Source organism: Medicago sativa, chromosome 5 (genome assembly GCF_051527215.1).
Source record: "Medicago sativa cultivar Bolivia chromosome 5, Bolivia_mono, whole genome shotgun sequence".
NCBI lineage: Eukaryota > Viridiplantae > Streptophyta > Magnoliopsida > Fabales > Fabaceae > Medicago > Medicago sativa.
This window is the reverse complement of record NC_140753.1, coordinates 49,585,559-49,657,647: the sequence shown is the minus strand read 5'-3', so window position 1 is coordinate 49,657,647 and position 72,089 is coordinate 49,585,559. Positions and strand designations below refer to the sequence as shown.

General features: G+C 35.1%; 4 protein-coding genes and 1 long non-coding RNA gene across 6 annotated transcripts; 3 read left to right on the top strand and 2 right to left on the bottom strand.

Annotated features, from left to right (window-relative positions):
- The first annotated feature begins 36,371 nt into the window (after positions 1-36,371).
- On the top strand, positions 36,372-36,932 carry LOC146922680 (histone H4). Its single transcript, XM_085715483.1, has one exon. The coding sequence runs from the start codon at positions 36,448-36,450 to the stop codon at positions 36,757-36,759; it is 312 nt and encodes a 103-aa protein (XP_085571609.1). The 5' UTR covers positions 36,372-36,447; the 3' UTR covers positions 36,760-36,932.
- Positions 36,933-43,200: 6,268 nt separating this feature from the next.
- LOC146922679 (histone H4) lies at positions 43,201-43,769 on the top strand. Its single transcript, XM_085715482.1, has one exon. It carries the CDS (start codon positions 43,282-43,284, stop codon positions 43,591-43,593), a length of 312 nt encoding a protein of 103 aa, XP_085571608.1. The 5' UTR covers positions 43,201-43,281; the 3' UTR covers positions 43,594-43,769.
- A 2,453-nt stretch (positions 43,770-46,222) lies between these two features.
- Positions 46,223-49,554, top strand: LOC146922678 (uncharacterized). Its single transcript, XM_085715481.1, has one exon. The coding sequence runs from the start codon at positions 46,351-46,353 to the stop codon at positions 48,478-48,480; it is 2,130 nt and encodes a 709-aa protein (XP_085571607.1). The 5' UTR covers positions 46,223-46,350; the 3' UTR covers positions 48,481-49,554.
- Positions 49,555-53,751: 4,197 nt separating this feature from the next.
- On the bottom strand, positions 53,752-62,907 carry LOC146922676 (nodulin-3-like). 2 transcript variants are annotated; one of them, XM_085715480.1, is made up of 2 exons: positions 62,513-62,698; positions 53,752-54,155 (listed from the first exon to the last, which is right to left on the bottom strand). In XM_085715480.1, exons 1-2 carry the CDS (start codon positions 62,586-62,588, stop codon positions 54,040-54,042), a joined length of 192 nt encoding a protein of 63 aa, XP_085571606.1. In that variant the 5' UTR covers positions 62,589-62,698; the 3' UTR covers positions 53,752-54,039. The 2 variants fall into 2 exon arrangements, 1 of the variants encoding a protein (XP_085571606.1); XR_015012554.1 differs by lacking the exon at positions 53,752-54,155 and adding an exon at positions 62,033-62,406 and having other exon boundaries at positions 62,513-62,907.
- Positions 58,349-60,401, bottom strand: LOC146922677 (uncharacterized). Its single transcript, XR_015012555.1, has 2 exons — positions 59,998-60,401; positions 58,349-58,765 (listed from the first exon to the last, which is right to left on the bottom strand). It is a non-coding gene; the product is annotated as an uncharacterized LOC146922677 (long non-coding RNA).
- Positions 62,908-72,089: the final 9,182 nt, after the last annotated feature.

The following is a 72,089-nucleotide window of genomic DNA, read 5'->3' as shown; positions in this document are numbered from 1 at the left end:
TCAGAAGCTGCCTCATTAGAAGTCATTTCACCAGAAGCTGAAGATCAACTGAATTTGCAAAAGATTAAAAGATTGAAGAATCTACATTGCAAAAGCTGTCTATTGGATTCGAAAACATAGCAGAAAATTAGTGGAACATTGCAACGGTCATTTCAAAGGTGTTTAAAGGCATGTGCTTGCAATTTGGACGAAAGCGTTGACATTGTACTATTGTACGAACTGTACAACCACCTTCTCCACTACTCTGTTTTGTGTCCACGCTACAAGACAAGAAAACAGTTTCAGAATACGGCTTCGCCTGCATAGATGTTCCTTTGGATAAGGAATGGATTTCAAATTAGTTCTTCATAGGACAACAACCAAATCAGGCAAAAGTTCAAAGGTGAAAGATCAAGCTTCAACAACGACTCTTTGGTGTGCTGGCAATTTCACAACGTCTCTTTCACACCTCTATATAAAGGAGTGAAGACCTAGAGATTTGGTAATGCTGAACGACAGACTCTCAATATTTTTACAAGTGCCAAACCTCTGCTGAAATTGTTCTGCATTCACTTAGAATTTCTGTGTCTCAAAGTCATTTCTTAGAAATTCTTAAGTCCATTGAGTCTGTATCTGATTTGTATTGTGAGCACCTCTGATTGTATATCAAGTGTTCAACCTTAAACAATTTTCTGTGTAATTTTGTTTAGTTAGGAAGTCTCTTGCAGTTGTGCTTGAGCAGGAAGTCTCTTGATTGTGTTCTTGAGCAAAGGAAGTCTCTAGCTTGTGTGCTTGAGCAAAGGAAGTCTCTTGCTTGTGTGCTTGAGCAATTGTAATCAGATATTACTCTTAGTGAAATCTCCTTGGAAGTGCAAGGGGGACTGGACTACTTCCGGATTGTGGAAGGAACCAGTATAATTGCTTTGTGTCGTTCTTCTTCTCTCTCTGTTTTATTCCGCTGCATTTAGATTCTGATTATCACTTCAGAAGCTGTCTCACTTAGCTTCTGATCAGTGTGTTCAGTTTTTAGGAGAAACGAAGAATTTTTCAAAACACAATTCAACCCCCCTTCTTGTGTTTTTCTCACCTTCATAATCCCTCTATGCGGCCAAAACCTCTTAAAAATTAAATGCATATCCCTCAATTTTGATCAAAACCTCATAAAAAAATCATCTAGAAAGATCCATATCCACCAAAATGCGCCCAAAGTGGGTAAATACCCTATTTTTCATAGATACAACAAGAAAAGTGGAGTACTGACTCCATTGAAAATTTTAAAGTTCTTTCCCACCAATATTCTTGTGGCAATTCCATAAGAGTAATCCACACCTGAGTGTGTGTCTGGCGCTGGGTGTATGGATTAAGGTCCCTCGTCCACTTGGAAAGTCGAAAAAAAATTCATGGAATCTGAAGACCAAATAATACAAAAGTCTTCTGTATAGTTGAAATAAAATTCAAAAAACCATGAACAAATGAAATCATTCGCGTCTGACATGAAGTCTTCGACTAGGAGGAGAGTTTTGTCTTTAATTCTTGTGATGACAGTGGCTTCATTTACATTCAACTAACCATCAATGAAGGTTTCATTTACATTCAACTAACCGCATCAATCATATTCCTCGAGTGATGTTGAGTCAAACGATGTCTCCCTTTATCACTAGAGCATGTAAAGGATATAATGGTGCAACTGCATACTTGGTGAGTACTTGAGAAAACGATGGTTCGGCAATTGGAGGCTATGCTCAGGTAGAAACATTTACAACGCAATGCCATGGGCATATGAATGCCAAACCTTCTGCTGTACACCAAACAATAATTGTAATATCACTGAAGTACAAAATGACCAAATCAACCAATTGGAGAACCAAGATGTGGTTGTATGGTTAATTATTAAACCTAATGCACTCACCAAATTAAACAATATCGTTGAATTGAAAACGATTTGGTGTTGAGCTAGTACTTGAATCATCAATTGGGATTTAAATGAGAAGGTATAGTGGCGGCTCATGCTAGTTAGTGTGCCCTAGTAGAGCGTGTTACAAGATCGTTTATGTTTATTATGCATATGTGCTATTAATTTTTAAAAAAATATTCAAACTCTTTTTTTATGAGATTAGCAATTTAAAAAAGATTTTAAAAAAATTACAAGATCTTGAATGGAAGGACATTTCATAAGATTAGCAATTTCAAACTCAATATTTTCTTCACCTACATTGAATGCCAACTAACCATGTTTGACATAAATTATGGCACCAGTAGTGGCGAGGAAAGGTCTCCCTAAAAGAATTGGAACTTGGGAGTTCTCATCCATCTCCATCACAACAAAATATGTCGGGATAAAAATTTCTCCTACTTTGATAGGAATATCCTCAAGAATTCCAGCCGGATTATTATGGAGCGGTCAGCTAATTGCAAGGTCATATTGGTAGGTTTCAACTCTCCTAGGTCAAACCTCTCGAAAAGGGATAAGGGCATCAAGCTCACAAGGGATGGAAAAATTGTCAGGATCTTTAAGCTTTGGAGGCAATTTGTTTTAAATTATAGCACTACATTCTTTAGTTATAGCCATTGTCTCATTGTCCTCAATATTTCTTTTTTTAGATAAATTTTCCTTCAATTTTTTTGGCATAAGAAGGCATTTGTGACAAAGCATTAGTGAAAGGAATGTTAATGTAGATCTTTTTCAATAAATAAACAAATTTTTTAAATTGCTCATCTAGTTTTGATTTGGCAAGCCTTTGTTGAAATGATATTTTAGGCTTGTATGGTGGTGATTCATAAAATTTTTCACTTTCTTTTTCTATTCCTACCCCATCCTTCTCATTTTGTGGTTATTCACTCTCTTTCTCACTCTCATTGGTCCCACTATTTCCCTTGTGTTCCTCTAGTTGTTTACCATTCCTAAGGGTGACAACATTCATTTGGGACTTAGTTGTTTGGCATATGATAAGGGGTTCTAAGGGGTGTCAACCTAGTTGGAATGTCTTACAGTCTTTTTGATGTCATTACAATATTGATTTAGCCAAAATATATATATATATAAAATATGTGAAAAATTTAATTTAATTTCTTTAAACATTCAATCTTTAAAAAAAATATAATTATCTTTACACACATATCCAATCAAATTTTACCATATAAATATTTGTAGGAATATTTTAAGAGAAAAATTAATAAAGTGGCATTGTGGTTTAATTTGATTAAATGTATATACTTAATAATTAATCTCTAAAATAGTTTTTAGTAAATGAGTTATTATAATGCCAGTATTTATTATTGTTGAAAAGTGAAATTTTGAACGTTGAAAAAAATTAATCTCTAAAATAGTTTTTAGTAAATGAGTTATTATAATAGCGATATTTATTATTGTTGAAAAGTGAAATTTTGAACGTTGAAAAAGTAAGAAAACTGATAACCCACGCTGGCAATCCGCATGACTCCCATTTGAAGCAAAACATTTTTAATCCAACGGTTGATATCTTCAAATAGGTCATTCACACGGATCACCACTGAAACCGACGATAAAACATTATCTACTCAAAATCCTATATAAAACCCTCAATGCCTCTACACATTGCAACAAAACCAACAACAATTCATCAAAATCAAAAGTTTGAAGCATGCAGCTCAGACTGTTTGTTGACCATAATTCATGAACCCAGTTACCATCAATCATGTCTAGAAGAGGCAAAGGAGAAAAGGGTTTGGAAAAGCATGGTGCAAAGCATCACGCAAAGTTCTAAGAGATAATAATCAAGGTATTACAAAACCTAGATATCACTATATCATAGCATCGACATGCATTTAATCTTTTCCACTCACTTCTATTCTCTCAAAGCCTTCAACAGGGTACTTGCTTTTCTTCCATTCTATTCTTCACTTTATTCTTTCTCTCTCCCCTTTAAGTTTCAATTATGCATTTTTCTTCTCCCTCTGATTTTTCAATCTGTACTTTTCCTCGTACAATGGAAAAGAAAAATCATTTGGATACGTTGAAATAGTATAAACTTTGAGTAATTTGGGTTACTTCATTAAAAAGTGTTTAGCCCAATCATGCCAAAATTTATATTCAGGGTATTGAAGTTATTATTATTTATCTACTACTCAAATTTTCACAAAATTTTGTAAAAATTTGACCAATGAATGATGACTAAGTGTTTTTCACATTTACAATTTATTGTTTCATTCGAATGAGTACTATTTCACATTTGATGAAACAAAGGCTTTATTGACTTCAAGGGTGATAATGATTTCTTGCCTTATTTTAATCACAAAGTTCAATTTACTAAAAATTAGAATTTAGTAGAATAAATTAAACATTATTTTCCATATGTGCTTATCACATTATACACACAAAATTTCACTTGAAGGTTTTGTTATATAAAAGTAGCTACCTACCTTGTAACCCACCAAAAGAAAAAGTTTTTTTTAGGTTATTACGCCTTCTAGTCTTCTTTTCATACTAGAAGGTGTGAAAAACTGAAAAGCATTTTCTTCTGGTTGTTTACGAGGGAGATAACTACTGATATACAACAAAAACCCCAAAGGAGATTGTGTGTGTATATTGTGATAAGCACATATGGAAAATAATATTTAATTTATTCTACTAAAATCAAATTTTCCATCAATTGAACTTTGTAATTTAAAAGAAGGCAAGAACCTTTGAAGCCAAGAAGAACTTTGCATCATCATTGTGAAATAAAGTACCCATTAAAAAAACGATTACCTGTAAATCAGAAAAACACTTGGAAGACATTCATTGGTCAAATTTACACTAAATTTAGGGAAAATTTGAGAAGTAGACAAATAATAACTTCAAAAACCCTAAATTTAAATTTTGGCATGATTGGACTCAAAATTTTTGAATGAAATAACTCAAATTACTCAAAAATTTAACCTATTGCAATATATTCCTAAAGCTTTTTCTTTTCCTTGACGCGGGGGAAAAGTACAAATTGAAAAAGTACAGGAAGAAAAAAATGCATAGTTGAAGCTTAAAGGGAAGAGGGAAAGAAGGAAAGGAAGAATAGAAGGGAAGAAAAGCAAAAATCGTACTAAAGGCTTTAAGAGAATATTAGTGAGTAGAAGCTCTGAAAGTCATGTCCATGTTGTTAGTTGATTGAAGTGGAATCAATTGTTGTTGCCATTGGTCATTTGTATAAGAATGTACAAAATTACTTTATAATCTATTAATTAATGGTCCAAGTAATTTTGTGATACTCCAATTACCCTCTGTTATCACTTCATATGAGTACATGTCCATGGTGGTTTTGGTTACTTAATCGTTTCTTTGCATTCTTATGAAACTCACTTTTCTGAATTTTGTATGACACACACTATATTGACTACAAATGTCAGACACGGGAAATTTTTTACTTCTTCATTTTCTCCTTAATAAAAAAATTAATGTTATTAATTCAAGCAAATCTTACAAGTTTTATGTTGATCCTAGACTTGAGATCTACAGATAGTTCATAGTGATATTGAGTTGTCTTTGAGTGAAGGACCTTTGTCAGCAGCCTTCTGTTGGAACAAAATGTGCTTAACAATGAACCTTAAAAAGTTTTGATGATAACAAGGTATTAAAAATTGTAAATTGGACTAGCTAATATTTGTTCAAGTGTACATGACCACAGTTAAAAAAGTTACATCATTGATTGGTTCTGAATGAGCAAATAAAGAGCAAAAGAAAATGAAGCTTAGATGATTCTGAAGGCAAAGTGCTCCTGAAGTCAAGCTGCTCCTGAAGAAATAGCGCTCCTGAAGTAAAGCTGCTCCTGAAGAATAGTGCTTCTGAAGACAAGAGGTCCAGAAGCCACATCATCAGAAGCTGAAGAAGCTGCACCATCAGAAGCTGCAGAAGCTGCTTCATCAGAAGCTGCCTCATCAGAAGTCATTTCACCAGAAGCTGAAGATCAACTGGATTTGCAAAACATTCAAAGATTGAAGAATCTACATTGCAAAAGCTGTCTATTGGTTTCGAAAACACAGCAGAAAATCAGTGGAACATTGCAACGGTCATTTCAAAGGTGTTTGAAGGCATGTGCTTGCAATTTGGACGAAAGCGTTGACATTGTACTTTGTACGAATTGTACAACCACGTTCTCCACTACTCTGTTTTGTGTCCACGCTACAAGACAAGAAAACAGCTCCAGAATACGGTCTCGCCTGCATATATGTTCCTTTGGATAAGGAATGGATTTCAAATTGGTTCTTCATAGGACAACAACCAAATCAGGCAAAAGATCATTGGTGAAAGATCAAGCTTCAACAACGACTCTTTGGTGTGCTGGCAATTTCACAACGTCTCTTTCACACCTCTATATAAAGGAGTGAAGACCTAGAGATTTGGTAATGCAAGAACGCTGAACGAAAGACTCAAACCTTTTTACAAGTGCCAAACCTCTGCTGAAATTGTTCTGCATTCACTTAGAATTTCTGTGTTTCAAAGTCATATCTTAGAAATTCTTAAGTCCACTGAGTCTGTATCTGATTTGAATTGTGAGCACCTCTGATTTTATATCAAGTGTTCAACCTTAAACAATTTTCTGTGTAATTTTGTTTAGTTAGAAGTCTCTTGCAGTTGTGCTTGAGCAGGAAGTCTCTTGATTGTGTTCTTGAGCAAAGGAAGTCTCTAGCTTGTGTGCTTGAGCAAAGGAAGTCTCTTGCTTGTGTGCTTGAGCAATTGTAATCAGATATTACTCTTAGTGAAATCTCCTTGGAAGTGCAAGGGGGACTGGACTACTTCCGGATTGTGGAAGGAACCAGTATAATTGCTTTGTGTCGTTCTTCTTCTCTCTCTCTGTTTTATTCCGCTGCATTTAGATTCTGATTATCACTTCAGAAGCTGTCTCACTTAGCTTCTGATCAGTGTGTTCAGTTTTTAGGAGAAACAAAGAATTTTTCAAAACACAATTCAACCCCCCTTCTTGTGTTTTTCTCACCTTCAATTGGTATCTAGAGCCTTGGTCTGTTGTGTAACACTTAACCGTGCAACAGTCAAAGATCTGAGAAAAACATGTCTACTCCTCCTCCTACTGGTTCTGGTGATACTACCTATAAACATGTCTCACATGATTATAGTGATAGTAAGAAATCCAGTGTTGGAAAGATTCCAAAATTCAATGGAGATGCTGAAGAGTTCTCTTGGTGGAAGACCAACTTTTACAGTTACATCATGAGCCTAGATGAAGAATTATGGGATATTCTGGAAGATGGTGTTGGTGATTTAGTCCTTGATGAAGAAGGATCTGATGTGGATAGAAAGAAACATACTCCAGAACTGAGGAAACTTTACAAGAAGCATCATATTATCAGAGGAGCCCTTGTCACTGCCATACCCAAAGCAGAATACATGAAGATGAGTGACAAATCCACTGCTAAAGCTATGTTTGCTTCTCTCTGTTCAAATTATGAAGGGAGCAAGAAGGTCAAAGAAGCAAAGGCTCTCCTGCTTGTACATCAATACGAGTTATTCAAGATGAAGGATGATGAAACTATTGAGGAGATGTACTCAAGGTTTCAAACCTTAGTTTCTGGGCTACAGATTCTAAAGAAGAGCTATGTTGCTTCTGATCATGTAAGCAAGATACTCAGAAGCTTACCTGCCAGATGGAGACCAAAAGTGACTGCCATTGAGGAAGCTAAAGATTTAAACACTTTAAGTGTCGAAGATCTTGTTAGTTCTCTCAAAGTTCATGAGTTAAGTCTTAATGAACATGAGTCTACTAAGAAGAGTAAATCAATAGCTCTTCCATCCAAAGGCAAGTCATCAAAAGCTCTCAAAGTGGTTGAATCTGAAGAGGAAGAACAGTCAAGTTTAGATTCTGAACCAGATGCTGCTGAAATGGCCATGCTCTCAAACAGACTTCAATATCTGGCCAAGAAGAACAGAAAGTTTCTCTCCAGAAGGGGTAACTCCAGAAGCTCAAGGAAAGAAGATCAGAAGGGATGCTTCAACTGTAAGAAGCCGGGACACTTCATTGCTGAATGCCCTGATCTTCAAAGAGAAAAGTCAAAGGACAAGTCAAAGAGGTCTACATTCAAACCAAGCAAATTCAAGAAGCAGATTAAGCAGAGTTTAATGGCAACCTGGGATGATTTGGGTAGTGAATCTGGATCTGATAAAGAGGAAGCTGATGAAGATGCAAAAGTAGCTGTTGGGTTGGTAGCAACAGCAACTTCAGAAGCTGGATCAGATTCAGACTCAGAAGATGAAAACGAGGTATGTCTAAGAGCAGTGCCAAAGCAAAGATCATGGTACCTAGACAGCGGTTGCTCAAGACATATGACAGGAGACAAGTCCATGTTCCTCAGCCTAACAATGAAAGAGGGAGGAAATGTGAAATTTGGAAGCAACCAGTCAGGCAAGATCATAGGTACAGGAACTATTGGTAATTCCTCTACCTCAATTAATAATGTATGGTTGGTAGATGGTCTTGAACATAACCTTTTGAGCATTAGTCAATTTTGTGATAATGGTTATGATGTGCTTTTTGAAAAACCCAACTGTACAGTAATCAACAAGGAAGACAAATCCATTGTGTTCAAAGGAAAGAGAGTTGACAATGTCTATAAAATCAATTTTTCTGAACTGGCTGATCAGAAGGTGTTTTGCCTACTATCAGTGAATGATAAGGAATGGATGTGGCACAGAAGGTTGGGACATGCTAACTGGAGGTTAATCTCTAAGCTTAGTAAGTTACAACTTGTGAAAGGGCTACCAGACATTGACTATCATTCAGATGCACTCTGTGGTGCATGTCAGAGAGGGAAAATTGTGAAATCATCTTTTAAAACCAAAGACATCGTTTCAACCTCAAGACCTTTAGAATTACTCCATATTGATTTATTTGGACCAGTGAGTACTGCATCCTTATATGGAAGTAAATATGGATTAGTCATTGTTGATGATTACAGCAGATGGACTTGGGTGAAATTCATAAAGAGTAAAGATGTTGCGTGTGATGTATTCAGTAGCTTCTGCACCCAAATTCAATCTGAAAAAGAATCAAAAATTTTGAAAGTCAGAAGTGATCATGGTGGAGAATTTGAAAATGAGCCATTTGAAGCTTTTTGTGAAAAACATGGAATTTTCCATGAATTCTCTTCTCCTAGAACACCACAACAAAATGGGGTTGTAGAGAGAAAGAATAGAACTTTACAAGAAATGGCCAGAACCATGATTCACGAAAACAATTTACCAAAACATTTTTGGGCAGAAGCAGTGAATACAACATGTTATGTTCAAAACAGGATCTATATCAGACCTATTTTGGAGAAAACAGCATATGAACTCTTTAAAGGAAGAAAACCCAATATCTCTTACTTTCATCAATTTGGATGTACATGTTACATTCTGAACAACAAGCTCTACCTAAAGAAATTTGATGCCAAGGCCCAAAGAGGAATCTTTTTAGGTTACTCTGAAAGGTCAAAGGCATACAGAGTGTATAATTCAGAAACACTCTGTGTTGAAGAATCTATGCACGTTAAATTTGATGACAAGGAGCTTGAAGATAAAACTTTAAAGCAAGATGAAAGTTTTGCAGAGATACAGGTTCCTGAAGTTACTCCAGAACCTGATCAGATAGCTGAATCTGAAGATAGTCCAGAAGTTGAACCCACATCAGAAGCACAAGATGAAACTGCTTCTGATGAAGCACAAGATGGCTCACATCAAGCAGATCCTCCCAGAAACACATTCAAACACAAGTCTTCACATCCTGAGGAGCTAATCATTGGAAACAAAGATAGTCCAAGAAGAACAAGATCACATTTCAGACAAGTAGAGTCAATGATTGGACTAATCTCAATGATTGAACCTACAACAGTTGATGAAGCACTTTCAGATGATGGATGGATCCTAGCTATGCAAGAAGAGTTGAATCAATTTCAAAGAAATGATGTGTGAGATCTGGTACCCAAACCTCAGCACAAGAACATTATTGGAACAAAATGGGTATTCAGAAACAAGCTGAATGAGCAAGGTGAAGTAACAAGAAACAAAGCCAGGCTTGTTGCACAAGGGTATAGTCAACAAGAAGGCATTGATTACACTGAAACGTTTGCTCCAGTTGCAAGATTGGAAGCAATCAGGTTACTTCTTTCCTATGCAGTTAATCATGGCATAACATTATATCAAATGGATGTCAAGAGTGCATTTCTAAATGGTGTCATAGAAGAAGAAGTGTATGTCAAGCAACCTCCTGGATTTGAGGATATTAAATATCCTGACCATGTTTTTAAACTGAAGAAATCACTATATGGCTTGAAACAAGCTCCCAGAGCTTGGTATGATAGACTAAGTAATTTCTTAATCAAGAATGATTTTAAAAGAGGACAGGTTGATACTACACTTTTCAGAAGGACCCTTGGGAAAGATATTCTTGTTGTGCAAATATATGTTGATGATATAATATTTGGTTCTACTAATGCATCTCTTTGCAAGGAATTTTCTGAGTTAATGCAGGATGAATTTGAAATGAGCATGATGGGAGAGCTGAAATTCTTCCTTGGCATTCAAATCAATCAATGCAAAGATGGAGTCTATGTTCATCAATCAAAGTACACAAAGGAGCTTCTGAAGAAGTTCAATCTTGAAGATTGTAAAGTGATGAACACTCCAATGCACCCTACGTGCACCTTAAGCAAAGAAGATGAAGGAGCTAAAGTAGATCAGAAGCTGTATAGAGGTATGATTGGTTCTTTGTTATACCTTACTGCATCTAGACCAGATATTTTATTCAGTGTATGCTTGTGTGCAAGATTCCAATCAGATCCTAGAGAATCTCATATGACTGCTGTCAAGAGAATCTTCAGGTATTTGAAAGGAACAACTAATCCTGGACTCCTTTATAGGAAATCCTTAGATTATAAGCTAATTGGATTCTGTGATGCTGATTATGCTGGTGATAGGATTGAAAGAAAGTCAACCAGTGGCAATTGTCAATTTCTGGGTGATAATCTTATATCCTGGGCTAGCAAAAGACAAACAACTATTGCTATGTCTACAGCAGAAGCAGAATACATTTCAGCTGCAAGTTGTTGTACACAACTACTTTGGATGAAACATCAGTTGGAAGACTATCAGATAACTGCTAACAGTATTCCCATTTATTGTGATAATACTGCTGCTATTTGTTTGTCTAAAATTCCAATTTTGCATTCAAGAGCTAAGCACATTGAAATCAAACACCATTTTATTAGAGATTATGTTCAAAAAGGAATTTTAGATATACAATTCATTGATACTGAAAATCAATGGGCTGATATATTTACTAAGCCTTTAACTGTTGAAAGATTTGATTTTATAAAGAAAAATTTGAACATGCACTACGTGTCTGATTAGATGTTTGCTTGCTCCTGAATAGGATTTTAGGTTCTGAAGTTAGTTCAGAAGCAGTAGTCCATCAGAAGCTCTTTATTGAGGTTATGAGGAAAACTCGCTTCTGATGATGACGTCAGCATCTGAAGTCCAGAAGCTGGATTTATTGCTTCTGAATAGTTGAATTAGTGGAAACGTTGGGAGTTACTTTTTAAAAGTAACTTCTGGCCCACTAACTTGGTAGTTACTCTGTGAACTTCTTACGTGGCCTGTATGTGTTGGTGTATAACTAAAAGGGCAATGATGATTTAATAGCTTTGAAAGTACTTTTCACGCGCCCCCAATTTTGTCATTAATGATATGTTTGTTTGTCTCTTTTGAATTGCAATCGTTTTACTTTTAACACTTTGTCAATTCACACACTACTCACTCACAACAAACATATTTTGCTCTCAAACCTCTTGTGAAGTAAGCGCAAAAACATTAGAACCCTAAATTCTCTAAATCTTCTTCAATCATCATCAAATGGCATCATCAAGCAAGCAAGGCGCATCAGGATCTGGGTCAGTCTACAAAGAGAAGACTATGGATATTCCATGGAAATCTTTAATAGTTCAAATAGAATCACCGGTGGATTTCACTTCACTTAAGAAGTACAAAGTGAACATGGAAGGATTGATAGAAACTCAGAAGCTGTCTGAGTATTTCAAGATGCTAAATGGGCCAACTTATGTGAACTTGGTCAAGGACTTTTGGTTAAAAGCTGAAGTGTACAATGAAAAGCCTGTGAAGGTAGCAGGTAAACAAGCTGGGTCGAAGAAAGGAAAGATGGAGATAGAGTTGAATCCCACTTCCTTCAGTAGCCTTGAGATAAGGTCTGAAGTGATGGGTATTCCTGTAACCATCACAGAAGAGATAATAGCTAAAGCTTGTAGAATGAATGCAGAAGGAAGGTTTCAAGAAATAGTTAAGAAGGATGATGTCCTGCTGCAAAGCTACTACAACACTCTTCTGGGTGGTAACAAAGATGCTAAGCCTTCTGAAATGGAGATTCATCACAGGATGTTGGTGAAATTCTGTACTGATTGTTTCTTTCTAAGAGCAGGAGGGTCTGACCAACCAAATCATCAACAGAAACTGGCAATTTACTTCATGGCCATGCTTGAGAAGATTAATTTCCCCAGATATGTCATGGATTATCTCTACTGGGCTATTAATGAAGGCACTGTCAAAGGAAGGAAACAAGTGCCATGTGGAAGATTGTTTTCAGAAATTTTTTATCAAGGAAGAGTGCTGAATTTCTAGAAAAAGACAAGAGATGCTTCTGATAAATGCTTCGAAGTTTCTACTGCTGAGAAGACTATCAGTAGCAAGACATTGCATTCTATGCATGTTTTCAAGACAGCCCCTAAAGATGAAAAGTGGTTGGAGATGACCACAGAAGAAACTGAGATTATCAGGGACTTTCCTTCCATCTTTAAGGAAAGTAATCCTGAACACTTAGCTAAATTAGTAGCTGAGTACGTCTTGGAGGAAAATGCGAGCTCTCAGGAGGAAGCTGCTGTTGCTAAAGGGAAAGGCAAGAAGGCCAAGGCAGTTGCTGTGTCAGAAGCTATTTCTGATGCACCCAAAGGGAAGAGAGCCAGAACTAGTTCAGAATCTGATGCTGCTCCTACTAAAGGAAAGAGGGCCAGAACTAGCACTGAGTCAGAAGCTGCTGTTGCTAAAACCAAAAAGCAAAAAGTTGCTAAGTCTGAAGATGAATCTGTTTCTGCCAATGATAAAGGAAAGATACAGAAGGTTGGTGCTGCTTCTATTCCTCAGAAAAGAAGAAAAGGTAAGGCAGATTTGGTAATCACCGAAGAGCAGCTAGAGGAAGCTCTCGAAGAAATAGAAGAAGAAGAGGCTGAGCCAAAGCTGAAAAGGAAGAAGGCTCCTGTTGACAAGAAAAGTTCCATGGTTGAAATGACTCCAGCCATGAAGAGAATGGCTAAGGAACTTTCTGATGACTATTTGGCAAATAGGCAAGAACGGAAAGCCATGAAAGAACTTGAAAAAGAACAGGAAGGAGAAAGGACTCTAATAGTGGATGAAGCTGTTGCTGAAAATGTGGAGCAAGTTCAGAATCTTGGAACTTCAGAAGCAATAGATAACTCAGCAATGTTATCTAAGGTATCTCAAGTTTCTCACACATCTTATAGCACATCCTCTATTCCTTCTGAAGACACATCTCTTTTAGATCACCTAGAAAGTCATTATCTAGGTGAACTACCCCAATCTGGCTTTACCACAACCTCAGAGAAAGCCTCTGAGACAACTCCAGAAGCAGCTGCTTCTGATAAAGTTGTTTCAGAAGACCCCCCACAACAAACACCTTCACCAGAAAAAGCCTCTTCACCCCCTACAACTTCATCACCCCCAATTGTTCCTGAACATTCTGTTCCTGAACAACCAACTCCTCAAAAGACCGTTCCTGAACATTCTGTTCCTGAACAACCAGTTACTAAACCCACTTCTGAACCTGAACCTGAAACTGCCGCTCCTGAACACATTGTTCCTGAGCTAACCTCTGCTTCCATATCTTCTTCACCAGTTCAAGTCATCAAGCTCATCCACCATACTGGTGTATGTGATATGGACACAGACTCTGAGGATGATCAATATGATCATGCCTCTGATATGGTAGTTGACCCCACTCCTGACCAACCATCAACCAGCCAATCATTAACTACAAATGACCAATCATCATCAAACCTACCAATTGTTCCCCTAGCCCCTCCAAAACCCTCTAAACAACCTTCACCTCCCACCATTTACCTGGATTCTCAAGTACTAAAAGATGTGTGGGAAGATATTGCTTCTGAAGTTCTCAGACTGATAGCAAGTAGAAATGACTTGGGTCATACAATAAGCTATCAGAAGCAATGGAGAAGGATCAAAGAAAGGGTCGTCAATCTTATTTCAGCACTGCATGATTCCTGCATTGAGGCTCAAGAGCAAGCCAAGCAGAAGCTGGAAGATTGGTTGAATGGCATTGAAGAGAATGATGGAGATGTAGAAATTCTTGGTACTTGGGTGAAGAATCCACTCAGTATCAGAGGCAGAGAACCTGATGAATTCCTGCCTAAGGAGCTGAATCTGATCATTCCTTCTGAGATCCTAGAGAAGATTAATGCACCAAACCTGGCCCTAGCTCAGGAGAACAAGGTGCTCAAAGAAGAAAATGGCAGGCTTGAAACAGAGCTAATAGAGCAGAAGTTGAAGATATCACAGTTGGAAGCTGACATGCAAGAAGCCAAGATCAGAGAAGACAACTACAGAAAAGTTATGGACAAGAAATATGCTGATGTTCAAGAGCTTCTGAAGAAGATTTTAGAGAAATAAGCCAAACCCATAGTTGCACACTTTTAGCTTATTTTTCTGTCTTTTTAGGCTTTTGATATTCTTTGTTCATTTCTGCTTCTGAATTAGTTCTTTTTGCTTCTGATTTTATAAGCTTCTGATTTCTTCCTGCTTCTGAATTAGTTCTTTGTTTATATCATGTGTGTTGTTATTTGCTTTTATTATTTGCTTGCTATGCCTTGTTTATTTAATTTTTGAAGATGGTTAATATGCTTTAATTTATTTGAATTATGCTCTGAACCTTTAATCTTGAGTTTTTCTCATCTCTTCTTTTTGTTTATGTCTTTTTGCTAATGACAAAAGGGGGAGTATATGTGATAGTATTTAAAGGCTCTGAGCCCCATTAATTAATGTTTGAAAATTTTGAAAATTTCTATCCTTTTTATCGGTGTATCAAAAAGGGGGAGTATCAAATTTCAAATAACAATTAATTGAACCATTCTTCTTATCTATAAGTCAATTCTTTCAATTTTTTTTAGCTCTGATATTATTGTGCGAAAAATGAATTTAATTAACCTGGATAGAACTTAGGGGGAGCTTACAAACCTCACCTTAAAGACTATCAGACTCAGGGGGAGTTAGAGCTTACAAACCTCAGACTCTGAGCTTACAAACCTCAGAACCCCAAGGTCAACTTGTTAATTAGATTAACAACAATTGATCAATTTTTAAATACTATTGTTTGTCATCATCAAAAAGGGGGAGATTGTTGGAACAAAATGTGCTTAACAATGAACCTTAAAAAGTTTTGATGATAACATGGTATTAAAAATTGTAAATTGGACTAGCTAATATTTGTTCAAGTGTACAGGACCACAGTTAAAAAAGTTACATCATTGATTGGTTCTGAATGAGCAAATAAAGAGCAAAAGAAAATGAAGCTTAGATGATTCTGAAGGCAAAGTGCTCCTGAAGTCAAGCTGCTCCTGAAGAAATAGCGCTCCTGAAGTAAAGCTGCTCCTGAAGAATAGTGCTTCTGAAGACAAGAGGTCCAGAAGCCACATCATCAGAAGCTGAAGAAGCTGCACCATCAGAAGCTGCAGAAGCTGCTTCATCAGAAGCTGCCTCATCAGAAGTCATTTCACCAGAAGCTGAAGATCAACTGGATTTGCAAAACATTCAAAGATTGAAGAATCTACATTGCAAAAGTTATCTATTGGTTTCGAAAACACAGCAGAAAATCAGTGGAACATTGCAACGGTCATTTCAAAGGTGTTTGAAGGCATGTGCTTGCAATTTGGATGAAAGCGTTGACATTGTACTTTGTACGAATTGTACAACCACGTTCTCCACTACTCTGTTTTGTGTCCACGCTACAAGACAAGAAAACAGCTCCAGAATACGGTCTCGCCTGCATATATGTTCCTTTGGATAAGGAATGGATTTCAAATTGGTTCTTCATAGGACAACAACCAAATCAGGCAAAAGATCATTGGTGAAAGATCAAGCTTCAACAACGACTCTTTGGTGTGCTGGCAATTTCACAACGTCTCTTTCACACCTCTATATAAAGGAGTGAAGACCTAGAGATTTGGTAATGCAAGAACGCTGAACGAAAGACTCACAACCTTTTTACAAGTGCCAAACCTCTGCTGAAATTGTTCTGCATTCACTTAGAATTTCTGTGTTTCAAAGTCATATCTTAGAAATTCTTAAGTCCACTGAGTCTGTATCTGATTTGAATTGTGAGCACCTCTGATTTTATATCAAGATTTCAACCTTAAACAATTTTCTGTGCAATTTTGTTTAGTTAGAAGTCTCTTGCAGTTTTGCTTGAGCAGGAAGTCTCTTGATTGTGTTCTTGAGCAAAGGAAGTCTCTAGCTTGTGTGCTTGAGCAAAGGAAGTCTCTTGCTTGTGTGCTTGAGCAATTGTAATCAGATATTACTCTTAGTGAAATCTCCTTGGAAGTGCAAGGGGGACTGGACTACTTCCGGATTGTGGAAGGAACCAGTATAATTGCTTTGTGTCGTTCTTCTTCTCTCTCTCTCTGTTTTATTCCGCTGCATTTAGATTCTGATTATCACTTCAGAAGCTGTCTCACTTAGCTTCTGATCAGTGTGTTCAGTTTTTAGGAGAAACGAAGAATTTTTCAAAACACAATTCAACCCCCCTTCTTGTGTTTTTCTCACTTCACCTTCTTCGTCAACAAATGGGGTGGTACCTCCAAAGGCACTCTAATGCTTAAGTTAGTAAGTGTTAAAAATCTGTGAGGTATTTTAGTGCAAAATGTATGCGTACATGGACCAATATCATGAGTTAGTGTTTATAGAATGAGTTTAAGGTTTTATTTCAATAAACTTAAAAAGAAGTCATTAAAATGAAACCTATTTGATTATTTTTTTACAACATGTGTCTATGTGCTGCATTAAGTTATGGTTAAGGTCGTGCAACAACCTACTTTATCTTTGATCTTTATCTCTAATATCTTTGTGATAACATTGTCAAATATGGAATTCTGAAGCCGGATTTCAATAACTCTCTCTCTCTCTCTCTCTCTCTCTCTCTATATATATATATATATATATATATATATATATATATATATATATATATATAAACTTTCTCTCTTACCTTTCTCTAGATCTAGTTCTTTCTGCAGCGCCTTCCCCTCAATCCAAAACTTTTCTGTTCCCATGATAAGAAGAGGGTATTTGATTTAAAGGGGTGTTTTTTCATGTGAGTAGCAGGCGATGAGTGGTTATGGATTTTGTTTTCAATGGTCGTTCGCGATGGAGTTTAGCTTAGGTGGTGAAGTTGGATTTGATGGTTGTTGTTCTCATGGGTGTTGAAGGTAGGACTTAGTTAAGTGATGTGTGTATTGATGTCTTTAATGGTGTTTTGTTTGGGTGCTCCGTCTATATACGCCACCTTTATTTTGCAATCTCTGATTTACTGATCTCTGTTCATCTTAAGCAGGGATACAATTTTTATTAAATTTTGCCGTTAATTTTTTTTTTTGTCAAATATGGACTAAAAAATGGCTTAAAATTTGGGATAGATTGATCTTCTAATTTCAATATATCTATCTGTTGAACTTATGACACGAGACAACTAGAACCAAAATTTGCTCTATTTTGTCAAGTTAACAATAATTTACATTGATTTCTATGTTATTTAGAATGAAAAACCTTTGGAATTCGTAGCTTGAATGATGATTAATAATTAAAGATTTACTAAGCGTAGTCACCACCAAAGGACTTAAATTTGATGAGTTTGGCCATTATAGGTTACAAAAACTACATGAAGTATGATTCTATCATATACAATATACATATTCCTTTTTTTCTTGGATGGTAGGATTGTTTGCTATTTCATGATATTGTACTGTTTTGGTGACAAGAGCACCATATGATACCCCAGATTTGAGAGATATGGTCGTGTATTACTATTTCGTAGTTGGGACTATGATATATAATGATAGTTTGAATTGAACCTTCATGTTTCTCATTTTTGTTTATTATGACATCAATGCGATTGAGATACTCTCTAAGTTGCGTGTTTATTATAATTTGATTTGAGACAAATATGATATTTTGGGGAAATAACACTTAAAACTTAATTATGGGACTTGAAGAAGTGTTCCTTTTTGCATCAGTGTAACATCTTTTGAATGTAGTATGTGTCAGTTGTTTAAGTGTGCAATTGAATCACTAATTGTAAACATATAAAAGGAGGTTTAAACATCCAAGTGCTTTAGTAGTGTGCAATTGGTTGATGACAATCTGTGTTTGATGTCTTTCTTGCTCCCAACGTTTTTATGTGTATATTGTCTTAGTATGGTAGATTGTTAACTCCCTAATTCAGATTTTACCAGGAGATGGCTGAAGATAGAACTTGTAAGTTTTTATACAATAGTTAAAATGATGTTTAAGCATCCTAGTGCTTTAGTAGTAAACAAAAGGACCTAACATTATTTAGAAGCTAGGTGTGCCTCATAGGTTTGAGAGTAAATCCTGCATAATTATGTAGATTTTGAGTCTTGGTAGTTAGCATGAGCAGTTTTAACCCTAACAAATATAGGAACGATTGGAATAAAGTTTAAATGCTAAGTTTGTGAACTCACAATTGAAAATTGAGATTATACAAGTGCATTGTTTTTAGTCATTTGATCTCTTGGAAGCATCCTTATTCAACTACAACGGCAGATACGTGGTTGGATATTTTACAAAGGAGATATTGAGACTCTTTCAAATATTAGTGAACAATTGTAAAGAACTGTTGGAAGGAGGCAGTCTCAAATTGCTAGGTCTTTGTTTTCCTTGTTTCTAATTTGATAGTAGAATTTTGTATTTTTATTTCGACTTCAATAAAAAAAAAAAGTCAACTTAAATTGAGTCTAAGTAACAAGTAACAAGTAACAAAATTGAGTATAAGTTTATTTAACTCAACTGAACTTATTTTTTTGAAGTCTATGAGTTCACTTGACTCCAAATAACAAAATTGATTGTCTGGCTCATTTAAAGTGAGTAATCACAATAGAAAGTAAAATGAGTAATATCAATGGTTGATTAAAAAATTAACAATGCAATACGTGAATAATAAAAAAAAAGTGTAATATTAAGTGGTTGTTGTTTCCTCAAAGGTTTGAGTGTATTAAGCAGAATTTAAAATGACTAGTGTATAATCAATTTGATAGTAGTATACTTTGGTGGTTGCTATAACTAGATCGTTTTTTTTTTTTTGAATTGGCAAATATTAGTAAGCTAAGCTAGAAGAAGATGCACTTAACCCGCAAAAGGAGGAAAAAGAGTACAAGAAAGCCTTAAAACAAATAGCCCCTCAACACTAAAACAATGTCAAACTCAATAAAACCCCCCCCTAAAATCCAACTTCAAAAACAAGAAACAAGAAACAAAACGAAGTGTCACTAACACCTCATCCAACATTGTCGGAACATTCCAACTTAACGCTGCTTTATATTCCCGGAGGCTCAAATTCTATTGTCTACTTCACCGGCCACCTTCTGGCACGATCAACCTCTTACTATAACTCGCTCCGAGTTCTCACTTCTTAGTTCATCTACATCACATTCTTCGTTCCTCTTGGGTCATATTCAGCTCTCAGGCATCCGTTCTAATCGTCGAATGCTAAGTTGAGTTGATCAGGCTCAACTAACAGCAACAACTAGAACATTTACCCGGAACCCAATGGTCCCACTACCTTAGTTGTAACTTAATGACCCAAGGCACAATCTGAATCGACCTGCTCTGATACCAAATGTAATACCCATACTAAACGTACCTAGGAAGTTTAGCATGTGCATTAAGTTGATACTGGATACATTAAAAATTTACAACGACAAAACTTTGAATGAATATTTAAGACAACAATGAGCGTTCGTACAATCAAATAAACTCTGCTACTAGCCCAAAATATAGAAAATGCATCCTTGAAATCCCTGACGTCCTGCAGCGGGTACGAACGAACACTTGCTGAAACATCCATTCAGCTACTAGCTTGCTAAACCAACCTGTTATTCTGGAAAAAAAAATAAGGATTGGGGTGAGACATAATGTCTCAGTGAGTTCTATCTAATCCTAGGCCATAGGTAACCTCAAGGGAAACCTACGGTCACCACGTGTCTACAATACAACCTGTCGGTTGATTATACGTGTGTGGGGTCTTGCTTACTTAGACGGTCGTGCATACTAGGGCCGTCATAGTCTCATCTTAACTTGTTATATGCTTCTCTTCTTATACGTGTCATGGCGGTTAAGGGGAATCTAAAACCGCAATGCCAAAGATACACTCTACGTATCAAGGCTTTCTTAACTACTTCACGACACGTCATCTAAACCGAACGATTAGGGGAAACCTATGATCGTCACCGGTATAACTTTCTTTACTTGCTCTATTGCATACATACTATGTGTCTAACAACATATTCTATCTTGCTATCATACTAGTTCTTGACGATCTACGCCAAGGCTCTACTTATTTTTAACGATCTACGTCAAGGCTCTAAGACATAACATAAACATGTCTAATAAATATGCATAGTCAGGTTCATTAGGTTAGCATTTAACAAACAAATATTAACTGAGTTCATTTTACGGAAAGCCCCGGGTGGAGTAACCCCGAGCACAATCCCTATCTAACCGATGGAAACCTATCTAAGGTATAACCAACGGCACTCCTGCAATGACGCATGGCTCCCTTACGGCTAAACCATTCCCCTTGGAGAACCCCTTGAATCCCGCCTAGTGTGGATCACAAGGGACACGAACACTACATCTTGTTAAAGCTTTCTATGTGAATAGATATCTAATCGCTTCACAGCTTTATTAAAGTCTTTAGACTTTGAATGCATGAGTATTAAATCTATATATACTATCTATTTTACCTCGGATCCTTAAACGATCCCACTAGAGGTAAACTACATGCTTGCATAACTTTCTATGTGAAGAGACATCTAATCAATTCACGTCTTGCCATACTCGTATGGCACTCTAGCTTCTATACGAAGGAAATACTCTATATCACTTCGCATCTAATCAAGCATAATACTCATGTGTAGCATTCTATTTCTTTACTAACTATTCTAGTTCTTGACAAACTATGTCAAGGCTCTACTTTTAATCCCTTTCTTAGTTCTTTTCTACCCGAGTATCCGGTTAAAACTCTCTATGCCAACCTTGCCATACATGTTAAGATTACCATGATTTTCATTTCAAGAATCATTTGATGTTATGTGCATTGCTTAGATGTTGTTTTGGGGTTATATAGTTGTAAAACATCGAAAGAAAGGCTTCAGAATGCACCACCGACCCTAAAATGGGCCAACAGGCCAAGAGCATATTGGCAAGGACAGAGTCCTGCGCTATTAGCGCAATTTTCTGGGCAGCATGTCTCAAGAAATTCGCTATTAGCGTATATTTCGCTAATAGCGAGTTTCTTCGGGCCTGTAGTGCAGAATTTTCAATTTTGACCCAAAACTTGTCAAATTCGATCCTGCAATGCACTATAAACATCCAACAACTTATATATCATTATAAAACATCTTTCATGGCAATTTTAACATGAACAAAGCTAGATCAAAGGCAAGGGTACAAAAATCATATTTTCTTAAACTTAACATAATCCATGTTTTCTTGCTAAAATTGCACAACCCAAAGAAAGGATAATCTATCTAAGAACTCACATGATATATGCAGCATCTAACAAGCTTAGATCCATCTTGATCAAGCCCAAACCCTAACTTCCAAGTTTCTCTAATCATGCCAAACTTCTCCCTCTTGATGTTTTCTTGTTCCCAAAGCTTCTTTGATCCATGCTTGCTTACCACTTGATGATCTTGGAAGAGTTTGAGTGGATTGGGAGAGGAAAAAGGGGCGGCCTCCTAGAGAGAGAGAGAGAGGAGAGAATTCTTTCTCTCAAACCTAGAGAGAGAAAGAGAAGTGAAAAATGAATATTTTGGCCCCAAAAACACTTATATACTCCCTTGCACGTAAATACTTAAATGCCCTTCGTCTTGACGCGTTCAACTTGACACTGATACTTAACTCGTACCTGACTTATGCCATTAATAAACATTTCCATCAAACTTTCTTTCCGTAACAATAACCCTATGACACGATCGACTGGTAATATTCCGATACTGACAAGCGGGATATTACACAACACTTCTGAATTTTCTTATTAAGAGGACCCCCCACCTTCCAAAAACAAGTATTAGCCCCATTTCCCACCTTCCGCTCAACCTCTACATTAAACCAATCCACCTCCTCCCCTTTAGCTAGAGACACCAAGTCCTTCCACCACCTTGAAGCGTTGACCGGCCACCGTCCACCACCTCGCTCCACCATATCGCTAACCTTGTGATCATATCTCTCCATTGAGACGTCCCTCCATAGAGCGTTTTCTCCATGGAGCAACCTCCATCTCCACTTCGCTAAAAGACTCAAATTCACCAACCTCACATCCCAAACCCCCAAGACCTCCATTCTTCTCTGATTGACAAACCACCTTCCAACTCACCCAATTTATTTTCCTACCTCCCTTTGTGCCACCCCCTTTGTGCCACCCCAAAGAAACTCTATTTGAATACGAACAACTTTCCTCACCACACTAGCCGTCATCTTGAAGAAAGAGAGATAAAATATAGGAATAACATTCAACACAGAATTAAGGAGCACAATTCTACCACCAAGACTAAGATATTTATTCCCCCACGAGAACAACTTCTTAGATAATTGTTCCAATAAAGGCTCCCAAATAATTGTTCCTAGTCTATAAAGTGAATAGATCGATTATACTAAAAAATTCTTCAAGAGGTGAATGCACTAAAGGTAGCTCAGGTGGTTATTGAACCAGTATAATTCTTTTTCCTTTAATCTTCTTATCCTTTTGAAAAGTTTTGATTTGTCTTAACCCATTTTTTTAAATTGTTTCTCATAAAGTTTTAGAAATTTTTTCAAAACCGTGTTTGCAAAAGGTTTTGAAAACACGTTCGTCTAAAACGAGTAGTTAGTAAAGTGAACAAGTTAATACTCACATTGTAACAACTCGTGATTTGTTATGTATGTGCATAATAAAGTTGGACAAGTCTCTTCTAAAGTGAACAATTTACTATAAAAAAAATTAGTAGTATCAACGATTGATAAATGAATCAATGATTGACAGTATATGCGAATGTATAGTAAATCACGGCGGTTATTTTTTTTTTTTAGAGGATCATGGAGGCTGTAAGACCCCGATATTTTTTAAACATTATATATGTCATTTTAGTCATTTTGTTAATTCATTTTTATTCAACAACTTATTTCATGTAGAGAATTTAAGAAAAATGCAGTACTCTCCTTTTATATAAAATCAAAAGTTAACATACGTTATATGAGAAATGTAACCTATCGGCATTTAATTTGTCATTTGGAGTTTTATTCTAGTCATTTTACTTATCTATTTATTTTCAACCAACTTGGAGTGAGAATGATAAAATAATTTTAATGAGTTAATTCTATCTTAATTATTTGACTATCCATATCATTTTACTAATCAAGCGATAATTATATAAATATTACATATTCATTGGTGAATTAGGAATATAAACGTGACTGATGTAAGTGCTTGTTGCTACATTATGTTTCTTAATTAAATTTTTGGACTATTAGTAAAGAATTATAGTAGAAATGCCTAGAACAAAATATAGGAAAACTTTATTGTCTTTAAATTCTCTTAATTCCTTTTTTCTAGTCAAAGTTTATGTATACCCTTCCATTTGATGTGCCACGACTAGGTGTAAGAATCAAAAGAATTATTTGCTTTTAATTGCTTTCATGGTCCATGAAGTGCTAGTGAATATATTTCATTTTCTTGCCTCATTAAGGGATGTTTGACCCTTGTAGCCTCTGCTTTTAATCCCATGCAATTTGTCATCATGGAAATAATATTCTGTCTTAATTATTTATCAATTCGCCGTTATTTCCCTTTAAGATTGTAGCGTTATTCTCATGTACCTTCAACATCGATCTTTACATTCTTTTTAAGACATCACTTGTTGCCAAATCCAGTCATGCCACAAAGAACCAAAAGCTCTAGTTTCACATTGTCCAAAACAGCAAAATAGAAAGAAAAATAAATAATCGTTTCCCACCTAACAGTCATCAGCCACCTCTTCTTGTTACTTCAACTTTGTGCAAAGTCTTAAGAACCTCGAAGCTTGCTTGTGCGTGTTGGTTTGGATTCAATCTTAGGGTCGTCTTGTTTGAAAAGAAAACGCCTTAGGTAAGGGCTTTGTCCCCATACGTTCTTACTAAGTGCTAGAACAATGTTAAAAAATAGTGGTAGAAATTCTTGTCGTTTGAAAGAAGATAAAAATAATAATAATAATTAAAATATATAATTAAGAGGTTACTTTTATAAAGACCCATATGATATTTTTGTATGAGGGTGTGTTGTTGATTTTTATTATGCTTTATGTTATTTGTGATTCTTAATTAAGAATAAAGATGTAAATTGTTTACGATTTAATTGTGTGGTTTGCCTTAGTGGCTGAGTTTTATTTTGCATTTGCCTAAGTGGCTGGAATATATTTTCTTTGAAATAATTATTATGGCATGGCATATGCATAGCCTGTGTGACTTGTTTCATTATCATGTCAACAACCTTTGATGCTAGGAAACAAAAAGTGTTAAAAGCAAATGGTATAAAAACATGTTAATTGTTAGAACACGCTTTCTCATGTTTGACCACTTTGTTTGATGCAACTTTTAGGGCTACCTGTCCTACCGTAAAAGGCTCACGAGTAGTAAAACCGTGGTCAAGTCCATACATGCATGTTTTCCTCCTACCCATCCGCACACCATAACATCTGCAGGCCCCATCCGCACACCATAACATCTGCAGGCCTAAGTGTCGATCTTCTATCTAGAGGGTCAGTCAAAAAGTTCATAGGAACTCCTTTTTGTTTGAGAGAACATAGGGGTCTCCTTCTTCACTGATATTGTCACTCGCCTAAAATGAATTGTTTATTTTAGACAAGCCTTGTCAGGATATTTTTAAAAAAAAACTCGGTATCCAAACCAATGATCGATCGACCTTAGGGTCCAATCCCACCGTCCACTCTCGTGGGTCTTGTTTAAAGTTAAAACAAAGCTCTTTATAAACTTGTCCATCAAAATTGACATTAGTAATTAGATTCGGGACCTTAACATGAGCAAATTCTCATATCACAAGCCAACATCATCACACAAACTCAAATGAGTTATTTGCAATAATATAAATCACTTAACAAATAACACTCATATTTTTTTTTAAGAATAAAATAACACTCATATTAAAAATAAAATGGTTAATTTTGTTGAATTTACAATCATATTTTTTCTTTTGTCAAAAAAAAAAAAATCATATTTTTTCTCTTTCCAAATTGCTATAATTAATTATGAAATAAGTTTTAGTTTAATAACTTATATTGTTAATAGGTCTTTATCCCCTGTAATATATGTCATTTCCGGTTTCTCTCCTGTAATTTTTTTTGATTTATCCCCTGTAAATTTTTTTTGTTTTGATTTACCCCCCTAATAGGCCAAACAAAAACGAAAATTTCTTGAAAAAAAAAATAAAAATGGTTTTTGTTTGGCCTACTGGTGGTAAATCAAAACAATTTTTTTTACAGGTGTAAATAAAAAAAAATTTACAAGGGAAAAAAACGGAAATCCTCTATACATACAAATGCAAATGTTCAAGATGAATAATCCACATGGCAATCCTCTTACAACTCCAATGCCATGTGTCCTTTTCTTAGAAAACAAATCACGTTAGTTTTTTTTTTTGTTCTACAAAAATCACACGAATTTTCTATTTATAGAAAGTGAATCATATGTTGACATGTGCCTAATAAAATCACATTAACATGTGATTAATTGTTTTTGTTAAATGTAACCGTAAATTTTTGTTGTAGCAAGACTACATATAGTTTTTTTTTTGAAAGAGCAAGACTACATATAGTTGACTATGCCTATTAAATTCACATTAAAATTAATGAATTTTTTCTATGTCTTAAAACCGTTCCTGAACAAAAAAAAATTGTGCTTTGGTAGAAAAAAATTCATTATACCGTTAACATACATATACCTAATTAATGCCACAAAAAAAAAATGAATTTTTAAATCTATTTTTTTATTTTGTCAAAAAAAAATCAATTTTTTTATTATAGAAATGCCACAGTAAAAAGGAAACCGTTCAAATGTTTTTTTTTTTTATTATTCTTTCTTTAAAAAAAAAAGATTTTTTTATACAAATTTAAATGAAATTAGAGTGACATATTGTTTTGACTTTTGCTTAAATTGGAATTCAATTTTTTTTAACGAACACCATTCAAATGCCTTTTTTTTTTTACAAATTCAAAAGAAATTATAACGACATTAAATATGGAATTGTTTGACTCATTCTTAAATTGGAATTGAACTTTTTTTTGTTTAACTTACGATATAATATACTGATTAATGTTTTCAACCAAATCAGGAAGGAAAATCATGTAAATTTAAATTTCCTTCGATAGAAATCAAATTTGTAGTCAATTTGCTATCAAAAAAAAAATGTAGTCAATTAGGAAGAAAATACATGCTATAAACATTCAAGATGGTATCATTTTAAGACATTAATTTATTGCTATTTGATTGACTTATATGTATCCACAATCCACAATTTGATACAAGTGAGGCACATTAGTGTAAATTTGATAAATAAAATAAAAATCAACATTTTTTTAGGGATAAAAATAAACATTATAATAAATATATTTGATCTTGATACATAAAATAATATGAAACAAACACTTTTCTTTGAAAAAGATATTGAAAAACACAAAGCACAAAAATCCATCATTGCTACCAAAATCACGAGACAAATAGTTGTCATTGATGAATAGAAAAGACATAAATATTTTTTTTTTTTGAAGAGGCAAAAATGAAATTATATACCATTCAAAAACATGTTTCGTCAGCACAAGGTGTGCCTACAGAAACATTCAAAGTTTACAGACTGTATACAAGCTGAACACAAACAAAAAACAACAAAAACAGCATTACGTGCCCAAACAAACAAGAGGGCTAACAAGCCAACTACGGTCACCTAACACAAAAACCGCATTGGCCGCCTTCATCCACCAATATGAATGCATTTTAACTTTCTCTAATAATTGGTGGATACTAGACACTTTGTTTTTAAACAACCTGTTATTTCTTTCATTCCAAATCACCCAAACACATAATAACCATAAAAGCTGCATAAATGATCGCCTTTTCGGAGAACTACCAGCCAAATAGGTAAACTGCTGACAGTGATCAAAAATATCAATGGGATCAGCCCCATAAACTCCAAGCCAATCACGGACATAACGCCACAATTCACTAAAAGTGGCGCAAGACATAAATAAATGGTGGGCAGTTTCGACTTCACCGCAACCAGAAACACACATTTGCGCCTCTTGAGAGATGATCCCACGAGCCACAAGATTAGATTTAGTAGGTAACCTGTTACGGAGAAGGCGCCACGCAAGGATAGATACCTTCAAAGGGACCTGTCTGTGCCATATGAACTTCGAAAACACAGCCACCTCCTGATTCTGAACAGTGGTAAGCAAATGATAAACAGAACTGACAGAGTAGACACCATTGGATTCAAGGCGCCACCTCCAGCTATCAGAGTTTTGAACCTGCAAAATCACATCAGACAACAACAACCTACACTCTCGTAACAAGTCCTCCTCCCACACCCACAACCTCCTCCGCCACTGCCACGCACCCCCACCTTCCTCCACACCCAAAGCCAACATATCCCCCACCCTGCTATCTTTAACAACACATAAATCAAAAAGACGACTAAACCTCACCGCCAAAGGAATGCCTCCTATCCACGGATCAGTCCAAAAATAAGTATCCATCCCATTTCCCACCCGTTTAAAGACACTATCCTTAAACCAACCGCCTCCAACCCCACCACCTCCATCACGGATGCTAACAACATCCCTCCACCAAGTAGAGGACCGCCTCCCTCCTTCCCTCACCATCCCCCCTTCATGACCATAACGGGCTACTAACACTCTATACCATAAACCCTCCCTATCCACCAACAACCTCCAACACCATTTACCCAACAAAGCTAAATTAAATTCTCTCATTCTCCTAACCCCCAAACCTCCCACCTCCTTACTATCACACACATTGTTCCAACTAATCCAAGAAATTTTTCGATGGTCCTCACTCCCTCCCCAAAAAAATTTATTAAATAAAGATTCTATAGAAGAGATGATACCTGCGGGAGCTTTGAAGAAGGAAAGAGCATAAACAGGTAGAGATGACAGGACAGACTTAATGAGGATCAAGCGGCCACCAAAAGAAAGGAACCTACTCTTCCACCCTGACAGCCTAGCTGCTATACGAGACACAACCAACTCCCAAAACGCCAACCGCCTAGGATCTCCACCAACCGGCAGACCCAAATACATAAAGGGAACCTTACCAACTCGACAATGTAAGACAGAAGCTGCTTCCGCCAACCAAGAATCATTAATATTAATGCCTGTTAACATGCTTTTATTAAAATTAACTTTAAGCCCCGAAACACCTTCAAAAAGTAGGAAAACAGCCCGGAGAGCACGCACATTTGCCCACCTCTTATCCCCCACCAACAGAGTATCATCTGCGAACTGTAAATGAGTCACGGACACCCTCTCTGCGTCACCAATTTTGTACCCAGTAAACAAGTTGGACTCAACCATCGCTTTCATCATAACATTCAGACCCTCCGCCGCAATAAGGAACAAAAAAGGAGATAAGGGATCCCCTTGTCGCAACCCTCTCTTCAACGGGAACTCCAAAGTGGGACTACCATTTACAAGAACAGAGGCACGCGCAGTTCCGATACATTCCTTAATCCATTTCCGCCAAAGAGGAGGAAAATTCATTCTCATCATAACTGTATCTAAATAATCCCAATCTACCGAATCGTACGCCTTTTCGAAGTCCACTTTAAATAACAATAACTCCTTATTAAACTTTCGAGCTTCATCAACAACCTCATTAGCAATTAGCAAACCATCTAGGATTTGTCTATCTTTAACAAAAGCTGACTGAGTCTCAGATACCACCTTACCAACAACTCTCCGCAACCGATTCGCAAGAAGCTTTGCAACAATTTTATACAAACTCCCTACCAAAGATATAGGTCTAAAATCGGAAAGACTCTGAGGGCTATCAACCTTAGGAATTAATGCGATAAAAGTACTATTAATACCTTTGGTTAATTTGCCATTCCTGTGAAATTCATTGATAAAACACATAAGATCTTCCTTTAGGATAGGCCAAAACTGTTTGATGAAGCCAAAATGAACACCGTCTGGGCCGGGACTCTTGTAACTATCACAATCCCACACCGCCGCTTCTACCTCTTCAACATCAAACGGCTTAATAAGCAAACCCACGTCGGCCAGATCCAGCCTACTAAAATCCAAACCGTCGACACTTGGCCGAGCCACTCCTACATTCTCAAAATGCCTCGAAAAATGATCAAAAACAGCCCCCTTAACCTCTTGAACACCCTCAATACGTCTACCATTAACTAACAAAGAAGAAATCACATTTCCACGTCGTCTCCCATTTAAAACAGAATGAAAATACTTGGAGTTTGCGTCACCTTCCTTTAACCACAATAACCGAGACTGCTGCCAACAGATGCTAGTTTGCGCCCTAGCCAAGGAATGCATGTTAAAAGATGAGTCACGCAATTCTTGGGCCTCATCCTCTGATAGCACGCTATCCTCCCCTTTTGAATCAAGTTCAGACACGCGTTCCTTCAATGATTGAATTTTACCTTGTAAATTCCTCGCATGTTTGTCATGCCATTCTTTCAAAGCCAATTTAATAAATTTAAACTTTTGCTGTAAAACAAATCCACCCCAACCAGACACCTCCAACGAGTTCCACTTGTCTGTCACAAATTGATTATAACCCGGAATATCTGCCCAACATTTCAACATACGAGATGGACGCGGCCCCCAATCATCTTCATTCACTACTAACAACAACGGACAATGATCAGACAACCCCCGCAAATGAGCTACTTGCATACTCCCCGGCCACACCAAACACCAATCTTCTGACAAAAGAAACCTATCAATACGACTCATTGATGAACCGTCCCCTTTGTACCAAGTAAATTTACGTCCACAAAGAGGAAGATCCACCAAAGAATTTTCTTCGATAAACCTGTTAAAAGGGCCGACATCATACTGAATGTGATTATGTCTCGTAGAACGACGTTCTTCGAGAGAACGAACGGCATTGAAATCACCACAAACACACACATTCTTTCCCACAAGTCCATGCAATAAGTTAGATAAATTATCCCACAGCTCCTGTTTTGCTCCGTTGTCACAAGGAGCATATACATTTAACAAGTAAAACTCTTCATTAGACTGAATAAAGCGACCATGAATCATTACCACGTGCTCAATACTAACTGTCGACCACACTTCCACCACCTCACTATCCCACATAGTCAGCAATCCCCCCGATGCACCCACCGAAGGACGGTAAGAAAAAGAATGAGATTTGCCACCCCACAGGGCAGCACACAACACAGAATCACACACCACCAATTTGGTCTCCTGTAAACATACAATGGACGGCCCCTTCTCCCCAACCAGAGACCGCACCTCCTTCCTCTTCTCCAACCCACCTAACCCCCTCACATTCCAAGAAAGAATCTTCATAAAGGACTTCCGCTTCCCCCGCCACCAACTCACACCCCCTAACACCCTTCCACCACCTTACCCTTCCCATCCCCTGACACACCCTCACCCACCTTCTTCATCCCCCTACTTGCTCTAGATAAGACATTAAACATGTTAGAAGGATCACCGTTAAATTTCACACCTATTGCCTTACCAACCCCCCACACATCCTCAACAGCTACTTGCTCATTACCGCGCATAACCACCCAATTTTGCCAATCATTAGTAACTGACGCCGACGAAGAGTCACCACTAACAGAGGTCTGACTAACCATCTTCCCACAAACCCTTCCCCCACGTCCGTCACGCCTCCTCCTTACCTTTTTCCTCAAAATTTTCAAAACATCCTCACGGTCTTTCCGAGGCATTCTAGCAACTTTTTTCAAACTAAGCACGGAGTGATGTAAAAAACCTCCAATTTTCTTCCTTTTCTCACCATTACCTTTACCCTTACCACCATCATCAACGGACTTTTCAGAGTTTTTTGAATGACAATTCTTGGATGCAGAAAAAATGATACCTGCCTCATCAGAAAAATGATCGTTCAACCACTCTAAGCTCCACGGACCATTACAACGGGAACGCTCCTCCTCCACCGGGCACGACATTGACTCTATTACTGGTACAGTATTTCGACCCTCTACCTTCTCACAACTAGCAATCTTAGTCTCAACCTCCGCCAGCTTACCAGACGCCTCTGGAGGAATATCTACCACATGCTCATCATCTTCATCTTCAATACCCACGTCGTCCTTCACCACATGATTCTCCAAATCTTCAACAACTAAGTTTATAGCATCACAGTTCTCTTCAACATGATGAACCTCTTCATAGTCCGCTTTGGAAGATACAGACTGACTTTCTTCTGCGACCAAACAAGCATCCTCAACTAAATTAAAGCCCCACTCTTCTATAATCTTCACCTCCACCACAGTACCATCCACAAGAATATTATCTACAACATTAATAATATCCAAGTTTTTTGTAGCAATTAAAACTCGGGCATAATCAAATCGATCTTTTTCTAAAGCCTCATCATCAGTTCTCAAGAAACGACCACAATCCATGACACACAGTTTAAAAAAAGACTCATTCCAAGCATGTAGAGGAATACCGTAAACACGAACCCAAACTCCTCTCTGAATAGACACCTCCTCCTCCTTCTTCCATGGTACAACGTTCTCAAAAAAATGAAAAAAGAACTCTTTTGCACCCGATATCACCGGCATCACCTCATGACCACTCAAACTGAAAACATAAACTTTGTCCGCTCCCATAGGTACAATATTTAAATCATCGAAACCTGCATCAGAGATTCTAGCTTGAATGACTGTAACTGCCTCCCCATTCCGGATAGTTGCTACCACACCTCTACGTGCCCACAAAACATCCGCCTCCGACGACTTATACACACGAATCATCTTCTTCCCCACCTCGTCACACACCCGCTCCTTCCTTACCTCCACCTCCCTTGCCTCAACCACCGGCAACTGTTTTTTATTTTCCACTCTCTCCTTCGCCTTCACCTCTCTCCCGTCCAGCCTCACCATAACATCACCCACCTTAACCAACTGCTGCCTTGCTTTTTTTTCTCCCTCAACACCAACAACAACCGTCTTCTGCCCATCTAGCTTCCTGTTACCTCCCTCTCGGACTTCCAACACACCCCCTCCATCACCTACTGCACCATTCGTCTCACCTGCCACAGAATCATTACGCGCAAACCTCGCCACCTTGGCCCACACCCGACAATCCCCAAACCACACATTGTTCAGTGCCTGCACCAGTTTCTCGACATCCCTAACCTTGAGATATCTCACAAACCCATACACTTGACCCCTCGCATTACACCGCGGAGCCACAAACACATCATCCAATATTCCACACACCTCAAAGCCTTTGCGTAAAAAAGAAAGCGATGCACGTGCAGGAAAATTTGTGATATAGAAAGTAACAAACTTACGTACACCGCTATCCATATTCTGATCTGCCATCACCACTGCACCAGCACCATTGACGTTTCTACCATGGCTTTCCAACAAACCAGCACTCGATTGCGGCCTCTGACCACCGGAAGAATTCCCGTGCGTTTCCCCTTCTCGCTGAAATCCAGACTCATTCACAGTTCTCTGTTGTTGACGACGTTCTAACAAAACCCTAGGCTGTCCAAACCGAAACCTCAATCCTCCTCCTTGCTGCAAGTCCTCATCCTGTCTGTCCCATCTTCGATCATCCTGTTCCTGCGCTTTCCGACGTCTCGGCATCACGACAGTCCATCCTCCCCTATCCCCCCCATTTGGTGGCACCCTGCCTGGACCCCTATCCCCCCCGATGTTCCTCACTCCCGGCGAATTGTGCCGGCGTGGCTGCCCCTGGCTATGCCGGAGACCACCACGTCTCTCCTCTCTATCCCTAGCTCTCGCGACCATCTTAAATGTTTTTAAACCACTATCAAATTAGTCTCCGACATAAATATTTATCATTGATACATAGAAAAAAGAGGCAAGTATTTGTCACTGATAAATATAAATATAAAATTATAAACAAAGGGAAGGTATTTTTCAATTATACATAAAAAATGAGACACATATTCATCACTGATAAATATGAAGAAAAAAAAATGATGGGATACATCTTTGACAGTGAAGCATAAAAAAACATGAGATATACATGTGTCATTGATAAATAAAAAGAAAAAAAAAACACGGGACAAATATTTTTCGTTGATACATAAAAAAAAAACATGAACTAAATACTTTTCTTTTAAAAAATAATTTTTTTAAAAAAACAAAACACAAGACAGAAATTTCTTAAAAAAAATATTGAAAATATCACAACACAAATATTCATCATTGGTACAAAAATCACGAAACAAAGAGTTGCAATTAATAAATAGAAAAACATGAGATACTATTTTTTTTTTTTGACAAAACATGAGATACTATTTGTCATTGATACATAAAAAAACACTGGACACATATCACTTATAAAAATAAATATAGGACAAATTGATTACACTAATACATATAAAAGAATGAGACACATATATATCATTGATAAATTATGAAAAAAATACATGAGACAAATATTTTTCAGTAATGTATAAATAAAAATTAGACAAATATTTGCCACTGATAGTTAAAATAAAATTTTGATACAAATCGTTGCTACCACTAATACATATGCATTGGACAAATTTTATTACTGATAAATATATAAATAAATAAATTTGCAAAGATTAAAACAATAACGTCGACAAACATAATTTTGCAAAGATTAAAACAACAATGACAACAAACATAATTTTGTTACTAATAAATATATTTGAAAAAATTAAGATATATTTGTGATTGATACATAAAAAATGACAAATATAAAAAATAACGGAAGTATGTTTTTCACTAACTCACAAAAACAAATGGTGTATGTTTATCACTAACATAAAAGTGTGGATACATATTTGTCATTGCGACATAAGAAAAAACGGACAAATTAAAAAAAAAACACATAATAAATAATTTTCTTCGAAAAACAAAAAACAAAATATTTACACAGATTGAAAAATAATAGTTGTCGCCCATGCATTGCACGCATTAACACACTAGAGTTAGCTTAATCTTTTGTCGTTATGTACATGTAATTTGATTGTTTTTTTTTTTGTTTGTATTCCCTCTATTGTTTTAGTTAAAACAAATGTGACATGCATACTTTTCATCGACAACTTTAATCGTCTTCGTTAAATTCTACGTATGTAAAACTGTATATAAGGACAAACTATAAAAAATGGTATATTTATGGCATCTAAAAATTTAGTTTAAATAATAGTCTGCATTTAATCTCTTAATATGCTATCTTTTTTTTTTGACAAAATAAAAGATATTCATTCATTCAAGTTGAAAGAGTACATCGATATAATGCAAAATCGCTAAAAACAAAAAGGATGGATCTGTGAACAGGCTCACAACATCCATGTTAATAGCATAAAACGGCAAAGTACAAATGCTTGCACATATGACTATATTTAAATCTCTGGAATAACCATGTTTCTGGATCTACAACGTGGATGACGCCAAAGTCATTGATTGGATCTGCACTGGATCGAAGCTGATCTGACAATCTGAAGCGATTAAATACCTGAGAGAAACAAGAAAAACAAACAACGTCGCACAAAGACGACGAACAACCAACGTCGCACGAAAATGAGCTAAATCACAAAATAAAACGAAATAGATGTGAAAATCACTTATTTCAATAAAAGGGAAATAGAAAAACGAGTTAGAGGGGTGATTTTGGGTCAAAAATTGACCCAAAATCACCTCTCTTTGGTGGATGAAGGAGAAGAAACTAGGGTTTCTGTGACGGCTCACAAGAGAGGAAGGAAAACGAGAAAGACTTTACTACCTCTTAATATGCTATCTTATTTAACTTATAGTAACTGTGTGATCAAAATTTTATCTAAATAAATATTGAAACATCTTTTTTTTAAGGACACCATTGTTGTTTTTTACTCTGCAAAACATATAATATATTTTAGAGATTAAAAAAAAAATTAGCCTAGCGTGCGTGCATTGCACGAGTTAACACACTAGTAACCTATATTACAGGGGTTAAAGACCTATTAACCCTAACTTATATTTTGTGTCAGAATAAAAGTTGTAACAAAATTGATGGAACCATTGATTATAGAGGTATTGGATTCAAGTTCATTAATTTTCTTAAATGAAGATAAATTTAAATATATGTTTTTTGAGGAAAAGGTAAATATAAATATTCTTTGCGTTATTCATCTTTACATTGAATGTAATTGTTAATTCTTTCAAAAATAAAATAAAATAAATGTAATTGTTAATAAACTCTAACAAATAACAAATTGTTTAAAAGAATTCGAGTTCGATTATTAAATGAAGTAATTTTTTGACGGCTCCAGATTACATGGAGGTCCAAGACCATCAAAAATAAATAAGAGGAGTGATATTTGTACAACTCTTTTGACAACTATTTTTTTCCTCTTTTTATTGGACAAAAACAATGGAGAGAGGAAAAAAAAGAGAGAATAAAAACAAATTTAAGTTGTCAAGAACTAGATGGACAAATAACATTTCTCAATAAATAAATAAATACATCCCTACATTTGACTGAATAGACACAATTGGCTGACCTAAAATTTATTTTCTAATTAAAAAACTGATGCAACCAAATTTCATTTTGGAGATAATCCTGAGAGCGGTAAATTGATAGTACTTCAAAATTGCTTAGCGGCATTCCAAAAATTGAAGGCCACGCTGGCGATCCGCGTGACACCCTTTTCAGCCAATCATTTGTAATCCAACGGTTCATATCATCAAATAGTTCCTTCACACGGATCGCCACTTAATCCAACGGCAAAACATTTATCTTCTCAAATTCTATATAAAACAAACCCTCCTCATACACATCTCAGCAGAACCAACAACAACAACTAACCAAAATCGAAATTCCTAAGCTCGAAACAAGATCTTGCAATCAATCATGTCAGGAAGAGGCAAAGGAGGAAAGGGTTTAGGAAAGGGCGGTGCAAAGCGTCATCGCAAAGTTCTTCGAGATAACATTCAAGGTATCACCAAACCCGCGATTCGTCGTCTTGCAAGGCGTGGTGGTGTAAAGCGTATCAGTGGTCTCATCTATGAAGAAACTCGTGGTGTTCTCAAGATATTTCTTGAGAATGTTATTCGTGATGCTGTCACTTACACTGAACATGCTCGTCGCAAAACGGTGACTGCTATGGATGTTGTTTATGCACTCAAGAGGCAAGGAAGAACCCTTTATGGATTTGGGGGTTAGGAGATTATTGTTTATTATAATTACAATTAGTGATTAGTGCTAATAGCTTGTTGAATGTTTGAGTACTGTATCACTTTCTTACTCTTCGCTATATAAAATTGTTGCTCAATTACTGTTCTCACCCCTTGTTTGTTTATTCATTTACCTTCAGTACTAGTATTGGTTGATTTCAATATGTATCTTAACTTAGCTACTGTTGCAAAATTAGTGTGAAACACATTGAGTAATTACGAACTAAAGACTAAGCTGATTGATAATCCTGAAGTTTTAATATATAAGACTTGTAACAATCTAATTTAGGATTAAACATTCATACTTAAGCTGTAACAATTATATATAAGATTTGACAAATGATAGTAATTAGTGGTTAGATTAACAATTTATTCATTTGCCTGCCTTTGAACTAGTCCTCCAACTTCTTATCTCTTAGCTCCAGTTGAACTACCCAACCCACTAGGTAACGAAGACTTGATAGGTAACGAAGACTTTATCAAAATAATTTCGAGAGAACTTGTCATTCTGAGGGAACGATATTGCTTGAAACTGTTAAGTTTTACGAAATTTGGCGTTGTAAACGAATATTGTTCGGCAGTAAAGGCTGAATTGCCTGTCACATGGCACGGAAAAAACTGAAATAAGGTGAACTTTGTTTGGCAGAAACCTTTACTTTCAAATTTGTAGCTTAGAATAAGGATAATTGTTGTTTTAATGAAAACCTATTTGATGGTTGTGACCATCCGTGTTTGTGTAAAATGACACTATTGGTAAGATCATGCTAGAAGCCTAGAACTGTTAGCACATAGCTTTTCCCCGTTAACCTTTGATTGTACAATTGACAAGTTTGTTAAACAATTGTTGTAGAGTTAAGAAGTTAGTGCTGATAGGTTCGAATAGCGTAGTTCGTTACTGATTAGTTCTAGTAGCTTTAGCTTTTTCTCTTGAAGATGCTTCATTCGCCTCTCCAACGTATTGTAGATGGTACTCACAATTTACTAAGTCAATGAGATAGATTTTCCAGCCCTGAGTTTTGTCAGCTTTCTTTTATCTCATGAATCCATCTCTTGAGGACACATGGAGTATTCATCCAAGTTTCTACAAGAACCTATTTTTTTCTTTGATCTTTATCTCTAAAAAATTTTAAGAGAAGTATGGTTCAAACATTGCTTAAAAAAATTGTCATGGAACTATGCTTGCTGACAGTGACATCATGATATGAATTCAGTTAACCTATCAGCATGAAATTAAATTGGATTCTGATATGGTTGTGAAAATCTGCTGATCTATTTTTGTTGTGAATTAGGACATGGTACAAACAAGAATAGTATGGGAATTCCCTTTTGAGATTTTAGCTTATATGTCTGATAACATTTGTGTACAACGAACTTTTGATTTGTACGGTAAGTGTAATGGTTAGATGTCACCCTTTTGTTTTTATTATAGTAATAAATAAATACATTTGGGATTGGTTGATCTTCTAATTTGGAAGAGGGTTCAAAATATCTGTTGCACTCATGACACGAGGCAAATAGCAACAAAATTTGCTCTAGTTTGTCAAGTTATCAATAATTTACATTGGTTTTTGTGGTAATTAGAATGAAAAACCTTCAAAATTAGTAGCTTGAATGATGATTGATAAATAAAAATTCACCAATAGCAGTCACCACCAAAGTACTTAACTTTTGATGAGTTTGACCAATATAGGTAACAAAAATTACATGAAGCATGAAGGAGTAATTTTATCATGTATAAAATTCCCTTTTTTTACTTGGATGGTGGGATTGTTTGCTATTTCATGATACATGATGCAGCAGGATTGCTGAACATGAATTTGAGATATCTTGAAAAGACAAACAATATATATGTGTTTGTGTATTACTATTTGGTAGTTGGAGGCTTGGAGCTATTGTATACAATGATATAAGTTTGAACTGAACCTTCATGTTTCTTGCAGTTGTGTGTATTTTGACATCAATGCATTTTAGATATTGTCTAAGATGCGTGTTTATTATTGTTAAATGGTGGTATTTAATTGTGGTTCATATGATAGACACTAGTTTAAAAGAAGTCATTAGAATTTGTGTTTTGATGGATATAATATTTTTGGGAAATGACAATTGACACTTAATTACGGGATTTGAAGAAGTGTTCCTTTTTGCATCAGTGTAGCAGGTTTTGAATGTAGTATATGTCAACTGTTGAAGTGTGAAATTGAATCACTAATTGTAAAAATAAAGTACATCATGTAGTGTATGTGATGGTTGATAACAATCTGTGTTTGCTGTGACTTACGCTGAACATGCTTGCCGCAAAACAGTAACTTTATGGATGTTGATTACACACTCAAGAGGCAAGGACCCTTTATGGTTTTGGCGGTTAGGGTGTTATTATTGAATTGTTAATCAGTACTAAGATAAGTGAATTATTATATAGTCCTAATAGCTTGTTGAATCTTTATAGTACTGTATCTGTGTCACTTTTCTAACTCTTGGCAATATATAATAGTTTCTGAATTCTTGTTCCTTGCTCTTCTTTGTTTATTTATTTAATTTTAAATCTCTGCTTCAATACTGCTTAACTAGCTGGTTGGTTCCGAATTTGTGTCTTAACTATTGAAATATCCAAGTGATGTAACAAAGTCTTTACAATCATGTGATTTAACATATAAATACACAAGATTAAGCACTAAATACACTTATAGAAATATGGATGTTAAATCGGGACCTAGGTTGGTTTGAACTATAGATCTAGGATTAAACTTGGAGTTATCTTAGATAATTTGCATTAATTGTAGTGTATTAGCAATTTGAGTTCTATCATTTGGTTTAACTTGATCAAGCCTATATGTGAGTGTGAAACATGCTACAACGTGATATCTTCTTGATCTGGCGTATAAAATTTCACCAAAAAATCATCACAAAATGTCGATCTTGTTAATCCAATTAGTGCATATGGTTCCTGCTGCTGAGAGAAAAATGTTGCTTGAACCTGTTAAGGTTAATGGAATATGTAATTGTGATTTAGTAATGTTGGGTATTAAAGACTGAACATGTCGATTTTAATAACATGTCAATTTTAATCACAATGCATTGGAAAAACAAAAATAAGTGTAACTGAGTCTGAATTTATGTTGTCCAAAATCAACACTGATACCTATAGTGTTCAAATATCATTAACAACACTAGAGTCTATCTAGTGTAGCTGAAGTTAGGTGATTAAGGTTAGTCTCCTGTCTGTAAACGAAATCGGCTATGCATAATTGTTGCCTTGTGTTTTAACTACTTATACAAGGTTAAACACTAAATATATTTTGAAAAGTAAGGATGGTACGATCTGTTTATGAACCCTTTCATAGGAAGCTGAAGCTCATTATCAAAATAAACTTTTATTGTTGGGCAATAACGGCTGAATTACCTGTTAATAACTTAATTACATGTCACTGAAATAACTGAAATAAGGGTTATATTGTTGGGCAGAAACCATTATTTTCAGATTTGTATCCAAGAAGAAGGATAGTAATTGTTTTAACGAAAACCTGTTTGATGGTTGCGAATATCTGTGTTTGTGTAAAATGAAAGTATGAAACTATGGGTAAGATCATGCTAGAAGCCTAGAACTGTTAGCACATAGATTTTCCTGTTAACATTTGATTGTACAATTGACAAGTTTGTTAAACAATCAGTTTTAGAGTTAAGAAGTTAGTGCTAATTGATTAGAATAGCTTAATTGCTTACTGATTAGTTCTAGTAGCTTTAGTTTTTTCTGTTGAAGATGCTTCTCCAACGTATTGTAGATGGGACTTACAATTTACTTAGTCAATGAGATAGATTTTCCAGCCCTTAGTTTTGTCAGCTTTATTTTATCTCATGAATCTATATCTTGAGCACACATTGGAGTATTCATTCAAGTTTCTATGACAAAATCTAAATATTGTCATGGGACTATGCTTGCTGACAGTGACATCATGATATGAATTCAATTAACCTATCAACATGAATTAAATTGGATTGGATTATCATATGGTTTTGAAAACCTGCTGATATATTTTTTGTAAATTAGGACATGGTACAAATATATTGACTGCTGGATTTAGGAGCTTGAATGATGATTGATAAATGCACTTTGATATGATTTACTAACCTTCAAGTATGATTCACTGTAAGATGCTTTGTTGAATGAAAACATTAACTTAAATATAGAACTAAACAATTGTCATGGTGGTTGGATTTATTATCGACTGGTTGGTCTGATTTCAATCACTCAATTTTTTTTGTGGAAGGTGTAAAACTAAAATTAGGGGCCGGTTCAGCTGTCAGTTTTTGGCGTGACATTTGGCTAGGTGTTGACCCGCTCAAAGATGTGTTTCCTCGCCTGTTTTCATTTGCAATTACATAAAGAATAGACTGTGGCTGATGTTGGGGAATGAGATGGTGATGGTTGATTGTGGAGGCTGCGCTGGCGTCATAATCTTTTCGTTTGGAAGGATGAGTTAGTTATTGGTATATTTTCGTTCCTGGCCGGCATCTCAGCAGACAGAGTGACTCTTGACAAGTAGGTTCGGAAACGTTAAACAATTACTGGCTTTACGGTTAAATCTTGTTACAGTTTACTGGTCTCTTGACTAAGAATTCATGGTCCTTTTTCTCAAGATGAGGTGGATCATTTCTTAAAACATGGTTCAAATCTGAGAGGCAAGAAGTTTAGGAAGGTAAACTATTTGTTTTTGTTATCTACCATCTGGATTCTGAGAAATAAAATTATTTTTAAAGCTGCCATCTGTGACAAGTTGAGCTTTCTAAACCACATCAAAATGGTGACCAAATCAAAATGGTGTCCTATAGTTGGATTGCATCGTTCAAGGCAGGGAGACTTACCTATGATTTCGTTGATCGGTATTCCAATGCTTTATGTATTAGTTTGCATCACTTGAAATCTTTGCTCTAGTGGGTTGAGTATCCATTGTACTCCTTTTAATGATAATCATTTTGCTTATATAAAAAAAAAACCAATTCGATAGTTGTATACTTTTGTGGTTGTTGTAAGTAGAGTGATTGTATTATAAAATTTTTCAAGTGGTGAAGCGACTAAAGTAGCTCAGGTGGTTAACGAACTATAGTATAAATCTCTATCTGATTCGCTTTCCTATAATCTCCCTATCATTTTGAAAAGTTTTTATTTTTCTTAACCTTTTTGATGTTTTTTACGAAAGTTTTAGGAAAGTTTTCAAAACTATGATCATAAAGGTTTTGAAAATGTGCTCCTCTCAAATGAGTAGTTAGTAAAGTGAGAAAATAATACTCGTATTGTAACCATTAATAATTTGTTATGCATGTGCATATAAAGTTGAATAAGGATCATCTAAAGAGAGCAATTTATAATAGAGAATAAGATGACCAATATCAATAATCGATAAACAAATCAATGATTTGATATTATATGCAACACTAAACTTTTCCATTTTAATAAATAGACAAGACTCGATGAGCCAAATCTTATAAAAATACAATCATTGATATGCTAATGAATCTATTAAATGGAGGTATGGATAAATTTATTTGTAAATGTTTTATGGCTTGTTTGGTAAAGCTTTTTTCAGGACATTCTCACGTCCCAATGCTCCTCAAACGCTAAAAGCATGAAGCTACAATACTAAGCTTCAATACAAACGTGACTTTAAACGTGGTTTTCGGAAAACGTGATGGTATACCAAACACACGCTTATTAGAGGAAAAATTATTTGTAAATGTTGTTTAAGCTTTGAATTCTTCTCTACATTTTACTCGGCACAATGGGCTCACCATGTAAGCTGTAACCAAAAACAAGAGAAATGCTAGATGCCGCGAACCGCATGTTCCCGAAAGCGTTGGCAGATTAATATCCATTAGATCTTTTGTTTTAATTGATTGACCGCTTCAACAATTTTTCTTTTGACCACTTCATCATAAAGAAAAAATAACAACAAATTTAAATAAAAACTTAATAACACCAAGAATACCGTGTATTCCGGCCAACAAAAGCTTTAATTGGCCAATTTATCTTTTCGTGATCCCTTCGTGAAGAAATCTTTTGAGACATATAGCAATCACCTTAATTTTTTTTTTTTTTTTTAATAAAATAATAACAAAATTTCATTTTGGAGATAAATGAGTAATCCTTTTTTGAGGAACTTTTGGAGATAGTCTTGAGCGGTCAATGATAGATTACTCCTACTCCAAAGTTCAAAATTTAATTCCCACCCATCAATCATACCAAAATAAAATTGCTTAGCGTTAGCTGCCATCCGAAAAATTGAAAGCCACGCTGGCGATCCGCGTGATAACCAATCATGTATAATCCAACGGTTCATATCCCCAAATAAGTCTTTCACACGGATAACTATCCAATCCAACGGCAAACATCCATTCTCTCAAATCTCAAATTTCTGTATAAAAACCCTTTCGTATATCTCAACAGAACCATCAAATCAAATCAACAACAACCCAAAATCGAAATTCCTAAGCTCGAAGCAAGATCTTGCAATCAATCATGTCAGGAAGAGGCAAAGGAGGCAAGGGTTTGGGAAAGGGTGGTGCAAAGCGACACCGCAAAGTTCTTCGAGATAACATTCAGGGAATTACCAAACCAGCGATTCGTCGTCTTGCTAGGCGTGGTGGTGTAAAGCGTATCAGTGGTCTCATCTATGAAGAAACTCGTGGTGTTCTTAAGATATTTCTTGAGAATGTTATTCGTGATGCTGTTACTTACACTGAACATGCTCGTCGCAAAACGGTGACTGCTATGGATGTTGTTTATGCGCTCAAGAGACAAGGAAGGACCCTTTATGGTTTTGGTGGTTAGGTTAGGGTATTATTAGTAGTAAGAAAAGTGAATTAGTATAATTAGTAGTAAGAAAAGTGAATTAGTAATTAATTAGTAGTAAGAAAAGTGAATTAGTAAGTAGTAGTTATAGCTTGTTGAATCTTTTAGTACTGTATCACTTTTCTAACTCTTGGCAATATATAATTGTTTCTGAATTATTGTTGCTTTCGTCTTTATTAATTTATTGAATTTTAAATCTCTGATTCAATACTACTTTTTTTGCTTGCTTTACTAGCTGATTGGTTCTAAGAATTTTCTTAACTGCTATTGAAATATCCAAGTGTAAGAAAGATTTAAGCAATCTGCTTCGATACTGGTTACATAAAGAAGTACTTTCTAGTCAAGTGATTTAGCATATAAATACACAAGATTAAGTTCTATATACATTTAGAGAAATATGGGTGTTAATTCTCGACCAACGATGGTTTGAGCTAGAGCTTGGATTAAACTGGGAGTTACCTTAGATAATTTGCATTAATTCTAGTGTATCAACCTGTTGAGTTCAATCATTTGGTTTAACTTGATCATTTGATGACTAAGCTATTTGGTTTAACTTGATCATTTGATGACTAAGCTATATTTGAAAATTGAAACCATGTTTAGGTCATGGCGTCATTCTAGAGCCTATTGTGCTGCTTGATCTTGATCTCTAGAATTTTTATGATAACATTGTGAAGTATGGATTAACTTGGGAGTTGTTTCTGCCATATATTCAAAATTGTCTTTTCAGTCCATCCAACGTAGTGATTTGGATATTACTAGTTTACATGTCTGATATACGTTTTGTACGACCAACTTTTGATTTGGAATGTATCATAAAACAGTTGGATGCTGCCCTTTTGATTTGGAGTGTTAGTATAAGCTTTTTGAATCTTTAGGTATTGCATCAGTTCTTGCTCTTGGTTATGTATCATTGTTGCTCATTTTCCGTTCCCAGCCCAACTTAATTGTACGGTATCACTTGGCTATGTGCGACTGTTGCTCTGTTTATTTACACAAGCCATTTTTCTGTTTTTTTTTTCCTTGTCCGAGTTCCTAATTTTGCATCTACTTGAACTTGTTATTATTGTGGCTTATAATGTTTCATCAGAATATTCTCAAAAGGTTTAGGCAGCAAAATATTAACACAGAATATCAATTTCTTGTGTTAAAATTTGATCGGTCCATGGCACACTTGTTCCAAGTTTTCTATTCATGTAAAAAAATGAAAAGATCTTGCTTGAACTTGTTAAGGTTAATGCAAATTGGCATTGTAAATGAGTCATGTTGGGCAATGAAGACTGAATCTGTCAATAATTTTAATCATACGGCATTGGAAAAACCAAACTAAGGGCAAGTTGAGTCTGGGTTGATATGTTGCCCAAACTATGATTCTCATAGGTCCATATTAAACAAAACCTAAAAATGGTATTGTAACGATGAGAATCAGGTTTTGTTTAATATGGATGGACCTGTGAAATTTTGGTAACACATGTGTTTTGTTCTAATTCCAATAACTATAAGCATGTGTTTTGTTGAATCGGAGGGTAACTGCTGCTGTGAGTTTATAACTCTCCCACTGTGATTTGTAAAACCCAATGTACTACTATAACTCATGATTCACTGATTTTCACAATGACCATCCCACTCTCACAATGGTAAATCATCTCTCTCGCTAGAGTCAAGAATATCTGAAGTTTGTTGATTAACGTTACAGTAAACTTAAAGTCATTAAAATGATACCTACTACTACTAGTATTTGATAATTTTGGTAAAACATGTATTATGTGCTACATGAAACCATGGTTAAAGTGTCGTGCTAGAACCTATTTTCCTGTTTGATCTTAATCTGGAAAAGCTTTATGATAACATTGTGAAGTATGAATTGAAAAATGGCTTGAAAATGTTGTGGTTAAGTAGTTATTTGAAATTATTTTCATTGCTACATGGGAAACTTGGGGGTTGTTTTCTAGAATATATTCTGGCTGGGAAAAATGGTTTACTCGTGCTAATAGATTCTATATCTTTGATGAGTTCAAACTCAAAACTTGTATGTGTGAATTTTAAATGACATTTTTCATTTCGTCTATAGAGGAAAAAAAGAACTTTATGACTGTATTTTCAAATAAAATTAAGTAAAGGGAAGTAGCATTTTAATTTGTCCACAATAAAAATTATATTTAACTTATGAGATGTGGATATATATGTCTGTCTGCTAACTCAGTTGATAATATCAATATTACTAGAGGGAATGCTTTCATTTAAATTTGAATCCGAAATTTGAATAGTTTAGTAGCTATGAAGTTAATGTCTATGAAGTTAATAACCAAACTGAACTTAAATATTTGCCATTTTATCTATAAAAAAAATAAAATAATGTGTCATCACACCTTGTCATCTGTACCCAAAAAAGGGAATGCCATCACACAGGAAAGAGAAGTAAAGGACCGAAATACCAAGCTGCAAAATACAATAATGCCCTTCAACATAATTTCAAATGACTACACACTTATTTGGTTCTTATTTGGTTTGGAATTTTCACATTACAACCAGAAAAAGGGTAATTTGGGCGTTTCACTTATTCACCATTCTCCCTTCATATGCAAGGATGCTCTAGTGTTGTTGTACTACATTCTTTGTGCCAAACAAGGTGCCATTTCACAAAGCAACCATTTTTCTTACAAAATAGCTTCAAACCATTTTGTTTCACAGTTTCATAGTAAAGATTCAAGCTTTTTGCAGAACAGTGTCATAGCCATGATGAATGAACAACCATTTGAAGATACCATGATGGAGGTGAGGGAAGATTTCATGCTCTCACCAGATGGTCACAGTGAAGCAACTCTTAGAATAGCCCATTTTCTAAAACCCATTTCAAATTCCATTCATGAACAACCTTTTGGTTTTAACCCATCATCAATGTCTTATGTGTTTGACCCAAAAGAGTGGCCTTTAACAATCAACTTCATTGGGTGGCCCCGCCCACAAATGAAATGGGGTTGTTGGGTTGACCAACTTAAGCTCAAATATGAACCGGTATGGAAGAAAGCTGGAATCTTTGATGCTATAATGAGTACCAAATGCCGCATACTGAAAAATCAAAACTTGCTTTATGGGGTTGTGGAGAAATGGTGTTGTAAGACGAATACATTTGTGTTTCCGTTTGGTGAGGCGACGATAAGTTTGGAGGATGTTATGGTTCTCGGGGGTTACCCTGTCATTGGTGATCCTATTTTCGCGAATGTTAAAGACCGAGAAATGAGAGTGGTGGAAAAGAAGATGATCAATGCAAGAGAGGAACTTAAAAAGACTAAAACAGGTAAGCCAAGAATATCATTATGGATGGATGTTTTCATGGATAAAGGTAGTGAAATTGAACATGAAGCATTCATTGTTGCTTGGTTATCAATTTTTGTTTTTCCTAGGAAATGCATGTTGGTGAAAAGTTCTTTGTTTCCTATTGCTATTCATCTTGCTAGAGGAAATTCTATTGCTTTGGCACCGGCTGTTTTAGCTAGCATATATAAGGATTTAAGTGTGTTTAAGAAAACCATTGTTGATTTGTCAAAATTATCTGTTGGTGGTGATAGATATCCTTTAGAAGTTACTCTTCAATCACCGTTTTACTTGGTTCAAATTTGGGTGTGGGAGAGGTTCAAAAACTTACAACCGCAACCCATGTTGATCAACCGTGGAGACCCTTTATTGGTTAGGTGGCATAGGGTACAAGCCTTGGAAATTGACAATGTTAAGCTGGAATTAGACTCGGCTATTGATGATTTTCTTTGGCGTCCATATTTTAGATATGTAGATGAATGTGGTGTGTTTTATCCAAATGATGCATTTTTGGTACCATTTAAGAAAGATTTGGATAAACAAATGATCTCATTTGTTATATGCTTGAGAGTTTCCGAGCTTGTTGGATTTAACTCTATAGAGCAGTATTTGCCACATAGAGTTGCTATGCAGTTTGGAATGGATCAAGATGTTCCAAGTTATGTGCCTAGATTCAATGAGACTAAATTCATTGCATGGAAAAACTATTGTAGGCTCATATCTGATACAAATTTGTATTTCCCACCAAGACTTTATGAGGCAGATGTAACCACACATTATGCAATGTGGTGGAAGCAATCAGTATTGGGTCATGTCGATTTTGTTAAAAACATTGTGAAGCGGAAAAGAAGTGAAAGCTCAAGGAAACATAGAGCTCATGTTGGAAAAACTAACAGAAGTATTAATGATGTTGGTGTTCCACCTGGATTTCCTCCCAATCTTGTTGACGTTCTTAATTATCAAAATTTTTGTGATGATGTTCCTGCTGAAATTTCTGCCCATGATTGTATGATAGCTGCTAAAAATATTGCTGCTCCTTCCAGATCTGTTGAGGATTGTACGCATTTGTTGAAATCGAAACATTTAGTCAACCATCGTTCTTCATCCTCTTTAGCAGATTCTGAATTTTCAATAGGGAGTTTGGAGGAAGATTATGAAGATTCAAATGGGAACAAAGAAGCAAGGATGATTGACAGAGTCTGTTTATCTGAGACTCAAGGTGAAAGCAAACGGTTTTCTATCACAAAAAAAATGTCTTCATCCAACAATGTAACTGTTACGGAGCAAGATCTTCAGTTTTGCCCGGATATTTCTGCTCAAGCAGAAGCTAAAGAAACGGTTGAAGGACAAGGAAGAAAGGAAAGTGATCATGAACTTGTGGTTTGGTTAAAAAAGCAATACTTGAAGAATCAAGAGGAACTCAGGCATCTGGCAAGACAACAAGAAGAGATGTTACGGTTAATAGATTCGAAGGAGAAGAGGGATGAAGAGTTGAGGCAACTCCTCACTAGTGTTCTGAAGAATCAACAACCACCATCATCTTCTTCTTAAAGCTTTATTTTGTTTTTGAATTCTCTTCATGAAACTCATGACAGTGATGCTCTTTTCACACTAGTTTTAATGAGTTATGATATATATTTTATTAATTGATATGCTTGTGTTATTGGTTGTATGTAGTAGGGACATGACTAACACATATTTTGCTATGTAAATCATGAAGTGAATCTAAAGCCAAATTCATGTATATATTATTAACACTTGAGCTTCCTATCTGAAGTGAAGCATAACTCTTTCCTAATTTCATCATGAGTAACTTAATGTAGCTTTAATTTCTCTTGTACAGTCAAAACACAGATTTTCAAATCTTAAATCTGTAGGACAAAAATCAGAATGGATCTAGATCCTCTGCTGTCAATTTCTTTCTGCATCATCTTTCATTTTTCTCACGATTTTCTGAATGCTCCGTATAATATGCCTTTTTTTCTTGTACAACCTGTGCTACATAATAGCTTTTTTTCGGTAGTAGTTAGAGTGGTGAGTAAATGTGAAGGGACCGAACTTGAGTCTGTTATGTAGATTATCGCAATATTGAAGTCAATGAAGATATTGATTTTTTTATTTGAAGAGCATAATCTAGAGTATCACTTTTTTTCTGTTCTAAAATAATTTTAGGGGCATATTTTGCACTGGTTCTAACCAAGATCTTGTGCATTAGAAGTTAGGGTTACTCTGCATTATTTTTCACTTTCTTTTAACTGCTCTAATGTATGTAGCATCACATTTGCAGTGTTGGAAATGAAAACTGACCGATGATTCTGCAGTCTCACTGGTGTGGCAGATGCTAACCTGTTTCATTTTTGTTTCCCTTTTCGTGAAAACAATTTCGCCGGTATCATTCTCATTCCAATTTCAAACTTCTGTTAAATCATGTTTTAATTTGAGGTTTAAGTCTAGTTTACATCAGACGAAAAAGCTTTATTGTTCATGTAGGTTAAGCCTTTATTGATGCTATTATGCTACTGCTCAAATCATTGCTCCTTTAAGTGTTGCTTGCCAAGGGTACTAGATCTGTTTGAAGTGAATTAATCTTAGCTTGTTGAATCTTTATAGATCTGTTTTAGTTCTTACTCTTGTGGCTGTGTATAATTGTTTATCAATTCCTGTTGCTCGCTCATCTTTGTTTAATTAGTTAAATCTCTTCTTCAATACTACTTAACCAGTTGGTTGATTGCAAATTTTAGTCTTAACTGATATTGAAAATCCCGAGTGTAACAAAGACTCAATACTCTGTTTCAATACTAGTTATGTAACAAAGACTTCAGCAAAATCTAAGGGTGTGTTTGGATGGAGGGTTTAAGAGGGGAAGGGAGAGGAGGGCTTACTTTTCTTTTTTAAATTACGAACATTATAAAATGATTTTTAGAAAATTGAAACAACATGATAAATGATTATATAATACTTAAAAAACACTTAATTTATTCTAAAACAACGTTGTACAGGTTCACGGTACGCAACATGAGAAAAATTTGGTATGGTTGGGGTATAGAGTTTCGGTACGCATCGGTTCGTAGTATTAATAGTATCTAATTAAGTGTAGTAAGCTATCAATAAATTTTTAACAAAAAGATTTTTTTAACTAGAAATTTTAAACAAAACTTAAATTTATTAATAATCACTAAATTTTTACATCCCAATTTGAGAGGTTTTCCTGCAAAATTTATTTGTTCCATTAGAGGTTTTCCTTTCTCTTTTATCTCCTACTAAACCTCTTATTCCTCTTTCTTTAATCTACAACCACTTCTCTCGGTATGTCGACGTTTCCATGAATTATAGAGGAATTTGTGCAAACCAATCCGCAAAAGTATCACGAACCGGTATGCATGTACCGATTTGCGGTTCGTAGCATGTCAATAGAATTATGCGTTGACTTGAGCTAGGACTAAATTTAGACTTCTCTTAATTATTTTCATTAATTGTAATTTATTATCCATTTGAGATCAATCATTTTTGGTTTAACTTGATCTAGTTTATATATTTGATTATATAACATACTATAATCTGGTATCTGCTAGATCTTGTGATTACTGCAGTGTATAGAATTTCACCAAAATATTATCACAAAATGTCGATTTCTTGTGTGTTAATCCAATTAGTGCATGTATCCTGTTGCTGAGAGACAGAAGTTGCAACATGAGTCCTCTTTCTGTTTTTGAATCGGATCTTTTAGACTTTTCATGTTTGCTTTGGAATATGCGGTTCAACATCATTGGCATTATAGGTGGAAGGTGATCCTTAGAGTGCTTTGCAGGTTTTTAGGGACTCATCCTTAGTTCCATACGCTCTTCGCAACCGTTGGCATAATTGTATTCAAGGTGTAATTTCGATTCTTTCATCTCATATTTTTCGTGAGGGAAACTGTTGTGTGGACAAACTAGTAAACCACAGTCATGGAATGGTAAATGTTGTTTGGTGGGAATCTTTACTCTTATTTATCAGAGACAAATATGGGTTTCTGAATTATCGTTTTCCTTAGGTTTCTTTATTTTCAATGTTTTGGATTCCATTTTTGTTTTTTCCAAGGGTTTTGGTTTGGTCTTCCATCATGTACAATTTTCCCTTTCTTAATAAATTTTTCGGATGCCAACATAGTTGGAACATCAAGCTTCATCCTGATGCCTTCCTTTACTTTTGATTCATAAAAAAAACCTCTTAATTTAAATGAAACAGAATTTTAGTCTTAGGCCCCGTTTGGATTGACTTATTCTGAGCTTACATGAGCTTATCTACTAACATAAGCCTTTATAAAAGTGTTTGGATAAATCAATAAAAATAGCTTACCACAATTTCATAAGCTGCTTATGCCAAATTTTAATAAGCCCAAATTTTGAGCTTAACAAGATGCTTATAACGGAGCTTATGCAAATATAAGACCTGCTTCGATTCCCGCAATACACTTTTTCCAAAGCCTATTGTTTTCATTGTATAATTATCTTTTCCAGCAATTAGTTATATACATATCTTTGTTTTATCTCAAAGTAATAGCACACGTACGTTTTTTTTTTTAGGGAAGTAATAGCACACGTACGTAACTACCAACAAAAAAATAAACATTTTTTCAACAATGTATAGGACTATCAATTTTTTTTTTTTAGGGAGTATAGGACTGTCAAACTTTTGCCTATGTTTCATTATTTCTTACTTATATATTTGTATTATTATACTATTTTTCAAAGGGTATTTGAATTAAAATACTTGAGAATAGTGGTTTTTTTTTTTTTGAGGGAACTTGAGAATAGTGATGTTTAGACTATTTATTTACACCTCTAATGTTAATTTTGTTATATAAGAATATTAATGATTTTTTATAGGGTAAAATAAGTTTTTGGTCTCTATAAATATATCTAATTTCGTTTTTAGTCCTCATAAAAAAAAGTAACATGTTTTGGTCATTATAAAAAAATTTAGAACATAGTTTTAATTCCTATAAAATTAAAATTTGTGTAGTTATGCTTAAACTTTTAAATTTTTGAAAGTTTTTTTTTACAAATATCTTAAGAATATTATAAGAAACTCTTTTACCCAAAATTATAACTTTTTAACATCTAATGAATTAAATATAATTTTTTTTAAAACGTCAAGATTTCAAGATAAAAGTAGTAAAATTTTAGACTTAAAAATCAAATTTTGAGCTCATTTTTTTTGGAGGAACTTATTATAATGTTCTAAACAATTATGTAAAAAACCAATCAAAAGTTTCAGATCTTAAACATAATTAAACAAATTTTAATTTAACAGTGACTAAACTATGTTCTCAAATTTTCTTTAGGGACCGTCACATTTCACTTTTTTTTACGAGGACTAAAAATGAATTTGACTATATTTTTAAAGACCAAAAGCTTATTTAACTCTTTTTTATGAATATTAAAATTATTACTCCCTCCGTCTCGGAATAACTGACCCATTTTCTAAAAAAAAGTGTCCCAAAATAACTGACCCATTTCAATTTTCAATACAACTTTCATCATTCCCAATACAATATAACACTAAATAATACTACTTTTATCATTCCCAATACAATATATTCCACTTTCCCCTTTATTTATACATTTTTCTTAATATGTGTGAAAAACAAAATTGTGTCAATTAAATTGGGACGGAGGTAGTACTACATTTTAATATTGTTCTTTTTACAACTTTAAAATCGTGGTTTGATTCCTTAAAAAAAATTGTGGTTTTGTTCTTTGATTTTTTTTTTAAATTAAAAATATTTAACATTTCATAATTGCTTATGTAATGACACATCCAAACACTTCAATTTATGTAAGTACTTTCTAGTGTACATATCCAAACGTAAATAGCTTAATGAGCATAAGAGCTTATGATGTAAGCTCTAGTGCTATAAGCTCTAATGCTATAAGCATCAATATAAGCTGTTTATCCAAACGGTTCTAAATAATACTCTCTCCGATCCTATTTACAAGAAACAATTTACTTTTTAGATACAAACATTATTCAATGTATTTCAAAAGTCAATTTTCTCTTGTAAATAGGACCAGAGGGATTATATTTTAATCCCTTGTTTCACAAGTTTTGAGATTTTTTCACACAATTCTATTTGAGGCTTATTTTCTATGACGTGCAAAATATATTAATGATGTGACATTTTTTATTTGAACCATAAACAACGGATTTTTTTTGACCGAAACAAAGTTAACTATTATCATTAATCAACCAATGTTCAATACAAGAAGGATAAGAATAAAAAATACAGTGACTAACCCAAGAACAGGCCGCCCTAGCTAAACTATGAGCAACCATATTCGTCTGTCTCCTAACAAACTTCACCTCGAAGTTGGAAAATATAACTGATAAATAATACTAGAAACAATAACATAAAATTCCGAATCACCATACCCCGAAGACGATAGATCTTGCACTAGAGTAGATGAGTTGGACTCGAACACAACCCGGTCCCATCTTTGTTAAACAACAGATTTTTAAATAATACGTTTATATTTTGATCAACGAAACAAATAAAAAAAGTTATAAAGTGTTTATGATCTAAATTAGAAATATCACATTATCAAACATAGTTTTACATCACTAATGAATATGACATGTCATAAATAAAATCCAAAACATGAATATGGGAGAAAGAAATTCAAAAACATGTGAAATAAATGGGCTAATATAAATACTAGTCTTTCCACACCTTATATTTTTTCCTTAGGTTGGGTTCATTTTTTTTGGGAAAGAAAAGTTCAAATGTTTAAATTGGAGGCCATGGTGATACATCCAATCATAAGAGAGAAGAGAACAATCTAATTATAATATTCTTTGGTGTCTTATTTATTTCATTTCCAACTTCTTAGAGCACAAACAGTAATTACAAGGTCTGTGAAATTATGAAAAATAAAAATAATAAAAAAATACAATTATATTATTGGGTGAGAGCATAATAACTAAATGCCAATTACGAAATATCCTAGCATAAGGCATATTCAACAATTATTTTTTTTTACTGTAAAAAAAAAACAATTTTTTTTTCTTTCTATTTTAAGAATTCATTCTTCATTGCATGGCTTAAATTTAATCTCTTGGGCCTGGTACTCATACCATCTGTTGCATGACTTTAAACAGATAACATTCATTTTTAATGCACCTCCAGTTATACATACTTAACTCACTTTTTGGACAATCAGCATCAGTTTGACATACAAAAATATCTACTGCAGTGACAAAAGAGGATAAAATAATGTTACTAATATGGGATAAAAAATGTACAAACTAAAAAGTAAAGAAGAGAATCTTAAAAGTGGGTAAAAAGTCTTACTAGCAACGTTCTTTGAAACAAGAAACAAGGAAATAAATAAAATCAGAGCACGCATAAAATTTAAAGTTTTAGCCATATTTTTCTCTCTTTTCCTACAAAGAATATGATTAGACCACTTTATAGTATATAGAGAGCGTGATGTCCTAAAAACAATTATTATTTTTAGTGTTTAAGGAGTTGTAAATAAGCCTCCCTAAAATTAGAATAATTATTAAACGTCTCTTTCGTAGATCAATATGTTTTGTTTGTCACTTTAGCATACTTACGGGGTAAAGTAAAAAAATTGCTAATCATTTAAAATAATTTATTTTTATTTAATTTTAAACCTTTCATGATATAAAGAAGAAATTTAAAAATTTAATAGCTCGAACATAGCACAATCAGAGATTGTCGTCGTTTATTTTTATAATATTTAAATAGAAATATCTAGGCAAAATTATTATTGTTGCCCTTAACCTACGGTAACGATGTCATCATTTATCTTTTGTACGATATTTTTCATATTTTTAATCAATTTTTATATGAATTTTTAAGATTCAAGCCTATGGTTTTATTTTAGTATGAGCTCTTAGTGTCCAAATACACGGTCTTTCACTAAGGTTTTCATATGAATTTTAGATTTGAAGCTTGAAAATCTATATGCAAAAGAACAAAGACGTGAAAAATATAAAGGACGAAATCGTTATCTGAAATTAAATTAAGGGACGAAGTGAATGTAAGAAAAACACAAGGAGGGGGGGGGGGGGGGGGGGTTGAATTGTGTTAGCTTTTTCTTCTTTTTAAACGAAGTTTAGAGTCTGGAATAATGTTCAGAGTCTAATAGCAGCAGATATAAAAGATAACAAAGAGAGAGAGAGAGAGAGAGAGAGAGAGAGAGAGAGAGAGAGAGAGAGAGAGAGAGAGCAATTATTTTGGTTCCTTCCGCATTCCGGAAGTAGTCCAGTTCCCCTTGCACTTTCAAGGAGATTTTCACTATAATCCAATCTGATTACAAATTCTCAAGCACACAAGCAAGAGACTTCAAGTACTCAAGCACACAAGCAAGAGATTTCCTATGCTCAACAAAAGCAAGAGACTTCTAAACAAACAAATTACAAAGAAAGTACTTTGGGTTGAACACTTGATATACAATCAGTGGTGTTCACAATACAAAACAATTCAGACTCTAAGACCCTAGAATTTTAAAGATATGAAATCATCTTCTGATTCTTCAACTTCAGATACCACATCATATTCTGCAGGCAAAATTGAAAGCACATTGCATACAACGTCGAAGTCTGGTTTTGAATCCATGCAACCTGAATCCATTTCGTCATCTCCAACAGGATTCTCCTCGATAGGAGGAAGGGACATCCTTTCTTTTATTGGTCTTTTAACTATTTCAACCACTTTTTCTTTTCCTTTCGGGCCAACCGCTTTGTCATCAGTACTTGCAGCAAAACCCATTTTGGACCTTTGATACCTTCTCCACTAAGTTTGAATCATATGATTTTTACCCTTGTAATTGTTACTGTAAGTATATTTCCTAGACTAATTTGGATTTTCAGTATCATTAGAAACATTTTTAGTAACAATGTTACTGGTACTGCCTTTCACCATATTGTTCTTCCCATACTGAACATTTTTATGGGTTGAGTGAACCCACTTCTGCACAAGTGCCTTAGCATGATAGTTACAAGAAATTATGATATTTACAAAACCCTATCTTTTTATGCTGTTCTAGTGGTGGGATTTTTAAACCATTAGGTACCACCACTTGACCATCAACATTTTTATGGGTTGAGTTAACCCACTTATGCACAAGTGCCTTAGCATGTACTTATCATTTTTTGTTTCGACATGACTTTTCCATCTGATGGTCTCAACACTTTGCATGTATAATGATGCCTAGGTTTTAGTTCAGTGAAATTAATCTCACCGTCCTCGACATCTTCAAAAGCTATGTTGAATTCTCGGTCGCTTTCATTTGTGTCTACGTAAGCAACCTGTTCTCTTTTATATTTGTCAGTTCTGGCTTTTTCAGCCCTCAGTCTTTCGACCTGTCGAACTCTATCGACCAACTGGGCCATATCTCTCAAGTGTTGAGTATCTAATTTCTTCCTGATTGAATAGTCTAGGCCACCGATGACCATTTCGACGAACTCATGTTCAGGCACTTGAGTAAAACATCTAGCCTTTAACAATCTGAATATGTTCAAGTAATCATCAATAGATTCAGTTGTTCTTCTCCTAACACTCGCCAATTTCTTTAGACTTATCTTAGATTGGCCCATGTAGAATTGTTCATGGAATAACCTTTTCAATTGAGTCTAATATTGAATGGAATGCGGTGCAAGTGTGATGAACCATGTAAAGGCATTTTTTTGTTAGAGAATTTGGAAAGAATATTAATCTTAAATTCTCATTTTTTGCTATGTCACCAGCCTCAGTCAAATATCGTGCTATATGTTCGACAGTAGATTCACTGGAATCACCAGCAAACGTTGTGAACTTAGGAATTTTACAACCCCTAGGAAGTTCAGTTTGTAAAACATATTCCGACAAAGGAGATACAAAGATTGGCCTATGTAAACCTATGTTTAAGCCATTTTGAGCCATAATATTTTTTGACCAAATTGGCTATGTTGTTATGGGCTCCAATTTTTTGTTGTTGGACATTCCTAACAACTTCATATGCATCATGATTCTTATTTATCGAAATGATCTCTAGTTGTGCCTGAATTATTGGTTCAACCGGTTGAGGCTGAGGCATACTCCCTCCGGTCCTATTTATAAGAAAAATTTTGGTCAACAAAAGTCAATGTATTTGGTTAAAAAATTGGACCAAATACATCCACTTTTATTGACCCAAATTTCTCTTATAAATAGGACCAGAGGAAGTATGTTGTTGTCTCTGAACCATGGGTTCGACAACTTGCAAAGGTTGAGTATTTTTGATTTGTGGGATATTTTGGATTCGAGGAATACTTTGGATTTGAGGAATCTGTTGATAGACAGGTTGTGGAGGGGCGAAGAAATCCGTTATTCTCCCCATTTGAGTGGCTAATGTTTGGTAACTTTGGTTTGTACTTTGAATTAAAGGATTAAACACTGTATCAATTTGTTGCGTTAACAAATTAACCATTTCGTGGTTACTCTCATCCATTTGTTGCCTAAACAACATCATAAATTCTGTAGTTAAGGCTGGTATAGCACTTTTGCCAAAAACACTAGAACTTGAAGGACTATGTGTATTGAATGGCGTGAATGGATAGTGGTCTGCAGATGCAGACACATTATTATGCAAATTTTCCATCATCGAATTTGGCATACCATAAGGTTGTTCCCTAAACAGATTTTGAATTGTTATTTACCTATCATCAAGTCTAGGTCTAACTTGAGGATTAGGATACATAGGAACACTGTTAGACACTGGTACACCAGTAGTAAATGGAGGCACAAAGGTTCCAATTTTTGGTCGTGTCATTGTAGCGGTTGTTGTCGGAGCTGTTACTTCTATTTCCGTCAAAACCGGCATAGCCATGGTTGCCACCACAACCATTGATACACTAGCACCCACTGTAGGGCAGATGCCTGAGTAAATTGTGCTTGTGAAGAGGACTGTGATGATTGTGATGATGCAAAAGCACCACTACCGGTGGGTTTAATCATTATTTTCAAGGATTTACCACTTCTTAAATGCATGCACAAACAAGAGTTTTTCCCAGAAAAAGTTTACTAAAAATAGTTGCTAATTTTCAGAAAACACGTTTCACAAGAAAAGTTAGAAAAATGTTTGAAAAAAATGAAAGTTATTTTCAAAATTTGCACAAAGAGGGTCCCACCGGGCCTGCCAATTTGTTCACCGGTGTTTTTGGCAAACAAGAAGGGCTGGTTTTGGCTACTACAAGCAAGATCAAACCAAAATTCCTATGACATGTTGTGCTAAGTTTTTCTAGAAAAAGAGTGAACGTTCATCAAATTCGTAGGTTGCTTTATGAACAAGACGAATCCGTATGGCATCTTTCGCCAGAAAAAGGATAAAGTAAAAAGAAAATGTAGTAAATGCAAATAAAAGACTAAAAGTTTAAAACACATAAACTTAAATAAAAGATAAATTGCATTGCATTAAAATAAAGGTGGTTCGACAAATCAGTTTACATACATTATGTATAACTCTTTTCTCTCGCACCGGTACTTTGAGTGTTTTAGAATTTCTATAAGTGATTTGCGACCCGTTTTCCCTATGGAAAACTACTATGTATACATAGCAAAATAATTGGAAAAAGCCTAACTCCATGATCAACAATTCCATTTGGAAAACCGCTTGTCTCTCATGTTTCCATTGAGGAAATCACTACTATTTGGATTCAAATTCTTCCCGCCTCGTTATTAATTGCTTGGCTTCGATGAGCTTGTGTTCTTGGCTTACGTCTTGTCGAACTCTGGGACCTTTAGACCCTTTCATGCGCTAAGTCCAAATCTCGTTGAAATCCTCAAGTTGAAAGGGAATGACTTCGATTCCTGCAAAGACAAGAGTCAACCAATGTTGATTGCATTAAATGAGCCTTTTGAAATTAAAAGCTAACACCTACCAGCCCTAAACTATTTTTTCAGTAGCCATCTTAACTGAAATGATTGCTGGGGTTAAATATGCTCTCTGAATTCCGACAATTTCTTCATGGTACTTGGGATTGTTTGCAGGGAATTCCCTCTAGAACCACTTGGGACAATGCGTTCGACTAATGAAAGGGTTCATGTAAGGGGTGAAAAAGGTACATCGTAGGAGTATGTTGAAGTATTCTGAAAGCAGCTGTGAAGTAGAAAGATTGAATTCCCTTCTTATAAGGAAAGCCAATCTTGTTCCCTCTACCTTTTGACTCCTCACTTCCGATTCATACAATGTTAGAATAAAGAAACCCAATTGTTGTTCGAAGGTAGCAACTAACCACATTTGGAAAACACATAAGGGACCAGAGATAGAAAGCACTTGTCCTTCTTTTAGGCGTTGCATAGCCTGACTACCATACCCAAAAGACTCATACAAGCTTCCCAAAATAAGTCGACTTAAACAAAAATTATGGATTTCATGAAATTGAATAGCCATTCCTATAAACTTCTTTGCTACTTGCAAGGAGCTTGTGCAGAACACGAAGTGGGATAACCAAAAAGTAAGGAATGCTATGTTTTCTTGATCGGAAAACTCACTAGTATCAATTTTGTAGTGGTTAGAAATCAAGTTGATATAGCTGGCTCTCTTAGTGGAGAAGTTGAAATGGTTTTCTTCTCTCACTATACTAGGGTTATAAGTTTCACCTGTTGGTCGAAGCCATGTGATAGCCGCCACATCAAAGAGGGTGTGGGTAAGCATGCCACATTTCAGCTAGATAGTGTAAGTCAAACCCTCCCAGAAATGAATGGCAACAAGAAGTAAGTTGACATCATAATTAGGGCCAATCCTAGAGAGCTGGGTGAGGTCGAAAGTTCGTAAAGTTTTCCAAAGTTGAGATTTCTTAAGTTCAACTTTGTCTAGCCATTCGACATAAGTACTGTTATTGGTAGTGGGGGGCAGATCGAAATACTCTATGAGGTGCACTCATATAGCTCATATTATACGGACCCTATGAAAATATCCTAGGGGTTGCACCCTCACAACCAGGGAAAAGGGCTTTAATCTCTTTAATATCTACGCTAGAATCTGGTAGTGTCCTTAAGAAAGAGTAAATAGTGTTGGAGATGGAGTAAGGAATCAATACCTGAGATTGCCAGATCTTAGCTTATTCAGCTTCTAACAAAGGATTTGGAGTGTGAGCTTTATTGTTCTTCTGGGGAAGTGCACTCAGACTGGCAGCCATAGGAACAAAACTGTTTTGAGCAGATGATGATGCCATAACTTTTGATTATAAAAGCTTATGAAGAAAATGGAAGATTCAAAGGATTTATAGGTTTATGCAACAACGGGGTTTTTTGAGTTTTTTAGAGGAAGCAAGAGAAATAAGATTGCAAGAAAAGTGAAAAAGGGAAAAGAAGTGGGATTTCATACTTTTTGAAGAAAAAGAAAGTTAGGAACCTTTTGGGTTCTACTCCAGGAAGGAGATTCTACATGGTCGAACATTGAGAGATTTTGGGAGCATGCTGAAGCTATTTGATGACATTTGTGTTTTTCTAAATGATGGCATGTCCCACTAGCTTTATGAGAAAGTGGCGCTATAAAGGGAATTTTTGTAGGATGTGAGTTGAAAGGACAAGTTTGAAAACAATAATGATGAGGATGAGGTCATTATATTCTCTTGAAAACATAAGTTTTTGAAAATGTCAATCTTCTCTTTCATTTAAAAATTCAGTCGAAAATGACACATTTGGGGGGCAATTTGTTAGCCTATATTTCCAAGTGTTTGTTTTCAACAGGAGAAAGTTATTGTCGAAAAGGAAGTTCCTTCAAGTGTAGACTGAATATAAGTGTGATTCAATATGATACATTTTAGCATTCTTCAAAGTTTATGGATTCGACTGGAAGGAATTCAAATCCTCTCTAAGGAGGCAAGATCAAAAGTCCAAGACACGTGGAAAGCAGGTCAAGTCTGTCGAAGATATATAGTTTAAGACTGTTGGTTTGTAAGTTATTTTGGAAATTAGGGTCACAAATCACATGCAAAAGTTCTTCACACTCGAATTATCCAAGCGTAGAAAGAAAAAAGTCAAATGAATGTATGTAAATGATTTGATGAACCATCTTTATTAATGCAATGCAAACTTTTTTCTTTTAAATCTCTTTACTTTCGTCTTGTAAAGCTTTTGTTTATCTTAGTTTCTAAAAACCTTATTGATTCTGTCGAACAAGGCAGTTATCTTCATCTTTTTACATTAAACTTATGAACATCATGAACACTCAAACAATTTATGGAAAAAACATTACACAACATGTCCTAGGATTTCTAGTTTGATCTTGCAAGTAACATTTCAAAACTAGGATTTTTGTTTATCAAAAACACCGGTATAAACAAGACTTTTTACCCTTATTTATCAGGGAGTATTATTTTTAGAGACAAATATGGGTTTCTAAATTACCGTTTTCCTTAGGTCTCTTTATTTTTACTTTTTGGTTTGTGTTTTTGTTTTTTTCGAGGGTTTTGGTTTGGTCATCCATCTAGTACAAATTTCCCGTTTTTAATAATTTTTTTTGAGCAAGGTGGTATAAGATGGGGGTTGTTTTGGGGTGCCAACATAGTTGAAATGTCAAGCTTTCTCTTGATGCCTTCCTTTGCTCTTGATTCAGAAAAAACAATTTCTCTTATTTTAAATGAAATAGAATTTTAGTCTTAATATTTCTAAATAATATATTTTAATCCCATGTTTCACAAGTTTTGAAATTTTTTCACACAATTCTATTTGAGGCTTATTTTTTATGACTTGCAATATATATTAATCATGTTACATTTTTTATTTGAACCATAAACAGCGGATTTCTAAATAATAGGTTTATATTTGATCAATGAAACAAATAAAAAAAGTTATAAAGTGTTTATGATCTAAATTAAAAATATCAGATTATCAAACATAATTTTACATCACTAATGAATATGACATCTCATAAATAAAATCCAAAACAGGAATATGGAAGAAAGAAATTCAAAAATATGTGAAATAAAGGGACTAATATAAATACTAGTTTTTCCACACGCCTTATATTATTTCCTTCGGTTGGGTTAACTTTTTTTGGGAAAAAAAATGTCAAATGTTTAAAAGGAGGCCATGGTGATATATCCAAATTTAAGACAGAAGAGAACAATCTAATTATAATATTCTTTAGTGTCTTATTTTATTTCATTTCCAACATCTTAGAGCACAAACAGTAATTACAAGGTCTGTGAAATTATGAAAAATAAAAATGATTAAAAAATACAATTATTGGGTGAGAGTATAATAACTAAATGCCAATTGCGAAATATCATAGCATAAGGCATATTGAACAATTGTTTTTTTCTCTCTATTTTAAGAATTCATTCTTCATTGCGTGGCGTAAATTTAATCTCTTGGGCCTGGTACTCATACCATAAACTGAATGACTTTATACAGATGACATGCACTTTTAATGCATCTCCAGTTATACATATTTAACTTACTTATTGGACAATCAGCATCAGTTTTACATTCAATAATATATACTGGTGAAAAAAGAGGATAAAATGATGTTAATTACTAAAATGAGATAAAATATGTACAAACTAAAAAGTAAAGAAGAAAATCTTAAAAGTGGGTAAAATGTCTTACAAGCAACGTTCTTTGAAACAAGAAACACGGAAATAAATAAAATCATAGCACACACAAAATTTAAAGTTTTAGCCATATTTTTCTCTCTTTGCCGGTAAAAAATAGAATATGATTAGACCACTTTATAGTGTATAAAGAGCATGATGACCTAAAAACAATTATTATTTTTAGTGTTTAAGGAGTTGTAAATAAGCCTCCCTAAAATTAGAATCATTATTAAATGTCTCTTTTGTAGATCAATGTGTTGTGTTTGTCACTTTAGCATGCTTACTAAAGGGGTAAGGTAAAAAATTTGCCAATCATTAAAAATAATTCATTTTTAATTAACTTTCAACCTTTCATGGGAGACAAAATTAACTTTCAAACTTTCGAACATAGCACAATCAGAGAGTGTTGTCGTTGATTTTTATAATATTGGAATAGAAATATCTACAAAGTTACTCTTGTTGCCCTTAACTTACGGAAACGATTTCATCCTTTATATTTTTTACGACATTTTTCATATTTTTGATCAATTTTTATATGAATTTTTAAGATTCAAGCCTATGATTTTATTTTAGTATGAGCTCTTAGTGTCCAAATATATGGTCTTTCACCAAGGTTTTCATATGAATTTTAAATTTGATGCTTGAAAGTCTATATGCAAAAGGACAAAAATGTGGTGAAAAAATACAAAGGATGAAATCGTTATCTGAAATTAAATTAAGGGACGACGAAACCATGCGTCCAATATTGACGAAACCCTAATCCTCTACCTACCAGTTCCAGCAGAAATAGTTAGCACAACCTTGATTAGGGAGACTAAGGATGTCCAGAAGCCGATCTACTTCCAGTGAAGTTCTACCAGGACCGAAGGCTCAAACAGTACTGTGTGGCCCGCCAAATAATGGTGTGAAACGACCAACCAGTTAAGAAAAAGTTTTTCATGCCAGGCCATGCCCGAAGGATTACAAAATGGACGATTTAACTGTCAAAATTTGATGTGTGGTATGAATCCAAAAGGCCCTTAAGGCTCTGGTCTTGGCAGACATCGCGACAATGATGGCATCCGAAAAACCATAATCATTCCATCGATGGATTGTGTACATCAAGTCAAGGGGTGTGGGGCCAAAGTCTTATTGAAAAATTACGAAGTCATCAAAATCCAAGTCTCCATCCGCTTAAATTATGTGAATACAAATAACCAGTCTGAATACAAAGCATGCATAGCCAGACTCCAACAGGTAGCAGAAATAGGGACTCAAGAAATACTACTCAGGTCAGACTTAAAAGTAATGATTTCTTAAATAAATAGGGAATACAAGGCTATGGGTCAAAAGATGCAAATATATTTGTGCCTCGTAAAATAAACCATCTGAAGATTCAAGTTAGTAAGACTCAGACAAATTCCACGAGAGAATAACCTTAAGGCTGACAAACTCTCTAAGATTGCAAGTTCTAAAAGGAAAAGTGAAAACAAGATAGTTATACATGAGACTTTGTCGAATCCTATTCTGGATGGTTTCATAGCAGAGATCTGCAAAGAGGACCCCCATAGTATAACGTGGCTTCCTGCATCAAATGCCAATCATGTTCTTTTTTTTTTTTTTTTATTAAGGGACAACTGTACCAAAGAGGACGCTCCAAAACATTGTTTAAATGCTTGATAAAGGAAGGAGGTAACAATGTCCTCTAGGAAACACATGGAGGAATTGTCGTGCAAGACTTGGGTGTATGACCTTAGGCAAAGAAAGACTTATCTGTTGGAAATATTAAGAGTAAACTAGAATTGAGAGAGTTAGGAATGATAGAGAAGAGTTTTGTTGTGTCGTGGCCAAAACGACTGCCCTGAAAGCAAAATTCCGGTGGACCTCCGGTGCAACCCAATAACCGGTTTTGCTCCTCAAGATTAACACAACTACGTGTCTGAACTCGTGCACTCGAGGCAAACACGTTGGAGCTTCACAAACAATGCCCAAAGTTTAGAGTAAAATAGAAAGCTATGAATATGATTTTTGACCACTTCTAGCCACTGCCATAGTTTCCATACACGTTGGCTACATGCTTTTTCCCGTCTCCCGTTCCTATATCTTTATCATATATATAGAGACCAAGGTACCATATCTTACCAAGCTAACTCCATCTTTACTTTTCCTTCACAATAATATTCATAACCGAAACAGTATATAGCATTGAAGTGTACTAATGACAATAACTTTGACCATAGGATCCGTTGGTATATTTTAATTAACATAAAGGAATTGTACCAATCGGTTATAAGAAGAAAAGATAATTAAAGGAGTAAAAGATAATTGATTGTCATTATATCCAACATTATCAACCGGTTATTAGTGGCATGTGACGAACAAGAATTCTAAAGAATATGCTAAGACATGTGACAAATGCCAAAAACATGGAGATATGCATGTAGCACCCCCGATTGAACTGAACATAGTGTCATCTCCATGGCCATTCTCATGTTGAGGGCTGGACATCCTCAGACCTTTAAGTGTGCTTGACTTGGAGTAGTCTTTGAATGAGTGACCTTTTGGGAAGTTTCCCGGAAAGCATGTGAGTGAGGACAAAACACGTTGAAAAGACTGGTGTTGGTTTGTAGCGTTATTCGGTAATGCTTAAAGCAGTTTAGGATGTTACAGGTAATGCCTCCATAGTAGGGTCGAGGGAAGTCAACCTTTGGCTATGAACCGATTGCCACAAGTCAACTAGCTCGCATTAAGATACGATAAAGTAAAGAACAAACATCACTCGCGAAACACTTGCAAAATAAATATCCGAATGAAAACAAAGGATTCTCATTAATATGTACTATTGATGGTTACAAACAAAGGCCAGACTCATACATCACAACCCAAATAAAGAAATACATCAAGGAACACACATATATTGATCATTCTAGATAAGAAAATCTACCAACATAATCTTTGTGCACATGGTTTCCCTTTTTATGAGTGCAAATGTAGTATTTTTTAGGATCTTTTCTTGAAGTCTGTCGAATGATTACACCAGTTGATCACACCAGTTGATCTTTTCTGGAATGTCAATCAAAAATATAAACAACAGGAATCGTCCGACCGCAAATTTCTAGTTTGAGAAGCTAGACAGTGGAAGACGAAGACCCCAAACATATAAAAATAATCACTAATTGAATCTACTTGAGTTACATAAATGGAATTAATTAATAGACATATAGTTGATGCTATGTATTTAGACATAAATATTTAGGTTTATATAGTCCATAGATTTTTCTTAATTGAACCTTGTTTGTAATTAATGGGAACCTAGACATAATACAACCTTAACGAGAGCCATGGTGAATGTGTTGAAAAACACACCAAGTTCTCTCTGACGCATTTTGTTACAGAGACCCATAGCAAATGTAACCAAAGTTAGTCCAGTGTTAATCTCTGCCATTCCTTTTCTTTTCAATTATTAAATATGCAATTAATAAATAAAGATGAGTGGATTAGATTCCACTGGACGGTGCAGTGACAGGAGAGGATCTCCTCCCCCAAAGTTACGTCTTAAGATTGATTTGACTTTTCTTATTTAATTTCTCATTTTACCAAGTAAGAACTATTTCATTAATTCTTTTAGTTTTAACTTGAACATTGAAAAACTTCAAAATGGTCTTTATGTTTTTTATCACCAACAAACTTTGTAAGTCCTTGATAATTGTTTCTTATAATTAATCCCCAATTCTTGTGGGAATGATATTCTAACTATTGTTATGAATATTAGTGGATGTTGGTGTTCATATCCTTGATCTTCCACATTCTTATAATTCCCATTAGTGAATGGATTGTTAGTGATGTTTAATTACATTTGATCATTCACTTACTATTTGTATCCTATAAATAGGATAGGACTCAAGTTGTAATGTAAAGGACACACTTGTGAAGTAATGCAATATAGTATATGTTGAATTACATTTGATCATTCACTTACATTTGATCATTCACTTACTTTTCATAGCATTGGATGTTCGCATCTGTGGTCAATACTTTTCATATCTTTTTCATTTTTCAATTCAATTCAATTTCAACTTTCAATTCAATGCTATGTCTACGTCTATGTCTCTGATTATTCTCAACTTTCAATGTCTCTTTCAATGTCAACTTTCAATTCAATTCAAGTCAATGTTAATCCACTCTCAATTTGCTTTTGGGCCAACAATAATGGTCATGTCTATTTTCAAGTCAAATCAATGTCAACTTACTCTCAATTGGTATCTTTTCAAATCAAACCTTCAATGTATCTTGCTATATGTCTTGTTATTGGTCAAGTGGCTAGTTCGATCCAAAGAACAGCTTGTACCTGCTTATATGCCTATGTTTCCGGTCAAACGGCTAGTTCGATCCGAAGAACAGTTTGTACCCTGCTTATATTTGTAATCAGTCAAACGACAAGTTCGATCCAAAGAACAGTTTGCACCAACCTGCATGTTGTAATGCTGAGCAAGCCGCAAGTTCGATCCAAAGAACAACTTGTATCAGTCTTTTTGTCTATATTTCTAGGTCAAACAGCAAGTTCGATCCAAAGAACAGTTTGTACCTGCCTATCTGTTTGTGTTTTCAGTCAAGCGACAGGTTCGATCCAAAGAACAACTTGTATCTTACTATATGTCTATATTTCCGGTCAAGTGCCAAGTTCGATCCAAAGAACAGCTTGTACCTGTCTTGTATTTCTATTCCCAGTCAAGCAGCGAGTTCGATCCAAAGAACAGCTTGTACCTCTTTTGTCCCCTGGTTTGTCTACCCTGTCAATGTCTACCTAAGTCCCCAGTGATATGGCATGCTCTGTAGACTCCAGTTGTTTGTCTTGCATTCATAATCAAAATATTGCATGGCATTCATGGTTTTGAAAATCCGAGAGCGTATTTTTATGTCCAAAAACAGTGCAAATGTTAATATTTAAGTATCTTCGTCCCGTCAAATCAAAGACTTCGTCTGTTGACTCTCCGGACAAAGAAACTTAAATAGGGGCAGCTGTTATACCCTAATTTTGGACCTAAAAATACTAGCTCAATTCTTCTATTCTTGCATTTTAAGTCATTTGAATTTGTCTCTGATCAATTGCATCTTTCTCTGCATTTTATTTCAATGTTATTTGCAAAATTCATAGAAAAGGGTGTTTTAGTCATTTCCCGCATTCAAACTCATTTTAGTCTTTAAAAATTGTTTAAGTCCTTTCATTTGATTTGTATAAGTCCTTGTTTCACTCTCATGTTAAAATTCATTTCAAAAAATTACATTTGAAGTCATTTTGAGTCAGTTTAGCCCCTAGGGGGCGTTTTAGTCATTTCCGGTGTTAAAGCTCTGTTTAATCTCTTGAAATTGTCTCTGAGTCTTTTCAATTTGTCTGAATAAGCTCTTGCTTTAATTCCATGCTAAAACCACTTTAAAAATTGCATCTGAGTCATTTTGAGTCGTTTTGGTCCGCAGGGGCATTTTGGTCATTTCATACGAAATTTCGACAGAGAGAGGTTACTTTAAAGTACCTCATTTAAGTAGTTGGTTTGTTTTAGTCCATTTTGTGTTTTTTATTGGTTTCACTTTACGTTTATTTCAAATTACTTTTTTTAATTCAATTTTATTAATTTTTGCATTTTAGTCCTTTCTTCTATTTCATTTTTTTATTTTTTCTTCTAAAAATCTTTTTCAATTTGCATTTCGGTCCTCCAAGTCAAACTTTTATTTTTAGTTTTTTTTAGGTCAATTGCAGATTGGTCCCAAACTTTTAAAAATTGCAGAATAGTCCTTTTTTTTTATCAAGTCTGTTTGTGTCTTTTTTTAAGTTTTGCAGGCCAGTCCTTCAGATTCAAAAAATTGCAAAGAGGCCCTCAAGTCCAAAAAGCCAGTCAAGTTCGAATCAAATAAGGTCCAGTATAAGTTTCAGTGGCTCATTGGTGCAGAATATCACACCTGGCCTATAAATAGAGGCCAACTCATCAATGCACAAAAAATCATCAATCACGCAGTGCCACATCACAAACAGAATCCAAGTTTCTCTCTCCATTCAGTTACGATAAAAAACTAGGATCAATCAAGAACACAGAAGAACAATCACAAACCCTAAGTTCTCAGAACACAAATTCAACACAATTTCAACGAATTGGTGAGAGTTCTCAGAGATTCGAATCTGAATCATCATCATTGAACTCTGGCCACTGCAATTCAAGCACAAGTTCAGAGAACTTGTACGATCACAGTGCGAGAAGCGAAAAGAAGAGAGAATCGAAGCAAGTTCTGAACCAGTGAAGGAGAAAGAGAGAAGAACACCGATTTATTTTCGGTCCAAACTTACCAGAAGCTTGCAAGGATCTTGTTGTTCGAAATCTCCGATTAAAACCAGGTATTCATCAAGAACTTCCTTGTTTTTTCATCGCAAAAAGCTCAACGAAGGTCTATTAACACAAATAAACGGTGAATCGAAGAAGAACTTTGAAAAGATTCGAAGGACTTTGAAACGAAACCCTAAAAATGTGAATCTTCAAAGATTCACCGTTTATTTCGCAAAACCAGGCTCATAATCATCACCAGTGGAGAAAATAGTTCAGATTAGGTTTTCGTTTCAAAAGATTTCGAAGAGATTTGAAAAACCTAAAACCGAATAGTTCAGTTGTAGATCTACTCCGATCTAAGTCTCTTTTCAAAAAAATAGTTTCGAAATCATAAAGAGAAGAGAAAGAGCTTGAAGAATATGTGTTTGGTTTTTAGATCGGAGTAGATTGAAGCTCCGACGCGGCGGCGCCACCACTGGTCACCACGTCGGAGAAAAGAGGCCTCGTCGGAGAAGAGAGAGTCACTTGCAGACTCTCTCTCTCTCTCTAGTTTTCGTTTAGTGAGAGAGAAAGGGAGTGAGGAAATGAACCAAAACCGGTTCAAGGCTTTATATAGGCCAATGAACCGGTTCAACCCGCTCCAGGCTCCAATCCGACCCAGCCTGTTCCCCTAGGGCCCAATGTCCTTACCTGCATGAGCCTTGCTACGCACACCCCTCTTTTCCTGAGTTTCTTGCTAAAAAACTGCTATATACACCCCTGCATGCTTATTTTTGTACTATAAAAATTCCATAAATTTTTCCATATGTTTTTGATACTTTTCTTAACCTTTTTGTGATATTTTTATGTGTTAAATCTTGATAAAAAAAATGTGTGGTATTTTCTTGTTAATTCTTTACTATTTTGGTTAAAATTTGTAAAGTTTTGCATGTTCTTGAGTCTAAAAATCTTTTAAAAATTCTAAAAATTTTCATATACATTTCTTGATAATTTTGTAGTATTTTTGTGATGATTTTTGCATATTAAAAATCGATAAAAAATAATGTGTTGACTTTCTTGCTATTTTGTGATGTTTTTGGATTAAAAACTTGTGAAAATTGCTTGATTCTAATTCCAATTCCTTGAAAAATGTTTGTGACCTATACCATATGATTTTGTGAAATTTTAGCTATTGCTTGTATGTGCTCTTGCTGCATGTGTGTGAATTTTGCTCAATTGCTTGATTTTCAAGTTATGTTTGTGAATAAATAATGCAAATGTGTCTAAATTCACCTTGAAAATGTCAAGTTCATCATGTTGCTTTGATTCTCATCTTAGAACCAGAGTTTATGTCTTTAAAAAATAGGTTGAATTGTGAAAGTTATAGGCCATATGATTCTTGCATTTTTTGTGGTTGAATTCTAGTTATGCCTTGCATTATTTTGGCCATGTCTTGTGTCGATTCCTATGCTCTTGTTATAATATTGTACTTGCTTTATCTTTACCATATTACACTTCATACCACTAACCATTTCATTTCATATTTCATGCATCCCATAAGCTCCTCTCATCTCATATTCATCTCTATTTTTCTTGCAATTTAATTCTTGCCAGGATTTAGCATGTAAAAAGTTAGGAACTTTGTAATTTCCTTTTATGCAATTTTTAATTTCTTGCAAGACCATAGAATGTATCTAGGCCAATGATGTAAAGGACAATGGACTCTAATGATGTACACCGACACAAGCACCGACACATGCACACACATCACATAGATATTTTTTTAGATGTATGGCTAGGATATGCATGATTAGATGTATGTTTAGGATTGAATGTTTAGATGAATGCCTAGGATTTACACTTAGAAAAATCATTTTCCAAATAGATATGAACAATATCACTCAAATCATTTTCTAAATAAACCTTGGGATCAAAATCCCATTGCATTTTCTCTTTTATTTTCTTAATCAAATTTCAATGAAAATTAATCATACTTGACTTTTTTTCAAAATAACTAATTCAACCTCACAATTTCACAATCTTATGCCCTTGAGGCCTCTCTCTCTCATTCTTCAAAATTCCATTTTCAAACTTAAAATCAACCAACAAAAACAAAAATATTTTTGGAAGAGAACTACGGTGGATTTGATCCCTTAAAAGGGTACGTAGGCAAGGAACAAATATTCCTTCAATTCAAATAAAATAAAAATTCAAACGCTTTCTTCTCCCTCCAATTCTTCACTTAGTAAACTCTTAGTTGTAAATATCATTTTTCAAATAGCATTTAAAAATAAAGCGCGCGCGTAGAAAGTAAAGACGGTTCCTAGAGGTTACTATAGTCGTTATGGGTGCCTAACACCTTCCCGTAGCGAAAACAACTCCCGGACCTCGATTCTCAAGGGTTTTGCTTATTTTTTCCCTTCCCAAGAAAAAATGAGATATCAAAGGTTAAAATGGTTCAAACGTAATCATTGTTTGACACCCGAAAACCAAGATAAAACAGCTGGCGACTTCACTGGGGACATTCGAGAGTTACGCCTAGTCTTTATTTCCACGCTCGCGCTCTTTTTTTACTTATTTCTTTTACTTGCTTTCTTATGTGAATAAATGTTTAATTTCTTGCAAACGTGTGGGGTGAGAATATCAAAAGTCCTGCACCCGGGCTGAGTGAACTTAGGATTTAGGAGGGATATAATCGACAATTCATTCCGGGGGTTGTCTCGTGTTTTGGATTATGCGATCAATCCCACATAGCTAAGGCATTTTGGGGGTGATGTTGTCGGCGCGTGTTGTCGCGTTTAGGCACTTTACTTCTAATTGTTCTATGACGCTATGAACCGTAGATAACCAAACCCATCCATGGCCATTTTCTAGGATGTAGTACGGAGGCTGAACCGAGTGTTGTCTCGAATTTTAGTCGTCACGCGATACTACACTCAAGTTAGACCTTCTTACGGATAATCATGGAGCGAGTGTTTGTCTCGTGGCACCATGATATACGTCGGAGAGGTTGCAACTTGGGAACCTTTTTAGAACCCGGTTACTATTATCCAAAGCCCTAGTTTCACCGGACACCGTGTCCACCCATGACTCCTTGACTTTGAAGTTCAACCCACCATGTTTTCTCCGTACTTGAATGTGATCATGCATACATGCATACATGCATAAACTTTTTTCCATGCATCTATCGAAGGGCTTAGACAAATTGAATTTGTAAACATTGTAGGAATGGGGAAGACTAAGTCCTACAAGTTCAAGGAAGTGGATTTGGCTAGTTTGAGAGATTTGGCACTCAAGATCGAGGATCCGACTGGTTTC

Coding starts and splice junctions, on each gene's coding strand:
- LOC146922680 (XM_085715483.1), top strand. CDS start 36,448: ATGTCAGGAAGAGGCAAAGGAGGAAAGGGTTTAGGAAAGGGCGGTGCA.
- LOC146922679 (XM_085715482.1), top strand. CDS start 43,282: ATGTCAGGAAGAGGCAAAGGAGGCAAGGGTTTGGGAAAGGGTGGTGCA.
- LOC146922678 (XM_085715481.1), top strand. CDS start 46,351: ATGATGAATGAACAACCATTTGAAGATACCATGATGGAGGTGAGGGAA.
- LOC146922676 (XM_085715480.1), bottom strand. CDS start 62,588: ATGGCTAAAACTTTAAATTTTGTGTGTGCTATGATTTTATTTATTTCC. Junction 54,156..62,512: donor TGTTTCAAAGAACGTTGCTT/GTAAGACATTTT, acceptor TCACTGCAGTAG/ATATTTTTGTATGTCAAACT.